We start from the raw sequence: 72,089 nt of genomic DNA, 5'->3' as shown, positions 1-72,089 counted from the left end.
AATCATGTATAGCATGTTAGGATACAGTTATATATAATAATGTAAGATACATGACATCACCCTCCCCCAAGGTCTTATTGTCTTTATAGGTTCAGTCTCTCAGGTGGTCTACGCTCTCGCGTGGAGCGTCTGAGTTGTGATTCAGTTGTTTGCCTTGGTGTCTGTTTTTCTTTGGGTGTGGTTGCTGGTATCTCGCCTGGGCTGTCTGTTTCGATTGGTGTGATTGTTGTTGACTCGCCTGGGCTGTCTGTTGGGATTGCCCTTTCCTCAGGTTGTTCCCTCTGTCTGTCCACCAGGTGTGGTGCGAGTTCCACATTGTAATCTGCCTCTGGTTCCGCAGTGTTGTTGGTAAATCTGCTTTTGACTTGGTCTACATGCCTCCGGCAGGTTTTGCCATTGTCCATTTGTACTACCAGTAGCCTGTTTCCTTCCTTGCCCGTTACTGTCCCTGCAAGCCATTTGGGACCCCTGCCATAGTTTAGTACAAACAATTTGTCCCCTATCTCATTTCATCTCCTCCTCGAATTTCTGTCATGGTACTCAGTCAGCTTACAGCGCTTTGCCTCAACGATTTCGTGCATGTCTGGGAGGATTAATGAGAGCCTTGTTTTTAAAGTCCTTTTCATCAACAGTTGCGCGGTGGGGATCCCAGTCAATGAGTGCGGACGAGATCTGTATGCCAGCAGCAGTCGCGACAGGCGACCCTGCAGCGTGGGACCTTGGATTTTAAGCATGCCTTGTTTAATGATTTGCACTGCTCTCTCCGCCTGGCTGTTGGAGGCCGGCTTGAACGCTGCGGCCTTAACGTGATTTATGCCGTGGTCAATTATAAAGTCTTGGAATTCTGCGCTGGTGAAGCACGGACCATTGTCACTGACCAACATGTCAGGGATTCCGTGCGTTGCAAACATGGTTGTGAGGCTCTCCACAGTGGTGGAGGTTGTGCTCGAGTTTAAAATGGTGCATTCGATCCACTTTGAAAATGCATCTACAACTACGAGGAACATTTTGCCCATGAATGGGCCCGCATAGTCTACGAGCACCCGCGACCACCGTTTGGTAGGCCAGGGCCAGAGGCTCAGTGGAGCCTCCCTGGGAGCATTGCTGAGTTGGGCACAAATGGTGCACCTTCGGACGCAGAGCTCCAAGTCCGCGTCAATACCAGGCCACCAGACGTGGGATCTGGCTATGGCCTTCATGAGAACGATCCCCGGGTGCTCGCGGTGGAGCTCCCAGACAAATGCCTCTCTGCCTCGCAGAGGCATGACTACTCGGCTGCCCCACATCAGGCAGTCTGCTTGTAGTGGTAGCTCATGCATGCGCCTGTGAAAGGATTTTAATTCCTCGGGGTAGGCATCGTGAGCCTCTGCCCAGTCACCGGTTAGGACACATCTTTTTACTCAGGATAACGTGGGGTCGCTGGCCGTCCAGGCTCTGATTTGACGAGCCGTCATGGGCGAACCTGTGGACTCAAAGGCATTGATTGCCATGATTATCTCACAGTCCTGTTCGTCAGACCCTTCCGTGGTCGCCAGGGGTAGCCTGCTGAAATCAACATCCCCTTGACGAGTGCCCACCCCCACACCTTCAGCACAGACCTGTTCCATTGTTCAAAGTGTTCCCAAAGAATGAGCTGCGTCTGGCTGATCTCTCTTGAGCTTCTCTCAGTTTGTAGTTGATTGCTCGCATTGTGGGTTGATGAGGTGCGAACGGCCGTTCCTGTGGCCCTTGGTGGCTTCTGCCTGCTGTCGAGAGCCTGTTCTCCCGGTTTTGTCTGTGTGTGGGGGTAGCAGCTTGTTTACTGCTGTGAACTTCTTGTTCCGATATTTCGTTAGTTATCGTACCTGCATTGTTAATCAACCTCGTTTCTTCTTCCCCTACCAAGAATGTCTGTGCAACCAGTGCTGCTGCCTCTAAGGTCAGGTTCTTGGTCTCTATGAGCTTTCGGAATATGCCTACGTGGCCTATTCCTTCAATGAAAAAGTCTCTCAGCATTTCTCTCCTCAGTTCATCAGAGAACTCACATAAACTAGCCATCCTCCGAAGTTCCGCCACGAAGTCGGGTATGCTCTGGCCCACACAGCGTCTGTAGTTGTAGATCCTGTGTCTGGCCATGTGTAGGCTGCTCGCTGGCTTCAGGTGGTCTCTTACCAGTGTGCTCAATTCTTCAAACGACTTGCTTGCTGGTTTCTCGGGTGCCAACAGATCCTTCATTTAAGCGTATGTTTTCGAGCCACAGCTGGTCAAAAGATGGGCTCTTCTCTTGTCTGCCTTATCGTCACCTAACCAGTCTTTGGTTACAAAGCTTTGCTGGAGTCTTTCTATAAAGTCCTCCCAATTGTCTCCCGCATTGTACTTTTCATCTGATCCGTTGTTCGCCATTCTGTGGATTATGTAATCCCGTAACTCGTCGCCACTGTAAAGTCCTGTCCCCTCAGTACAGATTCACACGAGGCATGTAGTGAAGCATCGACCATGACCGGTTCTGAGGTGGTTGTTGGTTGTCCACTGTTTGCGAGGACGGTTTGATCCTTCAGGTTGTACTGTGGGGTCGTTGTGTCAGATGTGTCGGTGTAGTGGTAATGTTACCAGAGTTCTGATCAACCTGGATTAATGGTCTAAAGTTTGAATCCCAGCTTGGACTCTTGTAAAGCTGACTTTTCAACAAAATAGTTGTGCTGTGGGGTCCTCTATAAGGAATCCGTTCCGTATGTCGCAGTTCTTCCAAGCATTTCACCATCGGTCATCGTGGGGTGGATGATGGGGACACCAACGTCAGTGTCCTCGATCAGGCCAACATCCCCAGCATCGAAGCACTGACCACACTCGACCAGCTCCGTTGGGTGGGCCACATTGTCTGCATGCCTGACACAAGACTCCCAAAGCAAGCGCTCTACTCAGAACTTCTACACGGCAGGCAAGCCCCAGGTGGGGGGCAGAGGAAACTTTTCAAGGACACCCTCAAAGCCTCCTTGATAAAATGCAACATCCCCACCGACACCTATTGGATTTCTTGATGACTATCTTATATTGATGGCCTCTAGTTATGCTCTTCCCCACAAGTGGAAACATTCTCTCTGTATCCACTCTATCAAAAATGAGGTCAGCTTCTTGTGCCCGCCTGCTCACTAACTCCTGAATTCCTTCTTTCTTCTGGCTAGACATTCACCGTGCATTACATTGCGGGCCGAAAGGACTCCACACTGGTCCCAGGCCATCCCGGGCCGAAAGGACTCTGCACCCGCCCGCACCCATCCCGGGCCGAAAGGACTCCACACCTGCCCACGCCTGTCCCTGTAGTCGCACACCAGCTGTTCATTGTGCTGACAGATTCGGGGGGGATGTCGCACCGGCTGAAGGGACTCCGAGGCGGCGGGCGTTCAACCCAATGTCTTAAACTCCTAATCAACTTTTAATTCATTTTTAAACTTTTAATCAACTTTTAAACTTTTTAAACAATTTGGGAGAGCTTTTAAAACATTTATCATTGAACAGTTGTGTGGCCACTATGCCTTGGTCCATGGGATAAATGCAACAAATGGGGGCATTTCTGGCAAGAAACTGACTCCCTGTTGCACCCATTTACTCCATCTCCTTCCCTGCCCAGTGAGGCTGGCATCCTCAATTGTCATTGTCACAATTAGAGCCCCCCCTTCACAATACTTTACATTCTATGGTTATATACGGGTATGATTTCAGTGACGTGGGATGAGTTTTCTATTGTCATACACCCATTCTTCACTTGGAAATATTACTTTAGAGATAATCAACAGCTTACCATAAACTATGACTTTTATTTCCATGGAGGCTCAGACGTGACAAAGTTGTAATTGAATCAGAAGGTTGTGGGTTCCAGTCCCACTCCACAGGCTTGAATACAAAATCTAGGCTGACTCTTCAGTACAGTACTAAGGGGGTGCTGCACTGTCGGAGGTGCCGTCTTTTAGATGAGACATTAAACTGTGGCCCCATCGTACTCTCAGATGAACGTAAAAGATCCCATGGCACTAATTCAAAGAAGAACAGGGGAGTTATCCCCAGTGTCCTGGTCAATAATTATCGATCAACCAACATCACTAAAAACAAATTAACTGCTCATTATCTCATTGCTATTTGTGGAAGCTTGCTGTGCAAAATTTGACTGCTGCATTTTCCTACATTATAACAGTGACTACGCTTCAAAAGTACTTCATAGGCTGTAAAATGCTTAGGGATATCCTGAGATTGTGAAAGGTGCTAGATGAAGGAATTGAGTGTAATATCTCCAAGTTTGCAGATGACACTAAGCTGGGTGGCGGTGTGAGCTGTGAGGAGGACGCTAAGAGGCTGCAGGGTGACTTGGACAGGTTAGGTGAGTGGGCACACTCATGGCAGATGCAGTATAATGTGGATAAATGTGAGGTTATCCACTTTGGTGGCAAAGACACGGGCAGAATATTATCTGAATGGTGGCAGATTAGGAAAAGCGGAGGTGCAACGAGACCTGGGTGTCATAGTTCATCAGTCATTGAAAGTTGGCATGCAGGTACAGCAGGCGGTGAAGAAGGCAAATGGTCTGTTGGCCTTCATAGCTAGGGGATTTGAGTATAGGAGCAGGGAGGTCTTACTGCAGTTGTACAGGGCCTTGGTGAGGCCTCACCTGGAATATTGTATTCAGTTTTGGTCTCCTAATCTGAAGAAAGGCGTTCTTGCTATTGAGGGAATGCAGTGAAGGTTCACCAGACTGATTCCCGGGATGGCAGGACTGACATATGAGGAGAGACTGGATCGACTGGACCTGTATTCACTGGAGTTTAGAAGAATGAGAGGGGATTTCATAGAAACATATAAAATTCTGATGGGATTGGACAGGTTAGATGCAGGAAGAATGTTCCCGATGTTGGGGAAGTCAGAACCAGGGGACATAGTCCAAGGATAAGGGGTAAGCCATTTAGGACTGAGATGAGGAGAAACTTCTTCACTCAGAGAGTTGTTAACCTGTGGAATTCCCTGGCGCAGAGAGTTGTTGATGCCAGTTCATTGGATATATTCAAGAGGGGGTTAGATATGGCCCTTACGGCTAAAGGGATCAAGGGGTATGGAGAGAAAGCAGGGAAGGGGTACTGTGGTGAATGATCAGCCATGATCTTATTGAATGGTGGTGCGGGCTCGAGGGGCTGAATGGCCTACTCCTGCACCTATTTTCTATGTTTCTATGTTTCTATAAATTCAAATTCCTTCTATCACACAAATGCTATAGCAAGTTTGTGTCAAATTGCTCTATCCATTATTTTAAGAGTCATTGACTCATTTAATTTAAGATTTAAGGGTTTTAATATCACAAATATAATTTTCAGACTAGAGTATTTTATGGGAATCAAAAATTCATATTGTTTTAGATTTTCTTTGTTTCCGTAAGACAGGGGTTTAAGGAAAATGTTTGGCAATGAAGAAAGCTCAAGGAATAACACTGTTATCATTTCACCAACAATTTAATTATGATTTTATTATAGTCAAAAATCTCTCAGATAATGTACTCACTAAGCTCACTAGATATTGCAGTTGGTGAAAGTATGAAGTGGGATCACCTGCTGGACAATCAGGTCAGTTACAATTGTAAAAAATATATCATTCAAAGGGGAATCGTCCATTCAAAAAAATATTCATCAAACTACTTTCTTGATTGAGGAGCGAGCGGAGCTAAACTGTCCATCGATCATTGTTACTAAAATGAGATTGTAAGTATGCGTTTCAGCATGATTTGCATCAGCAACTAATGAGATAAATATTAATGGTAGTGTCACTTTATTACGTGCTTGAGGATTGTGCTGTATGATTAAGATACTTTGTTCGCTCTGGTAATCAAAATGCAATGAAGAAATATTTCCCCCGACTGAAGGATAAACTAGTTGTTTTAATAATAATTTTAATTGGATACAACACAGTGATGCAATCACAGTGCACTAGGCATGGAGTTTGCTCCTTTGAAGAAGTGATTAGCTAACTTGCAACTTCACATTAGTTTATGTAGTGTACAGAATAAAGACTCAGGACCTATGTCGTTCCTCACAGTTCGAACGTATGACTCAAAATAACTCACAACTAAGCCTGTGCTAACTGGTTATTACAGGTCTTCTCAACTCTGACCCCTGACATCTTACTTTGACAGATGTTCTCGTTTGTTGTATATCTAGCCTATCATTGGAGTCTGTGATTGGACTGTGCTAGCGTAAGATACAAAATTGGAATGAATCAGTACATTACATTAAGTTACAGATACAAAACATGGAAATGATCAATATACTACATTCAATATACCATGATTTTAACCTAAACCACTCGGCTGGAACTTTTTCATTCTGCCTCACTGATTAGAAATGCTATAGCTGTCACTAAACCCTTGTTTGTGCCCCTCTGTTATGGCATGTTTTACCTTACCGCATTATATTTGCGCCACAAATTGCTGGAACGTCGAAACAATAATGATGCAGTGTTGTCAATGTTGCATCTGGGAGATCCTGAATGTTGTGCCCAATGGTCGATCTCCTTAACCAATGAAACAAAAGAGTGAACGAAGGTGAAGGAAATAGAGTAAATTAGAGTCAAATTAGAGAGCGGAGTAATAAGAAGCAAGGAGTGTGAGTTGGTTAAAAGAGAGAAAAAGAGAGACAGAAAGGAAAAATGAAAAAAAAATTAAAACAACAAGCAGAAAAGGACATTTTAACCCAGCTGCGTTTGGGAATTGTTGTATTGGTCCTGGAGAAGTTAATGAGCAGGGTAGGTGTGCAAAAAGGATTATTCACCCATGGAGTACAGAACCAGCGGCCTTTTCCATCACGATCAGGCCGTGACGATAAGCCACTGCACTGCTTTCATACGAATGTGAGATTGCTCGATGATAAAAGTACAAGATTTATCTAGTTTACTTCTACCATCCTGGTGGTCCCATGATACAATGGTAATGAAGTTGTTGACTAATCATAGCAATCAATCTCCAACAGACCCACACATGAGGCAAGGAAAATCCCAGTGGTGGAGAGCTTTGGGAACCATAGGTCCAAAGTCACTTTTTTACTTACAAAATTATTCATGTATTGTATCCCAAAATCACCACTGGGATTTTCCTTGCCTCATGTGTGGGTCTGTTGGAGATTGATTGCTATGATTAGTCAACAACTTCATTACCATTGTATCATGGGACCACCAGGATGGTTGAAGGTAAACTAGATAAATCTTGTTCTGAAAGAAATCTATCTAATTTGCATTCTTGAGTGTCGAAACAGCTTTGCATCCTGAAAATGATTGCCTTCAGACACTAACAGGAGTGTAGATGGCAAGACTGGCACAAAAATACTGAAAACACAGATAAAAATTATTTTTTCAAAACCTCGAGGAACAATTCACTACCTGCTGGAGTGAGACTCTGCAATTTGTGGGCCTCCAAGGTTGAGTGGCACATCAGAACCATAAATCACATCACCAACAGGATGCTTACAACATTAATTACCAGCCCTAAATGACCGTAACGAGAATTAGTCACATTGACATCGTAAATTCAAGATTTTGGTAAGGCCAACAATAATGGGATGAGACAGAGACTGACGGCAGCAAACTGGTCAAAACTGTCACTGGGTAAAATTACAGGAGAACAGTGGGAGGTGTTCAAAGAAGAATCTTGCTTAATACAGGATTGGTCTATATCCCTATATTTATAAGAAAGAGCACTATAACAACAACAACTTATATTTATGTGGCGCCTTTAACATAGTGAAACATCCCAAGGTGCTTCACAGGAGAATTGTGTGATAAAAAATTTGACACTGAGCCGCATAAGTAAAAATTAGTGCAGGTGACCAAAACCTTGGTCAAAGAGGTAGGTCTTAAGGAGCGTCTTGAAGGAGGAAAGAGAGATAGCAAGGTGAGAGGTTTATGCAGGGATTACCAGGCTAGGCAACAGAAGGCACGGCCACAAATGGTGAAGCGATTATAATCAGGGATGTTCAAGAGGGCAGAATTAGAGGAACGCAGACATCTTAGGGGGTTGTGGGGCTTGTCATGTATCCTACATGGTTACTGCTTGTACTATTACAAGGTGTGCCACCAGGGGGCACCTCAGTGGGAGACTTGTAGGTTACCTGTACAGGTGTTCCAGGCCTAGTATAAAAGGCAGGCCACCAGGTGTGATCCTCACTCTGGAGTTATCAATAAAGGACTAAGGTCACTACAGTTCAAGTACAACACACTGCCTCATGGAGTCATTATCAGAGCATTGAAAGACATAACAGGGCTGAAGGAGATTACAGAGATAGGGAGAGGTGAGGCCATGGAGGGATTTGAAAACATGATGAGAATTTTGAAATCTAGGTGTTGTTGAACCGGGAGCGAATGTAGGTCAGCGATCACAGGGGTGATGGGTGAGCGGGGCTTGGTGCCGAGTTAGGACAAGGGCAGCCAAGTTTTGGATCACCTCAAGTTTATGTAGAGTAGAATGTGGGAGGCCAGCCAGGAGTGCATTGGAATAATCAAGTCTAGAGGTAACAAAGGCATGGATGAGGGCTTCAGCAGCTGAGGCAAGGATGGTGATGGGCGATGTTACGGAGGTGAAACTAGGCGGCCTTAGTTATATGCGGTCGAAAACTAACTTCAGGGTCAAATATGACACCAAGGTTGTGAACAGTATGGTTCGGCCTCAGAGTGAAGTTGGGAAGAGGGATGGAGTCAGTGGCTAGGGAACGGAGTTTGTGGCGGGGTCCGAAAACAATGGCTTCGGTCTTCCCAATATTCAAATGGAGAAAATTTCTGCTCATCCAGAACTGGATGTTGGACAATCAGTCTGCCAATTTAGAGATCGTGGAGGGTCGAAAGAAGTGGTAGAGGGGTAGAGCTGGGTGTCATGAGTGTACATGTGGAAACTGACGCTTTGTTTTCGGATGATTTTGCCAGGGGGCAACATGTAGATGAGAAATAGGAGGGGGCCAAGAATAGATCCTTGGTTTTGCCTTGGTCAACAATAGGGGCAAGAGATAAAATAAAACAAAAGAAAAGAGCATACAAATGTGCAAAGAATAGTATAGATCCAGGGGGTGGGATCGAGGTCAAGAACAGCAACATTTTATTTCTTCCTCCGAGCCTCTCAACTTCATCTGGCAGCGTAATGTAGGCAAGTGGTAATTGATTGCCCTGGGAACCAACAGGAAGAGAGCTCAGAGGCCGGAGGGCCAAGGGAGCAATGTATTCTGCAACCAATCGCGGTGCTTGAGGGGTGGATCGTGAGTCGGCCTGTCAGGGATCTGTGGACCTGCAGTGGGAGCGAGAAATCGAGAGGCCCATAAAAAGGGTGCGGAGTTCAGGAGCAGCCACAGCAGCGGGAGCGGGAGATCGAGGCCGAAAGTAAAACAAAGAAGTAAAAGGAAATCGAAGTGTGACGTCACAACCAAGCGGGTAAGTGATTGGCTGGTGGATTGGTGAGTATTTTATCTTTTTCGTTTTCTTTTCTTATCAGCAGGAAACCTTTGGCATTGTTGCCAAATTAAGTTAATTTAAGGGTTAAGTCATGGCAGGAGAGCCCAGACCCATGTCATGCTCCTCCTGTGCTATGTGGGAACTGGAGATGCGCATAGATTCATTCTGGAGCATCCGTGATGCTGAGGATGTCGTGAATAGCACGTTTAGCGAGTTGGTCACACCATAGGTAAAGGTTACAAAGGCAGATAGGGAATGCGTGACCATCAGGCAGAGCAGGAGTAGAAAGGTAGTGCAGGCGCCTCCTGCGGTTATCTCCCTCCAAAACAGATATACCGCTTTGGATACTGTTAGGGGAGATGGCTCATCAGGGGAAGGCAGCAGCAGCCAAGTTCATGGCACCATGGGTGCCTCTGCTGCACAGGAGGGCAGGAAAAAGAGTGGGAGGGCTATAGTGGTAGGGGATTCTATTTTAACAGGGATAGATAGGCGTTTCTGTGACCGCAATCGAGACTCCAGGATAGTATGTTGCCTCCCTGGTGCAAGGGTCAAGGATGTCTCAGAGCAGCTGCAGGGCATTCTGGAGGGGGAGGGTGAACAGCCAGTTGTTGTGGTATACCAACGATATAGGTAAAAAACGGGATGAGGTCCTACAAGCTGAATTTAGGGAGCTAGGAATTAAATTAAAAAGTAGGACCTCAAAAGATAGTAATATCAGGATTGCTACCAGTGCCACATGCTAGTCAGAGTAGAAATAGCAGGATAGTTAAGATGAATACGTGGCTTGAGGAATAGTGCAAGAGTGAGGGATTCAAATTCCTTGGACATTGCATCCGGTTCTGGGGGAGATGGGATCATTACAAACCGGACGGTCTGCACCTGGGCAGGACCGGAACCGATGTCCTAGGGGGAGTGTTTGCTAGTGCTGTTGGGGAGGGTTTAAACTAATATGGCAGGGGGATGGGAATCTATGCAGGGAGACAGAAGGAAGTAAAATGAGGGCAGAAGCAAAAGGTAGAAAGGAGATAAGGAAAAGTGGAGGGCAGAGAAATCAAAGGCAAAAATCAAAAAGGGCCACATTACAACATAATTCTAAAAGGACAAAGAATGTTAAAAAAAACAAGCCTGAAGGCTCTGTGTCTCAATGCGAGGAGCATTCGTAATAAGGTGGATGAATTGACTGCGCAGATAGCTGTTAACGGATATGATGTAATTGGGATTACAGAGACATGGCTCCAGGGTGACCAAGGCTGGGAACTCAACATCCAGGGGTATTCAATATTCAGGAAGGATAGACATAAAGGAAAAGGAGGTGGGGTAGCGTTGCTGGTTAAAGAGGAGATTAATGCAATAATAAGCTTGGATGATGTGGAATCTGTATGGGTAGAGCTGCGGAATACCAAAGGGCAGAAAACGCTAGTGGGAGTTGTGTACAGACCACCAAACAGTAGTAGTGAGGTTGGGGATGGCATCAAACAGGAAATTAGGGATGTGTACAATAAAGGTACAGCAGTTATCATGGGTGACTTTAATCTACGTATAGATTGGGTTAACCAAACTGGTAGCAATACGGTGGAGGAGGATTTCCTGGAGTGTTTAAGGGATGGTTTTCTAGACCAATATGTCGAGGAACCAACTAGAGAGCTGGCCACCGTAGACTGGGTGTTGTGTAATGAGAGAGGATTAATTAGCAGTCTTGTTGTGCGAGGCCCCTTGGGGAAGAGTGACCATAATATGGTAGAATTCTTCATTAAGATGGAGAGTGACACAATTAATTCAGAGACTAGGGTCTTGAACTTAAAGAAAGGTAACTCCGATGGTATGAGACGTGAATTGGCTAGGATAGACTGGAGAATGATACTTAAAAGAGTTGACGGTGGATAGGCAATGTCAGACATTTAAATATCACATGGATGAACTTCAACAATTGTACATCCCTGTCTGGCATAAAAATAAAACGGGGAAGGTGGCTCAACCGTGGCTAACAAGGGAAATTAGGAATAGTGTTAAATCCAAGGAAGAGGCATATAAATTGGCCAGAAAAAGCAGCAAACCTGAGGACTGGGAGAAATTTAGAATTCAGCAGAGGAGGACAAAGGGTTTGATTAAAAGGGGGGAAATAGAGTATGAGAGTAAGCTTGCAGGGAACATAAAAACTGACTGCAAAAGCTTCTATAGATGTGTGAAGAGAAAAAGATTCGTGAAGACTAATGTAGGTCCCTTGCAATCAGAATCAGGTGAATTTATAATGGGGAACAAAGAAATGGCAGACCAATTGAACAAATACTTTGGATCTGTCTTCACTAAGGAAGACACAAATAACCTTCCAGAAATACTAGGGGACCGGGGATCTAGCGAGAAGGAGGAACTGAGGAATATCCTTATTAGTCAGGAAATTGTGTTAGGGAAATTGATGGGATTGAAGGCGGATAAATCCCCAGGGCCTGATAGTCTGCATCCCAGAGTACTTAAGGAAGTGGCCCTAGAAATAGTGGATGCATTGGTGGTCATTTTCCAACATTCTATAGATTCTAGATCAGTTATGGATTGGAGGGTAGCTAATGTAACTCCACTTTTTAAAAAAGGAGGGAGAGAGAAAACAGGGAATTATAGACCGGTTAGCCTGACATTGGTAGTGGGGAAAATGTTGGAATCAATTATTAAAGATGTAATAGCAGCGCATTTGGAAAGCAGTGACAGGATCGGTCCAAGTCAGCATGGATTTATGAAAGGGAAATCATGCTTGGCAAATCTTCTAGAATTTTTGGGCAATGTAACTAATAGAGTGGACAAGGGAGAACCAGTGGATGTGGTGCATTTGGACTTTCAAAAGGCTTTTGACAAGGTTCCACACAAGAGATTAGTGTGCAAAATTAAAGCACATGGTATTGGGGGTAATGTATTGACGTGGATAGAGAACTGGTTGGCAGACAGGAAGCAAAGAGTAGGAATAAACGGGTCCTTTTTGTAATGGCAGGCAGTGACTAAAGTTCAATGCTGGGACCCCAGCTATTTACTATATACGTTAATGATTTAGACGAAGGAATTGAAAGTAATATCTCCAAGTTTGGAGATGACACTAAGCTGGGTGGCAGTGTGAGCTGTGAGGAGGATGCTAAGAGGCTGCAGGGTGTCTTGGACAGGTTAGGTGAGTGGACAACTGCATGGCAGATGCAGTATAATGTGGATAAATGTGAGGCTATCCACTTTGGTGGCAAAAACAGGAAGACAGAATATTATCTGAATGGTGACAGATTAGGAAAAGGGGAGGTGCAACAAAACCTGGGTGCCATGGTACATCAGTCATTGAAAGTTGGCATGCAGGTACAGCAGGCGGTGATGAAAGCAATGGCATGTTGGAGAGGATTTGTGAATAGGAGCAGGGAGGTCTTACTGCAGTTGTACAGGGCCTTGGTGAGACAACACCTTGAATTTACAGTTTTGGTCTCCTAATCTGAGGAAGGACATTCTTGCTATTGAGGAAGTGTAACGAAGGTTCACCAGACTGATTCCCGGGATGGCAGGACTGACATATGAAGAAAGACTGGATCGACTAGGCTTGTAGTCACTGGAATTTAGAAGAATGAAAGGGGATCTCATAGAAACATATAAAATTCTGACGGGATTGGACAGGTTAGATGCAGGAAGAATGTTCCCAATGTTGGGGAAGTCCAGAACCAGGGGTCACAGTCTAAGGATAAGGGGTAAGCCATTTAGGACCGAGATGAGGAGAAACTTCTTCACTCAGATAGTGGTGAACCTGTGGAATTCTCTACCACAGAAAGTTGTTGAGGCCAGTTCGTTAGATATATTCAAAAGGGAGTTAGATGTGGCCCTTACGGCTAAAGGGATCAAGGGGTATGGAGAGAAACATGAATGGGGTACTGAAGTTGCATGTTCAGCCATGGACTCATTGAATGGCGGTGCAGGCTAGAAGGGCCGAATGGCCTACTCCTGCACCTATTTTCTATGTTTCTCAGACAAAAAAAGATAGTAAGAGCTGCAAAAAAACAAATACGAAAAGAAACTTGCAAGGGATATCAAGAGTAACACAAAGAGAAAAGTTTTTACAATTAATTAGAAGAAAAAGAATGGTGATGTGGGCTATTTAAAAACAGATGCGGGTAATTTTGCAAATGGAAATAAGGGAATGGCTGACTTGTTGAATACTGTGTCACACTTCACAGTAGAGGAAGAGGATAATATACCTGACATTCCAGGGAAACTAATAATGAATCAAGGGCTGGATCTCCCTAAAAAGTCAACATTAGCAAAAAACAATATTAGAAAAACTAATGGCACGAAAGACTGACAAATCCCCAGGGTCTGATGGTTTCCACCCTGGGGTTTTAAAGGAAGTAGGTGAGAAAACTGCAGATGCTTTAGACATCATCTTCTAAAGCTCTCTCCATTCAGGAATTGTCCCTTTAGATTGGAAGATATCAAATGTAATGCCATTATTTAAGAAAGGTGAGAGAGAAACCGGGAAATTATAGATCGGTTCGTCTAACATCTGTTGTGGGGGAGTTATTGGAATCAATAATTAAGGACAGAGAGATGAGCGCTGAAAGAAATTTGAGCTGATTAGAGAGAGCCAACATGGGTTCATAAAGGGTATGTCATGTCTAACGAACCTAATTGAATATTTTGAGGCTGTATCTGAAGTAATAGATATGGGAATGTCTATGGATGTAGTTTATATGGACTTCTGGAAGGCATTTGATAAGGTTGCACATAAGAGACTGCTAGCTAAAATTAAAGCTCATGGAATTGAAGGCTAATTATTGACCTGGTTAGGAGACTGGTTTGACGGTAGAAGACAGAGAGCAGGGATAATGGAATTTGAATTGGAAGAATGTGACTAGTGGTGCCAATAAGGGTCTGTACTGGGGCCTCAAATATTCGCTATATTTATTAATGACTTGGATAACACAATAGAGAGCCATATATCCAAGTTTGATGATGACACAAGGATTGGTGGTGTAGTGTTGATGGGAGCATAAAATTAGCAAGAGACATTGGTAGATTAAGTGAGTGGGCAAAACTGTGGCAGGTGGGTTTCAATGCAGGTAAGTGTGAGGTCATCCATTTGGACCCAAATAGGATAGATCCGAGTATTTTTGAAATAGAAAGACTTGTACTTATATAGCAATTTTCATGACCACCGGATGTCCCAAGGCGCTTTACAGCCAATGAAGTACTTTTGAAGTGTAGTCACTGTGGTAATGTGGGAAACACAGCAGTCAATTTGCGTACAGCAAGCTCCCACAAACAGCAATGTGATAATGGCCAGATAATCCTGTTTTTTAGTGAAATGGTGAAAAGCTAGGAACAGTGGAGGACCAAAGTGATTTAGGGGTGCATGTAGACAGATCACTAACATGCAGTAGTCAGGTACAAAAAAATTATCAAAAAGGATAATGGAAAGTTAGCCCTTATAAATAGAGGGCAAGAATACAAAGGGGAGGATGTTTTGCTACAGCTGGACAAAGCCCTGGTTAGACCACATCTGGAGGACTGTGTGCAGTTCTAGGCACCACACCTTCGAAAGGATACATCGGTTTTGGACCATGTGCAGCGCAGATTCACAGAATGTTACCAGGGCTCCAAGGGTTAGATTATGAGGAGAGATTACATAAACTAAGTTTGTATTCCCTGGAATATAGGGAAGGTTAAAGAATGATTTGACTAAGGTTTTAGAATTTTGAAAACTGCTATGGTAGATGGAGAGAAACATTTTTCACTGGTGGGGGAAGTCTAGAACACGGAGATATAACCTTAAATTCAGAGCCAGGCCATTGAGGGGAGAAATTAGGAAACACTTCTTCACACAGAGGGTGGTGGAAGTGTGGAACTCTCTCCCATAAAAAGCAGTAGGCGTTAGCTCAATTAATCATTTTCAACCTGAGATCGATAGATTTTTGCTGGACAAGGTACTGAGGGATATGGAGCCAAGGCTGGGGGATGGAGTTAGGTCATTGATCAGCCATGATCTCATTGAATGGCGGAACAGGCTCGAGGGGCTGAATGGCCTACTCTTGTTCCTAAGTAAATCCAATAATTTCATGACACGCAATGGGAAGCCGCACGTCGAGATGGTAATTTTTTGGGTTTCAGTGAGGCTAACAGCAGAGCAGTGCAAATTGTCCAGTAATGGCATATCCCTTGATTGGCACTAATTAACAATCACATCGTTAATGTGTCATTATTTTTCCAGCAATTTCTGGCACAACGGCCTCAATTTCGCCAACTGAGGCGACCGAGGCAGTCTGGAACTGCCAGTTCCATCCCGCTCTCTCCAAGTGATTTACCTTGCTTAACGCCCGCCCAGCGAGGTTCCCGGCCAATTAAAAGGAAGCGGGTCTGATGACGTCATTTGATGACGCGTCATCAGCCGGTTTCCTTAAAGGGGCCATGCCCACAATGATTTTGACATTTGTGTTGTCAGTGTTCTGCAGCATTGAGATGCTACAAACACTGACAAGCACTGCACAGAGGTGCACAGCTGCACCCAGACTCTCCCATGACTCCCTCCAGATGCTTATGGAGGGAGTCACAGCATGCAGGAAGGTTCTCTTCCCTTCCAATGGGCAGAAGAGACCACCCCAGGACACCAACGTAGCCTGGTTGCACATTGCACAGGGGGGCACAAGCAGGGATGGCGTCAGGAGGGCCTGGCTGCAGTGGCACCAACCTTTCAATTATCTCAGTGGATCACGAAACGTTACTGCAAAGCCACACTCAACCTCATCATGCTGTGCCACTCATCACATCACCATTCACTCTGCCTTCCCTAATCTACTCCTGCATATCCTTACTCACACCAACTTACCTTGCACCTCCACCCATCCCTCTCTCTCTATCTACATTATCACTTCCCCATCTCACTAGCCACCCCTCACACTCACACTCATCCTAGTCCAACTATACCAACTAACAACACACAAGGCTAGGCACTTGGGTGTTTTATCCAATGTTCATGTGAAGTTTCTGTTAATGGTTTGTCACAAAGTGTTATTTTCAACACTTTGCGTTCTTGGACAGATTTGTGTGCAGCTTTGGAAGTGGCTTTGTGAGTTGCAGTGAATGGTGAGACATAACAGTACCCCCCCCCCAACCCGGCCTCACCGCAATGTTAATGAGAGTTAAAGAAATGGGTTGGACATTGCAGGGATGCTTTATGATGCTGGTGTGGGGTGGTGCCAACCTGGCACATCATGTGGCAGCCAGGGTGCACAGCATCAAGTGAAATAAATCTGGCCATGGTGAGGCCATCCCTGGTCTCCCAGGTAGCAATGTAGTCGGGAGCTGATGCTCTGTGTCCTGTGCAGCATCAGTTGATTGCGGAGCAGGTTATTGGTTCTGCTGGTGTGCCTGGTGATGTTGGTATTGGGGCTGATCGTGGTGGGATTCTGAGGACCAAGATTTTTTCAAAAGCACCGATGCTGATGGAATAGATGGCAGGTGAGGTTGAGATGATAGAAGCGATCTGTCAATGGTGAGAGAGATTGTTCCAAGGAAGTGACAGTGGATAGAGAGTTTACTCCAAACACTTCCAACCTGCATAAAGCTCAAATGTGTCTTCCAAATCCTGAAGGCTCCAGCTTCTGAGATTGGAAAGTGAACAGCTGTGAAATTGTAGCTTTTATACAACATTTGCAGTTGTCAACTATTCAGAAGAATGATCTTATTGAATGGCGGAGCAGGCTTGAGGGGCCAAACGGCCTACTCCTGCTCGTTCTTATGATACTGATGGAACACCCAACCTACTTACCTGACGTGATTCCCAAGCACCGTGAACCTCGTCAAAAAGCTGAAAAAATGGGAAGTACAGCTCAAAATGGTGTTTAATTGCCTTTCAACAATCTCTTAATAATCTAAATCGCCTCTCCCGTCGCTTGATGTCGGCTCTGTTCAGCGCTGACAGACCCAACCCCTGGTAGACTAGCGTGGAGCAGGATGACTGCGGGCTCCCGACCTGCTGTCAATCATTTCAATTTTGACAGCTGACCTGCCACCGTTCCCACCCACTCAGCGCCAGTAAAATTCCGACCAATGTTTCTGAAAACATGAATGTCTTAGTATTTTAATTGTGATGTTCACTATCTATCTACATTACAACAGTGACCATACTTTAAAAAGTAATTAATTCGTTGTAATGCGCTTTGGGACGTCCTGAGGTCGGGAAAGGTTTTATCTAAATGCAAGTATTTCTTTCTTCTTTAACTGGTTAGTACCTGCATTAATGCAGCAAACCAAGATATTTTGTATAAAGGCTCTGTGTTCATACGCTAATATTCAAAAAGTCCAATTTCAAAGTACAGACGTTTCTTATATATTGTTTCAATACTGATATTGGACTTGAAATTCCGTTTTGGCCTTCCCTCGTGCAATTTACAGAAAAAATACGCACTTACCTTAAGCCCACGTTCGACTTTCTGATGCTGTGGCCTCCTTCGACTGCGATTCGCAGCGCATGCACGTCGACGTGTGCGGAAGCCTACAGCTGGAGTCACATGGCTCTGGGCAGCCAATGAGGTAAAGTATCATAGTAATAGGATCCTAAACTCCTATTACTATGATTGTGATAGAGCCCGAAACACCCAAAACACAGCCCCAAACACCCAAAACACTAATAAAAAATAGAAAATAATTATACTACATTCATTTAAATTAAAGTTATAAACGTCTTCAAAAAAATAATTTCCCAATTTTTAAAAAAGTTTTTTCAAATTAACTTACCATTGTGGGGAGGGTTTTTAATGGTAAAATATGTTTTAATAACTTTATTTTTATATGTTTTTGTGTTTTTTTAAAACACTTGCGCCTGCAAAAGTAGGCTATGCGCCTACTTTTTCAGGCGCAAGATTTTTGAAGACATTTGTAAGTGTAAATATCGTTAATTTCCACTTACAAATGTCCTCACTCCCGATCTGGCTACGATCTGTCAAGCCAGAAACTTGACAGATCGGAAATGCCGATTTCCTGCGCATGCGCATTGCGCGCTGGACACCGGCACTTCCGATGCCTTCCCGGGTCCGTAGGAACTCTGTATGGACCCGGGAGGCCGGAATTTCAGGGCCAATGTTTTTTTGTTTAAGGAAAGGGGTTCTAAGGCTTGTTGTTTTGTCAAAAATGTATTAAATTATTTTTGTATCACTTCTATATGTCCTGATGCACATTTTACAGAATAACACGATTGCAAAAAAGTCAAAACATTGTCCCACATAATAACAACAACTTGCATTTATACAGTGCCTGTAACAGAGAAAAATCGGCAAGGCACTACACGGAGGCATAATCAGAAATAAACATAGGTAACCAAAAGCTTGGTCTGAGAGGTGGGTTTTAAGGAGGGTCTTAAAGGAGAAGAGGGAGATGGAGAGGCGGAGAGGACATAGGGAGGGCAACCAAGACGTGGAGCTTGGCCGCTGACACAAAATTCTCAGCACAAAATGGGAATACATATAGACATTTATGTAGCGCCTTTCACGACCACCGAACGATTCAAAGCGTCTACAGCCAATGAAGTGTTGTCACTGTTGTAATGAACATGAATTGAACACGCCACCCTTTGATCTGCTTGGCTTAGTGCTACATCGCTTGTGATTTTACCCACCAGGGAAGCTTATTCTGTGGTGATTTACTTGTGCCAGTTTGTACCTTTTTGTGATTTTTAAAAAAATTTGGTGTTTAGAATCAGAACCCACAGACAGCTCTTTAAAAGTGGAATTTTTTCATTTCCAGAAACAGCCAGGGGGTGGCGAGAGATGCTAACTGAACTCATGCAGGCTTTGAACAGATTTCAGTGTGTCTTCAAGCAGTCCACCTATCTTCCTGTAGAAGGCGTTTAACGTTGTTGTTATATATTAGAGTAAGTCCCTGCTGTTGGCTCAGTTGGAAATGCATATACGTCAATGTCAGGAGAAGGCAGGCAGCCCCTCACACTCACTGTCGAGGCTTTCAAAAAGAGTGGTCATGGGCTGAGGCACTGGAGGGCGAAGTGGTGTTTGTACCTCAGATTTTCAGCATTGAAGTTTTTTTCTTTAGCTTCACTGGTGTATCACAAGGAGGGGATGTGATTGCACAGCACACATTTCTTCACTAACATTCCTCAGTGACCATTGCCCAACACAACAGGAGGATAGTGTTACGTGGCACTGCAATTAAAATGGTCAAGAGAGAACTGTGAACCTTCCACAATAAATGAACATTGACAATGAGTAAGTGTGAGGGTAACATCCTTAATATTAGTACTGAGGTACCAAACGCTACCATGGGTGTACTTAGTCTGCAGAAGGGTTCCAATGACATCAGCTGAAAAACAGAACTGGTATTGTAATCTTTAAGAAAGAAAGACTTGGATTTATATAGCGCCTTTCACAACCACCGGACGTCTCAAAGCCCTTTACCGCCAATAAGGTACTTTTGGAGTGTAGTCACTTTTGTAATGTGGGAAATGCGGCATCCAATTTGTGCACAAGCAAGCTCCCACAGACAGCAATGTGATAATGACCAGATAATCTGTGTTTTTGTTATGTTCATTGAGGGATAAATATTGGCCAAGACACCAGGGGGTGGGGGGGGAGGGGGGGGGATAACTCCCCCTGCTCTTCTTTAAAATAGTGCCATGGGATCTTTTACATCCACCTAAGAGAGCAGACGGGGCCTCGGTTTAACATTTCATCCGAAAGACGGCACCTCCAACTGTGCAGTACTCCCTCAGCACCGCACTGGAGTGTCAACTTAGATTTTTTGCGCTCAAGTCCCTGGAGTGGGATTTGAACCCACAACCTTCTGACTCAGAGGCGAGCGTGCTACTCATTGAGTTATGTCTTTCTTACGTAAGAGTTCAGAGACATGATAGGCAAGCTTAGCATAGCTGAATTCACGCTGCTGGGATCTGTGTCTTGCCCAAGGAGGACAGTAAAATGTTGACGATAGCAGCACCATCTCTGTGTTTAGACAATCCTCTCTTCAGAGGAACTTTCAACAGAAGTTCCCCAAAGCTGCCAATGATTGTGGAGAAAAAACACTGCTGGGTGAAAAGTCCCATATTATCTAGTATTATAGTAGGAAGAATGTAGACAAGTAAATAAATCTCAGATCATCTCAACTGGATCAAGGAGACAAGCAAGATAAGCAAACTGTGCTGGGAAGGCAGAGACTGCAAGAGCAAGATGGAAAAAGCAAATGGCCAAAACATAGACACAGGAGGCCAAGAAGTTGTAAAAATAGTTCTTCCCTTCCCAGCTTGAGTCAAGTGCTCAAATAGCCCCACTTTTCTATTTCTCTTTGTGAATTTTGTGCTAATCAAAGTAGCGGATGTTAATCCTATGGAATGGAGATCTGCATATCAAGACCATAGTGGAAGGTCAGCAGGTTCAGTCCAGGTGCTTTTAGCTGCCACAGATCCGGGCAGCAACAACAACTTGTATTTATATAGTGCCTTTAAAGTAGTAAAACATCCCAAAGGTGTTTCACAGGAGTATTATAGGAAAATAATTTGACACCGAGCCCTATGAGGAGAAATTAGGGCAGATGGCCAAAAGCTTGGTCAAAGGGGTAGGTTTTTTAAGGAGCGTCTTAAAGGAGGAAAGAGAGGCAGAGAGGTTTAGGGAGGGAGTTCCAGAGCTTAGGGCCCAGGCAACAGAAGGCACGCCCGCCAATATTTGAGCGATTATAATCAGGGATGCTCAAGAGGGCAGAATTAGAGGAGTGCAGACATCCCGGGGGATTTGGGGGGGAGGGGGGGTTGGTTGCTGAAGGAGATTACAGAGATAGGGAGGGGCGAGGCCATGGAGAGATTTGAAAACAAGGATGAGAATTTTGAAACCAAGACGTTGCTGGACCGGGAGCCAATGTCGGTCAGTGAGCACAGCCCAGGCTCTGGTCTTCCAGGCATGGCACCAACTGCACAGAAGAAGCTGCACAGAACAAGCTGCACAGAGCAGCTTAGGATCTCTCCCCTGCGATGCAGGCAGTGCCAGCCCTGGTCCAGGTCATCAAGACTCACCAGACTGGCATCATTCCACCACGCCCCACCTTTCCGATCCCGGGTTTACTGGGACACAGGGCAGGGGAGAAGCTGTCCGAGGGGTTTGTCTTGGTGTCAAGGCCATGTGGGGTGCCTTGAGAGAGCAGTAGGAAGTTAATTCCTGTCTCACCCCCTTTGTCGTGTATGGGAGAAACTGCTGCTCGCTACAGCCCTGACCCTCTTGTTACTGTTGATGTGCTATTGCTGGAAGAAATGTCTTATTTCAACCAGTTAAACGTTTATTTAAGTTTTTCAAAGGTTGTAAAAGTTGTACAACATTTCTAAAGTTTATATTGTTTGAGCTCAGATTCGTAATGTTTATTAATGTTGATCAAAGGTGTATTCTTGTAAATAGTTGTTCAGATTTTAACATTGCAATAAAACACTTGTAATTTAAATATGTTTCGTGGAGTCTTGTTTTTGCAAATTTGGATTTGTTACGTATAGTTTAACTTTTTCAGTCAACAATGGTATATTTTTGTAACAATTTACTCTTAAAGTTATGAAATGTTTCTGCAATAAAACAGTCTGTGAAGTTAAGGAGAGCTGGGTCTGACCCTTTGAGCTGTGACCTCTGTGAGGTTGGCCACTCATTGGCTAAAGGCCAGCACCACAAGCACATGCTCTGATTGTCTGGCCCCCCTCAAAGTATTGTCTCCTGCGACATGCCACACCCCTGCTCTCTGACTCCCACCATCTGGTATGTCAAAGAAAGAAAGACTTGCATTTATGTAGCGCCTTTCACGACCACCGGACGTCTCAAAGTGCTTTACAGCCAATAAACTACATTTGAAGTGTAGTCACTGTTGTAATGTGGGAAACGCGGCAGCCAATTTGCGCACAGCAAGCTCCCACACACAGCAATGTGATGATGACCAGATAATCTGTTTTTGTTATGTTGACTGAGGGATAAATATTGGCCAGGATGCCGGGAAGAACTCTCCTGCGCTTCTTCGAAATAGTGCCATGGGATATTTTATGTCCACCTGAGAGAGCAGACAGGTCCTCGGTTTAACGTCTCATCCGAAAGACCTTCTGTTACGGCATAGTTGTTCAGGACACGGGCCATGACCACTATCCTCGCTACCCTCTCTGGGGCGTATTGGAGGACACCCCCAGGCCTGTGCAAATGCTTGAAGTGGCTCTTCAGCACTCTGATAGTTCTCTCAACTGCCTGTCTAGTGAACACATGTACCCGATTGTACCTCTCCTCTGCTTCGGTCTTGGAACCAGAAAAGACGTATTCAGCCAAGTAGCAAGGGGTAATCCTCATCACTGATGATTCATCCTTCCACTGGGCCCTCACCCCTGAGCATGCGTGTGATAACCAAGTTGTACACATTGAACGCATCGTGACAGGTCCCCGCATGCTGCACATTCACATGCAGGATGTGCAACAGGGCGTTGCCGATCATCTGAATGATGAGGAAGTGGAAGCCCTTCTTGTTTAGCTTTGTAATGAGTGGGGGGGGGGGGGGGGTGCAGCATCAGAGTCACATCAATCTGCTTCACTTCCTCCTGTTCCTCCACTTCCATTATAATACGTAACAAAGGAGCTTTCTTATAATGTTATTTCTAAAATCGAGTGTAAAATGGCTGTCCGCCATAACTAAGAATGAGAAAGACTTCAATGTTGCCTGGATCAACTGATTTGCGCCTGACTACAGGTGTCTGTGCGCCTGCAAATCTGGCCACAACTTGTAGAGAGCTTCCGAACAAGTGCAATCGCGTTAGAAAGTTGGAGGCGTGGCCAGTTTTTTGGGTGGAGAGATTGGTAGATGACTGTAAAAGATCGAGGCATATTGTACTTACGCGTGTAACTCACTTACGCCTACAGCCCTGTAGACCATAAGCTTGGTGCCAGATTTGAGGGCCTGGTCTCCGAACACTCTCTTCCTCAGGCGACCGAAGGCTGCGCTGGCGCACTGGAGGCGGTGTTGGATCTCGTCGTCGATGTCATGAAGGCACAATCCTATTTATCAAGGAGGCACCCTCAAAACCTCCTTGATAAAGTGCAACATCCCCACCAACACTGGGAGTCCCTGGCCCAAGACTGCCCTAACTGGAAGAAGTGCATCCGAGAGGGCGCTGAGCACCTCGGGTCTTGTTGCCGAGAGCACGCAGAAAACAAGCGCAGGCAGCGGAAAGAGCGTGCGGCAAACCAGTCCCACCCACCCATTCCCTCAACAACTATCTGTCCCACCTGTGACAGAGTCTGTGGCTCTCGTATTGGACTGTTCAGCCACCAAAGAACTCACTTCAGGAGTGGAAGCAAGTCTTCCTCGACCCCGAGGGACTGCCTATGATGATGATGGTGCTGTTTGTGGGAGTTTGCTGTGTGCAAGTTGGCTGCTGCATTTCCCACATTACAACAGTGACTACACTTCCAAAAGTACTTCATTGGCTGTAAAGCGCTTTGAGATGACCGGTAGTCGTGAAAGACGCTATACAAATGTACATTTTTCTTTTTGCACTCGAGTACAGTCTCCAGAGTGAAAGACTTGAAGCACCCAGTTCTGTTAATGCCATGTTTAAACTGAGATCTGGAGCCACAACCCAGCCCGGTGGGGTGGAGTTGCCTTCTTTATCTTTCTGATTCTCAGTAGCACGCTCTGGGGAATATTATCTCTCTATATATGCCAGATGATATTTGTGTATTAAGATGTTACTTACCTTTGTTCACCGGGTGTTGTTTACATGCCTGTGTCAGACATATGCATGTGTGCCAGATACATGTCAGAGGCTGGATGTATGTTAGCTGGTGTGTGTGTGTGTGTGTGTGTGTGTGTGTGTGTTTGTGCACTAGGTCTGTGCAGCAGAGCTAGTCTCCAGTCGTCCTGGTTAACCCTTGCCACTGGACCAAGACCTAGCTCTGTCGAGCCCGTATGGTGGCTGATGTGCAATGGCCACCCCACGTTAAAAAATCCACGCACAGGCATCTTCTACCCCCTCAATTGGAGTTCAGGACTGGAACATCAGGTCCTTCATTGAAACATCTGTGAACTCATCCCTTTTGGTGTGGAAGCAAGTCATCCTCATTCGAGGGACTGCCTATGATGATGGCATATTTGAACTGGTTCCTGCTTGAAGCCCATCCTGAAGTGAGGTTGAAGTGGAGATTGTTTTAGTGCACAATATCTAAATATACAGAAAATAACAGATAACTAGGTAGTGATCTGACAGCGATTCAGATGATTCCATAAATTTCTCAAACTCCAGTATGAGATCACAGTTTTACTAATGCACCCACTACTTTTAATAATTTATACATTGGAATTAGTGAGTTAGCTCCATTCCATTTTCAGACCCTTTTTTGGCAGCACTACATGTGAGCAGAGAATTCATCTGTTTTCTGAGCAAACTAAAAATGTCAGTGTTTACTTTTGGTGTAGAAATGCTGCCCAGTTCCCCAGGGTGTGTGGATAATGCATCTGTCAGACAGTTTTGTTTGTTGCTATAATATAGGAATTAAAAAAATGAAAGCAGTCTTGTATTTATATAGCACCTTTCACAACCTCACAACATCCCAACGTGTTTTACAGCCAATGAAGTACTTTTGAAGTGTAGTCACTGTTATACCACCAACGATGTCTCCGCAAGATCCTGAAAATCCCCTGGGAGGACAGATGCACCAACACTAGCATCCTAGGCCAGGCCAATATCCCCAGCATTGAAGCACTGACCACACTCGACCAGCTCTGCTGGGCGGGCCACATTGTTCGCATGCCTGACACAAGACTCCCAAAGCAAGCGCTCTACTCGGAACTCCTACATGGCAAGCGAGCCCCAGGTGGGCAGAGGAAATATTCTCAAAGCCTCCTTGATAAAATGCAACATCCCCACCGACACCTGGGAATCCCTGGCCAAAGACCGCTCTAAGTGGAGGAAGAACATCTGGGAGGGCGCTGAGCACCACGAGTCTCATCGCCAAGAGCATGCAGAAGCCAAGCGCAGGTAGTGGAAGGAGCGTGCGGCAAACCAGACTCCCCACCCACCCTTTCCTCCAACGACTGCCTGTCCCACCTGTGACAGAGACTGTAATTCCTGTATTGGACTGTTCAGTCACCTAAGAACTCATTTTTAGATGGAAGCGAGTCTTCCTCGATTTCGAGGGACTGCCTATGATGATGATGGTGAAGGGTACTGTAATGTGGGAAACACGGCAGCAAATTTGCACACAGCAAGGTCCTACAAACAGCAATACGATAATGACCAGGTAATCTGTTTCAGTGATGTTGGTTAGGGGATAAATATTGGCCAGCACACCGGGGGAGAACTCCCCTGCTCTTCTTCGAAATAGTGCCAAGGGATCTTTTACATCTTCCTGAGAGGGCAGACGGGGCCTCGGTTTAATGTTTCATCCAAATGATATTAATATTTTGAGCAGCATCAATCTATTCTCTCACATGGGCAAGCAGCCTCACATCTGCGATTTTCCTCAAAAAGAACCCACATGGTTACAGAGAATGGTCTCACTTCTGAATGTATGGTTTAGAGACTCGCTCGCTTATACTTTGAACTCGGAAACATTGGCCGAAAAGTTCTATGGCGCAACAGTGATTTGAGAGGTTGAACGCATGATAATCAATGGCACAACCACAAGTGGGGGGAGGGTGAGGGAAGAGATAAGCATAATCTGTGCTGAAAAAAATGGCTTTGACTATGCCTCTCTTACTCCCCCGTTACGTCTGAATTCCCCCTGATATGGCTTCATACTAGATTGCACCTCGAATCACTCCGACCGACTCACGAAAATATAACATTACATCAACTAAGCCAAGATTGCAAACCAAATCTTTCCATACATTTTACTTGTCTGTCAAATTTCTGGACTTTGCAGCAATGTGTCATGTTAACTTGTTGAAGTGAAACACCTAACTCTACAATACAAGCGCGAGGACACAATTTAATTTGGTTAAAAGAAAATGCTGACTGGGGCATAAACCCCGGCCACAGTATGTAATTTATTTGTTCTTCAAATAGCATAACATCAAATATGTATAGGCTATAATAATAACTATTCTGGAGATGTGATTACATGTAAAACCTTTGTTTTTTTTCCCAAGGACGTTCTCATTTTAAGACTTTTTTAATATTCTATATGAATCGTTTAAACTGCATATTCAAAATTCCCTTTGTTTTTACAATAGGTAAAGGTCACAATCTTGCGGTCTTCGCTGCTCTGCATGTATGGAGCTAATTGGCTTTAAGGGAACCAGCTTTGAAAACAAATAACTTGCTGCTGCTGCAAATTCTGGAATTTGGACCTTTGGGGAAAGTATTTAATGAGGCAGCCTCACCCGTTACCATGCTACTAGGCCTATATTCTCTCGAGTTTAGAAAAGCGAGAGGTGATCACATTGAAATATGCACAATTCTTACAGGGCTTGACAGAGTAGATGCTGGGAGAGTCTAGAACCAGGGGTCACAGTCTCAGAATAAGGGGTCGGCCATTTAGGACTGAGATGAGGAGAAACTTCTTCACTCAGAGGGTGGTGAATCTTTGGAATTCTCTACCCCAGAGGGCTGTGGAGGTTCAGTCATTGAGTATATTCAAGACAGAGATTGATAGATTTTTGGATATTAAGGGAATCAAGGGATATGCGGATAGTGCAGGAAAGTGAAATTGAGGTAGAAGATCAGCCATGATCTTATTGAATGGCGGAGCAGACTCGAGGGGCTGAATGGCCTACTCCCGCTCCTTGTTCTTATGTTATTATTATGTTCTTAATTAAAAATCAGTTGGAAAGAATTATCATTCATTTCATCATCCTTTTCCTGTCTATTTTTTGAAATTTTTTATTATTTGTTTTTTTTAAATTCTAGTGTATAAGAATTTTTTTCTAATCTTTAATAATCACCCTGTCTCTCAGTCCCAGTTGCCTTATACGTCTATAGGCCTCATAGAGCTTGTTCTTACAGTTTTAATGAACCATTGGCATCTGAAAAAAACATTTACCTATACTAGTATGCGTGACAAGCCAAACGAGTTCACCGTTATTCATAATCTCATGGGTGGCGTTCCCATTTCTTACAAATATCTGCATTTATTATTGCCTGTATCATGAGCTTAAACAGGAATATCTGATCTGTCACTGAAAGAGGTGAAAACAAATGCTGAAAACGTTGAAATAATGAGCTAACGAGAACAGATTCAACTGATAAGCGTCAGCTATTAACGAAACAAAGAGCAAAATATTGCAGGTGCTGGGAATCTGGAGTAAGGTTAATGTTCCAGTCGTGTTCCTGTTTCAATGTTAACCCTACCTTCCTCCTTCTGCAAAGGCTGCAAGCCCTGCTGGGTGTTTCCAGCATTTATTTCGGCTGTTAATGATTTTGGCATTATATTTTATACTTGTTGACCTTTCCACTACCAGTGTGGACACCGAATCTAAATGTGATTCACTATGTATTTAAGGATTTATGTAGATCTCATCGAGGAGTCTGTGCATAGATTCAGGAATAAGCTGCTCCAAAATTCTGCTTTTGTTCCACCCTGTTGGTTCCTGCTATTTCATTTGTCACAAGTGCAGATTTCTTTGCAATGTGGATTTCCAACTTTTTTTTTTGCCGTGTTTATACTCAACAATGCCGGGGAAATTAGACAGCATTTCTACTCAAAATCAACACTGAACACTCCCAGGGCAGGTATAGGGCAGTTATATGTGGAGTAATTTTCATTCATTCATAGGCAGTCCCTCGGAATCGAGGAAGACTTGCTTCCACTCCCAAAGTGAGTTCTTTGATGGCTGAACAGTCCAATACGAGAGCCACAGACTCTGTCACAGATGGGACAGACATTCGTCGAGGGAAGGGGTCGGTGGGGCTGGTTTGCCATGCCCTCCTTCCGCTGCCTGCGCTTGGCCTCTTCACATTCTTTGCGTTGAGACTCGAAGAGCTCAACGCCCTCCCGGATGCACTTTCTCCACCTCGGGCAGTCTTCGGCCAGGGTCTCCCAGTTGACAGTGGTGATGTCGCACTTCACCAGGGAGGCTTTGAGGGTGTCCTTATAACGTTTCCGCTGTCCTCCTTTGGCTCGTTTACCATGAAGGAGCTCCACATAAAGCATTTGCTTTGGGAGTCTCATATCTGGCATGCGAACTATGTGGCCTGCCCATCAAAGCTGATCGAGTGTGGTCAGTGCTTCAATACTGGGGATGTTAGCCTGGACGAGGACACTGATGTTGGTGTGCCTGTCCTCCCAGGGAATTTGCAGAATTTTGCGGAGACATCGTTGGTGATATATCTCCAGCGACTTGAGGTGCCTTCTATACATCGTCCAAGCCTCGGAGTAAAGCCCCCTCTACTCTGCCAGATTAACATGCCTCAACAACAAGCTCAGAATAGCACCTTCCTTCCAATCACCACTGCACATTTTTGGATCCTTGTGACTTTTCTTAGTGAGGCTACAAACTTAGTGCTGAATTAGAGGTAGTTTTATGCCGTGAGCCCAGTATCCCCCAGGATCTCAGCTAAAGCTCTCCAAATGCATTCTGCATTCCTTACACCTGGCAGAGAAAGGAGACTTCATTCCATTGGTCTTTGCTGGATTTGAACTGAAATGCACTGCACCACTTAAAAATATTAATTAAAAATATATCATACGAAATAATGAATCTGTACCACCACAAATGATCTTCGAAGTGATGACATCACTTCAGCAATGATGTCATTCCATCCTCTGCACAAGAACATGGTGGTGGGTACTTAATATTACCATCACTCCCCCCTTGACTAGAGCCAAACTGTAGTTTGGTTTTATGTGTAATATTGCTAGAGAATTTGTCACATCATACTAATATTATGTACCTTATAAACTACAACATATTAGCTGAGATTTACATCGAGATAACAATGTAAATGGTGAAAATATGTTGATAGGGTTAGATGAACAGGGGTGGGAGGAGGCTCGTGTGGAGCATAAACGACGGTATAGACCAGTTGGGCCGAACTGCCTGTTTCTGTGCTGTAAACTCGATGTTATGCTTGAAAAATAAAGTATTAGAAATCATTTCCTTTCAATCTGTTCGAAATTAGCTAATCTCAACTCAGCAACTCGCCAAGGCTTCTTCGATAACACCTCCCAATCCCGTGATCTTTACCACCTAGAAGGACAAGGGCAGCAGATGCATGGGAACACCACCACCTCCAAGTTCCCCTCCAAGTCACACACCATCCTGACTTGGAAGTATATTGCCATTCCTTCATCATCGCTGGGTCAAAATTGTGGAACTCCCTCCCTAACAGCACTGTGGGTGTACCTTCACCACACGGACTGCAGCGGTTCAAGAAGGTGGCCTTCTCAAGGGCAACGAGGGATGGGCAATAAATGCTGGACTTGCCAGTGACGCCCATATCCTGTGAATGAATAATCTCAATTGGGGTACTGCTATTGGCCTTCGCTCCCCTGGTGTAGGGAGCAGAGAATGACTGAGATTCCCATTCCTAATTGGTATCCAGAGAGCCCCTGGTGGGGGTACATGTGTGTGGAAGTCAGGCAATGACAGGACTGGGCTGGACTGTAATGTTTCCTACAATCCAATAACCTGCTGACACTCACTGAACAATAGTCAGTTGGGCAAGGTACGGTATATACAGCATACACCTCAAAGCGCTGGAGAAGTACCACCAACGATGTCTCCGCAAGATCCTGCAAATCCACTGGGAGGACAGATGCACCAACGTCAGTGCTCTTGCTCAGGCCAACATCCCCAGCATCAAAGCACTGACCACACTCGACCAGCTCCGTTGGGCGGACCACATCGTCTGCATGCCCGACACGAGACTCCCTAAGCAAGCGCTCTACTTGGAACTCCTACACGGCAAGTGAGCCCCAGGTGGGCAGAGGAAACATTTCAATAACGCCCTCAAAGCCTCCTTGATAAAGCCCCACTGACACCTGGGAATCCTTGGCCCAAGTCCACCCTAAGTGGAGGAAGAACATCCGGGAGGGCGCTGAGTACCTCGAGTCTCGTCGCCGAGAGCATGCAGAAAGCAAGTGCAGGTAGCGGAAGGAGCGTGCAGCAAACCAGTCCCACCCACCCTTTCCTTCAACCACTGTCTGTCAGCAAATTGTGAGGAGGACACAAAAAATCTGCAAAGGGATATAGACAGGCTAAGTGAGTGGGCAAAAATTTGGCAGCTGGAGTATAACGTGGAAAAAAGTGAGGCTATCCACTTTGGCAGAAAAAATAGAAAAGCAAATTATAATTTAAATGGAGAAAAATTGCAAAGAGCTGCAGTACAGAAAGACCTGGGGGTCCTTGTGCCTGAAACACAAAATGTTAGTATGCAGGTACAGCAAGTAATCAGGAAGGCAAATGGAATGTTGGCCTTTATTGCAAGGGGGATAGAGTATAAAAGCAAAGAAGTCCTGCTACAACTATACAGGGTTTTGGTGAGGCCACACCTGGAGTACTGCGTACAGTTTTGGTCTCTGTATTTCAGGAAGGAGATACTTGCATTGGAGGCAGTTCAGAGATGAGGGGGTTGACTTATGAAAATAGGTTGAGTAGGTTGGGCCTATACTCATTGGAGTTCAGAAGAATAAAAGGTGATCTGATTGAAACATATAAGATAATGAGGGGGCTCGACAAGGTGGATGCAGAGAGGATATTTCCACTCATAGGGGAAACTAAAACTAGGGCACATAATCTCAGAATAAGGGGCCGCCCGTTTAAAACTGAGATGAGGAGGAATTTCTCCTCTCAGAGGGTTGTAAATCTATGGAATTCTCTGCCCCAGAGAACTGTGGAGGCTGGGTCATTGAATATATTTAAGGCGGAGATAAACAGATTTTTGAGCGATGGGAATAAAGGGTTGTGGAGAATGGGCAGGGAAGTGGAGCTGAATCCATGATCAGATCAGTCATGATCTTATTGAATGGCGGAGCAGGCTCGAGGGGCCAGGTGACCTATTCCTGCACCTATTTTTTATGTTCTTTTAACAGAGACTGTAATTCCCGTATTGGACTGTACAGTCACCTGAGAATTCACTTTTAGTGGAAGCAAGTCTTCCTCGATTTCGAGGGACTGCCTATGATGATGATGATGTTAGGTCAACCACAATCAATGAACCCAAAGCCCAGCAAGGAGTTAACTTCTTGACTATTCCAAAACTCCTGGCTGGCCTCCCACATTCTACCCTACGTAAACTCGAGGTGATCCAGAACTTGGTTGCCCGTGTACTAACTCGCACCGTCCTGCTCACCCATCACCCCTGTGGTCGCTGACCTACATTGGCTCCCGGTTAAGCAACACCTCGATTTTAAAATACTCACCCTCATTTTAAAATCCCTTCATGGCCTCGCCCCTCCAGATCTCTGTAATCTCCTTCAGCCCCACAAACCTCCCCCACCACCCAAAATATCTGCGCTCCTCTAATTCTGCCCTCTTGAGCATCCTTGATTATGATCGCTCGACCATTGGTGGCCGTGCCTTCATCTGCCTGGGCCCCAAGCTCTGGAATTCCCTCCCTAAACCTCTGCCTTTCCATCTCTCGCCTCCTTTAAGACGCTTCTTAAAACCTACCTCAAGATCTTGGTCACCTGCCCTAATATCTCCTTATGTGGCTCAGTGTCAAATTTTGTTTGATAATGCTCCTATGAAGCACCTTGGGATGTTTTACTATATTAAAGGCGCTATATAAATACAAGTTGTTGTTGTCTTCAGGGAAAGTTGGGAGGGTGAAACATTGTGGAGAAAATTTGGGAATAAAATGTTCATCACCTGTCTATGTATAACATTTATATATTTTGTTAAAGTTCGAAAGAGGTGTCACTCAAGCATCCAAGATGTTCCTATGCATATTTTGTATTGCAGACTGGTATAAAACAATTCTTGAACTGGCAGCATGCTCACAATGTGCTTTAAAAAAAAAAGGCTGTCTTGCAGCAGGAGCAGCAGAAGGCTGCGAAAATAGCTCCAGCGGGGATGCACGAGTGAGTGTCCCAGTGAAAAGTGCCTGGAAGAAGCTGTCCGCAATAAAGGGCTGTTTTAAAGCAGGGATTGCGCTAGGTACCAAGGCGTACGTCATGCTGATGTCAATGCACGGGCTCAACTGGAGAGGCAGAGAGTTGGTGCCCCGAGTGTGTCACTCTGTGTGTGTGTGAGAGAGAGAGAGCCTTACCTCAGTCTCCAAAAGCTGCAGTGTTGACATTTCTACAACCATCGGCGAGTGCCTTGAAACAAGTGATTGCATTGAAATCCAGTGATTGCATTGGAGCAGGACTTTTTGTTTTGTGTGTGGGGTGCACCCCGACACAGTTCTCACTGAGACTTTCACCCTTGCTGTTTTGGAGGAAGGCACAGTGAGGCGTTGCAGGTCGCTGCTGCTGGCGGCGGTGGGACAAGCCGGGCTCACACTGAAGTTTGGCTACTCGAGCTCCCGGGACTGAGCGCACAGGCGGCAGAGGTAAGAGTTCTCGCCCCGGGCACCGAGCACCGGCTCCAGCCCGAGCACTGGCTTTGTGTTGTGTCGTATCGTGTGTGTGTGCGCAAACAATCTCAACAGAGGAAAGCTGCACATTTAGATTTGCACAAATAACATTGCAGAATTAACATTTTTTTTTAAATAGTATAATTTAAAGCTTTTTTTTAAAGTAAAGCATAAGTTTGTGTTCATTTTGGGAGTTTTTGCAAGTAAAGATTTTGATTTGTGGTGAGATTGGATCCACCAGTGACTGAATGCAGTTCGTACTGCCCGAGTGTTATGCACTCCCAGTGGCTCAACACTTGAGCACCTCCAGGCCAACCTTAATTCTAAACTAGGACTTTAAATCATGTGCGGTATTTTTGCACTTTCCCCCACCCTGTTCTCCACTCATTTTTTGTTCTCCATCTCTCCTCCTGACTCCTGCTAGTTCCATTACTGGTGGATCTCTCGCATCTCCGATGTGGAATGGTGGGCAGGGGTCCCTGTGAGTTGCAACATCATTTTCAAAGCCGAAAGGCTCTATTGCGGCTAGTTCCAGAGAATTGTAAACCCCCTCTTTTCATTTTGCAATTTGCTAACTTGGGTAGGAAATCTTTCGGCCGTGTTTACAATGTTATTAACTCTTGGTAACTAGAAATAATTTGCATTTCTGTAGTGTCTTTCACATCCTCAGGGCCTCTCAAAGTGCTTCGCGGCCAATGTGAATTGTACTGGCCATTGTTCTGTAGGGAAACGCGGTGGCCAATTTGCGCACAGACATCAGTGAGATAAAGGCTGAGGTAACCTGTTCTGTGGTGTTGGCTGAGCGTTATACAGCGGCCGGGTCACTGGGAGAAGTCCCTGTTCCTCTTCAAATAAAAGATTTGGATTTGTATAGCGCCTTTCACGACCACCGGACGTCCCAAAGCGCTTTACAGCCAATGAAGTACATTTGGAGTGTAGTCACTGTTGTAATGTAGGAAATGCTACAGCCAATTTGTGCACAGCAAGCTCCCACAAACAGCAATGTGATAATGACCAGATAATCTGTTTTTTAAAATGTTGATTTGAGGGACACTGGGAATAACTCCTGTGCTCTTCAGAATAGCGCCATGGGATTTTTTTATGTCCATTTGAGAGGGCAGATGGGGCCTTGGTTTAACATCTCATTCGAAAGACAGCATCTCAGACAGTGCAGCACTCCCTCAGCACTGCACTGGAGTGTCAGCCTAGATTTTTGTACTCAAGCACCTAGAGTGGGACCTGAACCCACAACCTTCTGACTCAGAGGCAAGAGAGCTACCCACTGAGCCATAGCTGACACTTTTAATAATACAATGGGAGCTTTTATGCGTATTCAGAATGGGTGTTCAATCACCTAAGGACTCACTTTTAGAATGGAAGCAAGTCTTCCTCGATTCCGTCCATCTGATTACATCCATCTGACCAGGCAGTCAGAGCCTTGGTTTAATCTCTCATCTGAAAAATGTAGCATTCCCTCAGTACCACACTGAAGTGTAAGTCAGAATTATGTGCTGAAGTCCCGCAGCGGAGCTTGAACCCAAAATCTTTCAACTCCGAATTAAGGCTACGACTGCTGTGCCAGGCTAACACATTTAAGAACGTATCTCCCCCTGAATAGTGATTCCTCACCTCTGAAACTGGACATTGAGCAAGTTACCCCAACTATTGGGAAAGCATGGCCTAGCCTGACCCTGCTCTGCACTGTTTACATATGCACACCTTTCAATCAATAATCATTGCAAGAAATCTCAGCAGGTCAGGCAGCATCTGTGGAGAGAAACAGAGTTAATGTTTCCAGTCTGTGCCCCTCCACAGATGCTGCCTGACCTGCTGAGATTTCCAGCATTTTCTGTTTTTTTATTTCCGATTCCAGCATCTGCAATATTTTGCTTTTGAATCAATAATCAATAGTCATGGATATTTTATTTTCCTTTTCCTAGTCCTTGGATATTGAGTCTGTTTGTTATGCTCCTTCTGCTGGCTTTGGTTTAGACCGGTTTAATTTATACTTGGTCTAATATGTTACATTCTAGGCAAATGATCATTTCATTAAATCTGACTCTTTAAATTTTTTTCATTCTATAGCACATTTTGTTGATATTTGACATTTTTATTTCATGTTTTTGTTCATTGATCAGCAGCAAACAAACTATTATTCATCTATAAGACCAACATGCTCTATTACCGGAAAGGAACATTAAGAATTGGGCTTCTGTAATTAATAGGAAGATGAAGAACAAGATGTTCACCAACATTATTCAACTCTGAGTTATGCATTAGGACACCCTTCAGATTATCTGTACAACAAGTACAATCATAGAATGGTTACAGCACAAAAGGAGGCCACTCGGCCCATCAAGCCCATGCCAGCTCTCTTCAGCTAGTCCCACTTCCCCGCCCTTTCCCCATAGCCCTGAAACTGTTTATCCTTCGGGTACTTATCCAATTCTCCATTGAAATTGAATCTGCCTCCACCACCCTCTCGGGCAGTGCATTCCCGACTCTAACCACTCGCTGCGTAAAAAAAGTTTTTCCTCGTGTCGCCTTTAAACCTGTGCCCTCTGGTTCTAAACACTTCTGCCAATGGAAACAGTTTCTCTATCTCCTCTGTCTACACCCCTAATTTTTCTGACCGTACCCTGTTTTTTATGTGTAGTCTGTTGAAATACTATAGTAGGTGGGGGCAGACTATTTGGGCTGCTGTGCTCTAATCATGCAATTTGATAAATAGTGATATCCGGATTTATTTTAATGACTTGTAAAGTAATGATAATGATGAAACAGTTCTAGCTTCTAACTTGCAAAAAAAAAAATTAAGAGCTTTAGATTTAGCACTTTTCACACATACACTATCGGCAATGAACTTGCAGTTTGCGAATCTAAATTATTTTCAGTGAAGGGAGTTGAATGTATATTTTTTTTATTTGTTCTGGGATATGGGCGTCGCTGACAAGGCCGGCATTTATTGCCCATCCCTAATTGCCCTTGAGAAGGTGATGGTGAGCCGTCGCCTTGAACCGCTGCAGTCCGTGTGGTGAAGGTGCCCCCACAGTGCTGTTAGGGAATGAGTTCCAGGAATTTGAGCCAGCAACGATGAAGGAACGACGATATATTTCCAAGCCAGGATGGTGTGTGACTTGGAGGGGAACTTGGAGGTGGTGGTGTTCCCATGCTGCCCTTGTCCTTCTAGCAGGTAGAGGTCGCGGGTTTGGGAGGTGCTGCCGAAGAAGCCTTGGTGAGTTGCTGCAGTGCATCTTATAGATGGTACACACTGTAGCCACGGTGCGCCGGTGGTGGAGGGAGTGAATGTTTAAGGTGGTGGATGGGGTGGCGATCAAACGGGCTGCTTTACCCTGGATGGTATCGAGGTTTTTGAGTGTTGTTAGAGCTCAGCAATTGGATATATGCTTAGAGGGGAACAATTTGTAGGGCTATGGGGAGAAAGCAGGCTAGTGGAACTAATTGGATAGCTCTTTCAAAGAGCTGTCACAGGCACGATGGGCTGAATGGCCTCATTCTGTGTTGTAAGATTCTACAGGTTGGATCTTGACTTAGTGCGATAGTGTATTCAGGCGGTATTCACAATGTACAAGCCGATGAACGGCCTGTGCGGGACTTTGCAGATGACTGTGCGACTGAGTGGTAACACTGCTTCACAGTACCACACTGTGTGGGCACTTGTGACACCGATCACTGAAACAGCAGTTCGATCTGGAGATGGTCACTTGGGAGGGGAAATATTTTACTCATTATGAGGCTGTAACTATGGTTACATACAACACTCGGTGATCCTAAGTGACTGCAAAAATGTGACAAATCTCATTAGTAAATAACAGACTGGGTCCAGCTCTATAAATATACATACACTTGATTTGTTTTCATTATTCAACGTTCCAATGGTCAAGTTTTAGTTTGAAGTCCCTGCAATGAGGTGGGGAAGATTTTCCCCAGTTGGGTTCTTTGGTCAGCACTGAAGACACGCTGTCCTTTTGCAAAATGTTTTTCATTTAAAAAAAAAGTTTGTAAATTACTCACTGAAAGAGCGGCATTTCCTTTGTGCAATCATAATTTGAGCACACGGACAGTAAACTCAAATTTATCAGCCTTGGCTCAGTGGGTGACACCTTCGCCTCTGAGTCAGAAGATTGTGGGTTCAAGTCCCACTCCAGAGACATGAGCACATAAATCTAGGCTGACACTCCCAATGAACTGCTGAGGGAGCGCTGCACTGTCAGAGGTGCCATCAGATGGATGCAAAAGATCCCATGCACTATTTTGAAGAGCAGGGGAGTTATCCCCAGTGTCCTGGCCAATATTTAACCCTCAACCAACATCATTAAAACAGATGATATGGTCATTATCACATTGCTGTTTATGGGAGCTTGCTGTGCACATATTGGCTGCCCCGTTTCCTGCATTACAACAGCGACTACTCTTCAAAAGTACTTACTTGGCTGTAAAGCGCTTTGGGACGACTGGTGGTCGTGAAAGGTGCTATAGAAATGCAAGTCTTTCTTTTCTAATAGAATTTCAGATTAACATTTGATCCAATTGGATCTGGACTGGTCATTTGGGTCAGGGGGACATTGGTGCCCGTGGAAAGATAGTCCTGTATATCTCAGCACCTTCAGGAGAGGAGTGGGGGAATGTGGCAAAGGAATAAACGGTGTGGGGGGAAAAAAGGCAGGCAGCCCTACTCCTTTGATAACTTTAATTGCGTTCCTGTGTGCATGAAGCTTCTTGCACGGGGTAGTTCTTGTACAAGAGTACATTTTTTTTTAAAACAGACATGGTAAATTTCTGTTTTTAAAAATAACAGCGAAAAAAAACATTCCTGAGCATGTAATAAATTGTTTATCCCAATGGCTGGTTAGAATTTAAATTGTCATGATGATGTATTTTATTTTAAAAGTAACAACAGGTTCATTGCCGCTCCTCCCAGTGATACCCATTTGCACTTCTCCCTGCTTTCGAACCAGTGCAATAATCTTTCAACGACAGACTGCAGTGTAATTTGATAACCTATAACCCACCCCCCCCCCGTGCTCTTTCCTTTTCTAGATACCGTGACAAAATCCATTTTCGGATCGAGGAAGTTGAGTGGAAGATGATGCCGAGCAGACTGCGATGCCCGTTGTGGATCGGTCTCCTTCCTGTGACTGCAGCCACTGCTCCGGTGGGATGTGCTGCCAGCCTCGACTCGCTTTACTTCAACCTCTGTGATTTATCAGCTGTCTGGGGGATCGTGTTACAAGCTCTGGCCAGTGCTGGCATTCTGAGTTGCTTTGTGCTGGCGTTGGTTTTATTAGCGAGCATACCCTTTGTCCAAGACGGCAAGAAGAAGAGCACTATCGGGGTCCAGCTTTTCTTCCTGTTTGGCACTTTTGGGCTCTTTTGCCTGGTGTTTGACTTCATCATCAATAAGGATTTTGCGACCTGTGCCTCCAGAAGGTTCCTGTTTGGGGTGCTTTTTGGCATCTGCTTTTCGTGCTTGTTGGCCCACTCTTTCAGACTTAACTTGCTGGTAAGGAAAAACACTGGTCCCAAAGCGTGGCACGTTTTTATCCTGGCACTCTCCCTCAGCCTTGTGGAAGTGATAATAAACACCGAATGGTTGATAATCACCATCGTAAGGTACAACGGCACCAATTCTGAACCACTTGGAGATCCTTGCAATATTGCCAACATGGACTTTGCCATGGCTTTAATTTACGTGATGCTGCTGATCACAGTTACATTTGGTCTCGCTGTGTCCGCTCAGTGGGGCAGTTTTAAACACTGGAAGAAACATGGTGTGTTTATTCTTGTCACAGTTTGCTTCTCCAGTGCGATTTGGATTGTCTGGATTGTGATGTACGTTTATGGCAATGATAAAGTAGGAAACCCAACCTGGAGTGACCCGACACTGTCCATTGCGTTGGTTGCCAATGCCTGGGTGTTTGTCTTTATCTACACCATCCCCGAGATCTGCCACCTGACAAAAACTAGTACGGAGCAGAATTACGTTGAAGAGGTGTATCCAACAAGAGGCGTGGGCTATGAGACCATCTTAAAGGAGCAGCAAGCTCAGCACATGTACATAGAGAACAAGGCCTTCTCAATGGACGAACCCAATGCAGGTTAGATCAATTTTGTTGTGGGTCCTTCCAAAGTTTCTGAGACGTAGATACCATTAGTTGAGCATCTGGGCTGGGGCTGTCTCTGGTAGAAATCTGTACCAAGTAGCCCAGTATGAATTAACCAAGCTGCTTTCATCTGTATCGGGCGATTGGTTTGATTGCCAGGGAGTCATATGTGTGGCTTTACCACATCTTCAGCAGCATAATTATCAGTCATTGTTGTTGCATATGGCTTTCTGTAATTACAGTTGCATCAGGCAGATATTTTATTTAAAACCATTGCTGCATTAATTGTTGAAAGGCAACTCACTAAGTTGATAAGTGAAGAGAGTGCAACTATACCATGAGCACTAGCAATGGAAATGGAAAGCTGTATTGTAGAAGTTTGCACTCTATAAATGTAGCTTTACAAATGTAAAATGATAGGTTTTCATAGAGTGGATACAGAGAGAGTGTTTCCACTTGTGGGGAAGAACATAACTAGAGGCTATTAATATAAGATAGTCACCAAGAAATCCAATCGGGAATTCAGAAGAAAATTCTTTACCCAGAATGGTGAGAATGTGGAACTCGCTACCACAGGGAGTGGTTGAAGCGAATAGTATTGATGCATTTTAGGGGAGGCTAGACAAGCATATGAGGGAGAAGGTCATCGAGGGTTGTGCTGATAGATTTAGATGAGGAAAGATGGGAGGAGGCTTGAGTGGAGCATAAACGGCGACATGGACTGGTTGGGCCGAATGGCCTGTTTCTGTGCCGTATATCCATGAACGTTGAACTTTCTACAAAGACAAGCAGGAACAGGTTACACATATTTCTTGGAATGGACAGTTTAGAAAAATGAGACTCCTGAAATCTTCCGAAATGGCAGTAACATTTGAAAGAAAGTATTAAAGAAATGAATTATTTTATCATAACTTAATTTTAAAAAATTAGTAGCTAGCTGTCTCAAATGATTGAATAGCTCTTTCCCAACCACAAGTTCACAACCCACGGTTGCCCGTCACTCAAACTTGCTCGTTCTCAGTTAGATGGGTCCTTCACAGGGCTGCAAGACAAAGCAAAGTGTTGCACCTTTAAAAGAGTGAAACTGAAGGCTGATTCAGCCTTTGGAAACAATTCCCCAAGCTGGTCGGTTTCAGGGGTATTGTCATAAAGGAGAACAGAACTCCTACCATCTCACCCTCCTGTCTGCAAGGTTATGGAGGAAGCAAGAGAACATGGGTAAACAACTAATTCGTAAGAAGAAATTAGGATTTCCATGTGGTGGGGGGCTGGTTTTGTACAGCTGGCAGGCATTCAATGCTGAAATTATCACCCATTACAGCAGTGGGGGCGGGGCAAATTAAACCAGTGCAAACGAGAGCAGAGGACACTTCTAACCTTGAAGTGTGGCCGGGTGCAAAGAATTTCACATCTGTGTTTTTGTCACTGCTGCCTCTTGTCTTTCTGTGAGGGGCTGGAGTCCTGTATGGATGAGCAGAAAACTCCGGCCATGCCTTAAATTAAATTATTGATACCAAAAATAACCCTAGTTAATGCAGAGTGCAGAAGTAAATACACACTCCACCTCCTAACTCTCCTGTTTTACACTCGTTGGTGGTCGAGTCATCCTTAACCAACCCTGGGCTAATCCAGAGATTGTGAATCCAAATCCCAACATGGCACATTGACAATTTTAATTTTTTTTTTCAAATCTGGAAAACAAAAGCTGGCACCAGTAAAAGTGATCATGAAGCTATGCTGTCATGCATTGTAAAAGCCCAACTGGCTCATTAATTTACGTTAGGGAAGGAAACCTGCTGTCCTTGCCCGGTCTGGCCGATATGTGACTCCAGTCCCACACTGGTTTACTCTTAACTGCTCTCCGAAGTGGTCTAGCAAGCCACTCCGTTATTCAAGAAGCCAGCTCACCACCATCACCTTCTCTGGGCAACTAGGGATTGTAATGCAAAAAGCAAAATACTGCGGATGCTGGAATCCCTAATAAAATCAGAAAATGCTGAAAATCTCAGCAGGTCAGGCAGCATCTGTGGAGAGAAAGCAGAGTTAACGATGACCCGAAACATTAACTCTGCTTTCTCTCCACAGATGCTGCCTCACCTACTGAGATTTCCAGGATTTTCTGTTTTTTTTTTATTAGGGATTGTAATGTATTTGTTTCTTTGGTTCTTTGCTTAAGAATTCATAGCAACACATTGCTATTGAGGACTAGTTGGGTTTATTAGCAAAAGGTTTAACAATCACGCTACACATTACCAGTTCACCCACTAGTCTCACAACCAGCTCCCTTTATCGTGGATCCCCCGAGCCCAACTGGCTGGGGTTTTATTGAGTCTTGTGAACATCACGTGACTGGCTAAGCCACTCCCAACTCAACAGCTCTACAAACCTGTGAGTATCCTCACCGGCGCATACGTTGCAAGGATGGTCCTGCCAGCGTCACTCACACATCGTAGGAGCAAATAAAAATAAAGCGTTGGGCGCGCTGATAGCTGACCCAAGTGGCTATTAGTTATTTCTGAGCTTTGCAACATAGAAACATAGAAAATAGGTGCCAGAGTAGGCCATTCGACCCTTCGAGCCTACACCACTATTCAATAAGATCATGGCTGATCATGCAACTTCAGTACCCCATTCCTGCTTTCTCTCCACACCCCTTGATCCCTTTAGCCGTAAGGGTCACATCCAACTCCCTTTTGAATTTATCTAACGAACTGGCCTCAACAACTTTCTGTGATAGAGAATTCCACAGGTTCACAATTCTGAGTGAAGAAGTTTCTCCTCATCTCAGTCCTAAATGGCTTACCCCTTATCCTTAAACTGTGACCCTTGGTTCTGGACTTCCCCAACATCGGGAGCATTCTTCCTGCATCTAACCTGTCCAATCCCGTCAGTATTTTAAATGTTTCTGAGATCCCCTCTCATTCTTCTAAATTCTAGTGAATATAAGCCTAGTCGATCCAGTCTTTCTTCATATGTCAGTCCTGCCATCCCGGGAATCAGTCTGGTGAATCTTCGCTGCACTCCCTCAATATCAAGAAAGTCCTTCCACAGATTAGGAGACCAAAACTGTACACAATGTTCAAGGTGTGGCCTCACCAAGGCCCTGTACAACTGCAGTAAGACCTCCCCGCTCCTATACTCAAATCCTCTCGCTATGAAGGCTAACATGCCAGTTGCCTTCTTCACCACCTGCTGTACCTGCATGCCAACTTTCAATGACTGATGTACCATGACACCCAGGTCTCGTTGTGCCTCCTAATCTGTCACCATTCAGATAATATTCTGCCTTCCTGTTTTTGCCACCAAAGTGGATAACCTCACACTTATCTACATTATACTGCATCTGCCATGCATTTGTCCCCTCACGTAACCTGTCCAAGTCACCCTGCAGCCTCTTAACATCCTCCTCACAGCTCACACTGCCGTCCAGCATAGTGTCATCTGAAAACTTGGAGATATTACATTCAATTCCTTCGTCTAAATTATTAATGTATATTGTAAATAACTGGGGTCCCAGCACTGAACCTTGCGGTACCCCCACCAGTCACTGCCTGCCATTCTGAAAAGGACCCGTTTATTCCTACTCTTTGATTCCTGTCTGCCAATCAGTTCTCTATCCACATCAATACATTACCCGCAATACCAAGTGCTTTAATTTTGCACACTAATCTCTTGTGTGGGACCTTGTCATAAGAACATAAGAAATAGGAGCAGGAGTAGGCCATACAGCCCCTTGAGCCTGCCCCGCCATGTAATACGATCATGGCTGATCCGATCATGGACTCAGCTCCATTTCCCCGCCCGCTCCCCATAACCCCTTATTCCCTTATCGGTGAAGAAACTGTCTGTCTATCTCTCAAATTTATTCAATGTCCCAGCTTCCACAGATCTCTGAGGCAGCGCATTCCACAGATTACAACCCTCTGAGAGAAGAAATTCCTCCTCCATCTCAGTTTTAAATGGGCGGCCCCTTATTCTAAGATTATTCCCTCTAGTTCTAGTCTCCCCCATCAGTGGAAACATGTTCTCTGCATCCACCTTGTCAAGCCCTCTCATAATCTTATACGTTTCGATAAGATCACCTCTCATTCTTCTGATTCCAATGAGTAGAGGCCCAACCTACTCAACCTTTCCTCATAAGTCAACCCCCTCCTCTCCGGAATCAACCGAGTGAACCTTCTCTGAACTGCCTCAAAAGCAAGTAAAACCTTTCATAAATATGGAAGTAATTGCCAGCAGGCCATGCAACTGCAGAGGGCATCATGGCTGTCCCTGATCACAGCCTCCAGCAGGGGTTAATGGCTTGCCATCAGGAGCAGAAACCCTGGCTAGTTTTCCCCTCACAGACCCAAGAACGCGACAGTCACTTGCAGTGTCCCTATTGCCCCTCCCCCCGGGCTGAATTCAGTTCGCACATCTGGAATGCAGTTAGCACACATCTGAAATTGAGTTTGAGAATGCGTAGCCTGTATGGATAAATTACTAGAGGGATTAAACTCCCCGAGAGCCCAATGACTTGTAAAATAAAGTCGACTATTGTTTTTCTCTGGATAATATGACTTTGTCTATTTTCTCCAGCCAACAAGCCCAAGTCGCCTTACAGTGGTTACACTGGTTACAATGGACAGCTCCGTAACAGCGTGTATCAGCCAACTGAGATGGCATTGATGAACAAAACCAACGTAAGTTGACTTAATTTATTGACATTTTGATAATCATAATGATAAGGTTTCATTTCATATGTCTGGATGTGAAGCACAAATAATTTATTGCAATATAGCAATGGTCAGAGGGGTGGGAGTGGTAGATATGAGTCACACACAGGCTATTTCTGCACAATAAAGTCGTCTTTGTATTTATTATTGATATTGACCTACCATGGATTACCAGCATTTAAACACAATTGTTTCCATGTTAATCATAAGCCCAGTTATCCGTGTGTAAAGGACTGTTGACTATAGCTGGAGAGACAGAGCCTATGGCACTCACTTTAAAAAGCAGTTCTAGGAAATTCCAAATTGTGACCAGTAAAAAGACACACTTCTCTTACTTCATCTCGCCGTAGCTCCTGCTCATAATGGTAGACTGTTGATGTACAGGCTCACGTGCTAACACCTTTTTCCACTGCTGGACACAGTTTATTCTGAAGGAGACATTTATACCCAGCGTATCCAATGTCTTTGGTGGGCTACATGTGCATGTGAAAATAATACCAGTTTCTCCAGTGAGGTCCCAAGGTTTGATCCCCAGCCTATGCAAATGTAGGTATCTTACGATTGGCTAGAGAAAGGTGGGAAAAAAACCATCCAGGGTCCTGCTCCTTAATATTGTCCAAAGACACCTTGTGTGTTTACGAACGTTGAGTGAGAACAGAGTGAAGTTTCGCTGAATTTAGCCGACACGGTCAAATCATCTGCTTGCTGTCCAGACTCTCTCTCGATTAATGGGCACTTGACCGATACCAGAGGACTGCGGACACCCAGGGAATAGCACGCCAACCAGAAGCAGGAGAGTAGAAATTCAAATTGGCAAAGTTCATGTATGAATGTTTAATGTGCTCAGACTGCATTCCTGCATTTTTGTAAAAAAACACAGGAAATTAATGAGTCCATTAAATGTTTGTCGATGTACTGCACTATCAGAAGTTCTCTCCTAACGTCTTCAAAAGATGGAGGGAAACAATTGAGAGAGACTATGTGCCTCCACAGTATATCAGAATTAGTTCCTGAGTTTAAATATAAGTGAGGTTTTAAGTTTGCAGTGTGTAAATGGCTGCTAAAAACAGCAACTCCTAATCGGCGTGCTCGAGTTAAAATTGTCACATGATCTGCATATAGTTGAAACTAGAAGGGGCAGCACTTTACCAATTTATAAAAGTGCTGCACTGTCAGAGATGCCATCTTTCGGAAGAGACGTTAAGCTGAGGCCCTCCTCATCTGCTCTCTCGGATGAACGCAAAAGATCCCATGACACTATTTTGAAGAAGAGCAGGGGAGTTATCCCTAGTGTTCTGGCCAATATTTATCCCTTAAGCATCACATTAACAGTTTATCAGGTCATCATCACATTGCTGTTTGTGGGAGCTTGCTGTGCACAAATTGGCTACATTACAACAGTGACTACACTCCAAAAAGTACTTAATTGGCTGTAAAGCGTTTTGGGATGTCCTGGGGTGGTGAGGCATACTATATAAATGCACGTCCTTTCTTGTGCTCATTGTATGCTTTTTGAAGTAAAGATGGATTTTTAGCACTATGCTTAATTAATTTTTGATTGACGATGAAGTGTGATTTTTACAAATCTATGAGGGAACACTAAAATACTCTTGATCTGAAAAGTAGGAAACCAGTCTAGCAGATCATCTCATTGTTTATATAAATTTATAAAGAATATTTAGGAGCTGCCAGTCAAAAAGAAGAGGGGGGTGGGGGGTGGGGTCTGCCCATAAAATGATTAGCACATCACATCATAAGAACATAAGAAATAGGAGCAGGAGTAGGCCATTTGGCCCCTCGAGCCTGCTCCGCCATTCAATAAGATCATGGCTGACCTGATCTTGGACTCAGCTCCACTTCCCTGCCCGCCCCCCATAACCCTTTACTCCCTTATCACTCAAAAATCTGTCTATCTCCTCCTTAAATATATTCAATGACCCAGCATCCACAGCTCTCTGGGGCAGAGAATTTCACAGATTTACAACCCTCAGTGAAGAAATTTCTCCTCATCTCAGTTTTAAATGGGCGGCCCCTTATTCTAAGACTATGTCCCCTAGTTCTAGTTTCCCTATCAGTGGAAATATCCTCTCTGCATCCACCTTGCCGAGCCCTCTCATTATCTTATAGGTCATGCACAACTGTGGTCCATAAATTGCATTGACAACATGTGGGTTCAAACAACTAGTTTTGATGTTGAAATCAGATTAAACAGTTGTAACAGTGTATATAATAAACCTTTCCAAATTCAGAGCAAATCTGTCTCAAAGCCTGCGTTGAAATACTTATAGCTATTAAAATGAGTTTGTGCAAGGAACACCAAGTTGGAGAGAGATTAGGTGATGTCAGGAATCTTGTTTGAGAAATTGAACACCATCAGAGACTTGTTGCTCACTTTAATTATCTGTTTCAGTAAGCGCGAGCTGCGTGTGCTGGGCTTTGACTGTGAGAGTTCATGTGAAAGTCTGTACTTTCTCGGTGAGCTGAACCACCCCAATGGTTCACAGGAATTATTCTCTTTTCTTTCCCCAGATATTTCTCTCCCTTTCTTCTTTAGCACTACTGGCATCTAACCACTGTACATGTCTGCCATACTCCTGAGTGTCTTTATCATCTGTCGGCACTTGCCAGCCACCATGGCTGCGGCGTGTGTGTTATTAAGTTTGGCCTGTTGTGTGTAGGAGGGTACGCTGCTGTCTTATAACCTTGTAGCTGATGTGTGCTGGTATATTGCTACAATTCCTTTTCTCCTTCGACGTGCACTATTCTCTGCCTCTACAAATAGCATCCTCTGCCATAATCTGTCGATCTCACCACAATTTCAAATGTTTCTAGCGCTGTTTCACTGTTGGTATTTTTTACATTATAATTCAGTTTTAAGAGAAGAGAACCAACAAAAGGAAGTCTTCATCCTGCCCCCTCTCCCAATACTACAGTTTAAGATCTTGTTCCAATTTAATTTGAGTTTCGAGTTTCCCTTTCGGCCCCCCTGTATCAAGACGCCACCTCCTGAACTGGGAAAAGACCCAAAGGATCTGCTCTCACACTTCTCACAATGCTTCTCTTCAGCCAAGAGCTCGGAGCTGTGAATGCTGGTGGAATGATAAGCTACCCCCGAGAGCCCCTCCCCAGCTGCAATGTATTTGCTTCATGGGCTCTTTGCTGAAGAATTCAGAGCAACACATTGCTATTAAGAACGAGTTGGTTTATTAGCAAAAGGTTTACCAATCATACTCATCATCATAGGCAGTCCCTTGGAATCGAGGAAGACTTGCTTCCACTCTTGACATGAGTCCTTAGGTAGCTGAACAGTCCAATACGAGAACCACAGTCCCTGTCACCGGTGGGACAGATAGTCATTTGAGGGCAAGGGTGGGTGGGACTGGTTTGCCGCACGCTCCTTCCGCTGCCTGCACTTGATTTCTGCATGCTCTTGGCGATGAGACTCGAGGAACTCAGCGCCCTCCCGGATGCACTTCCTCCACTTAGGGCGGTCTTTGTCCAGGGACTCCCAGGTGTCAGTGGGGATGTTGTATTTTATCAGGGTGGCTTTGAGGGTGTCCTTGTAACGTTTCCGCTGCCCACCTTTGGCTCGTTTGCCGTGAAGGAGTTCCGAGTAGAGCACTTGCACATTACACACTACACATTACCAGTTCATTCACCAGGCTCACAACCACCTGCCTCATCGTGGATCCCCCGAACCCTACTGGCTGGGGTTTTATTGAGTCTTGTGAACATCATGTGACTGGCTAAGCCACTACCAACTTAACAACTCTGCAACTATTTTAAAATAACTTTGGGCTAGAATTTCCTAACTGACCTCCAGCACCTGATTGCTGCCCCAAAAGATCATCGCCAGCGAAAACATCCCAAAAAAAGGGGAAAAAATCTGCCCAGCGAAAAAAAAAATGGGCGTTGCACCCCGATTCTCGGCGAGACGGTGAATTTTGGGTCAATTGGGCGGTTCTTAAAGAAAATGGGTGATAATTAATACATTTACCCCGAGGCTGTGGGTTGGACCTAGGAGGAGAACAACACTAGAAATATATTTTCAAAAAACATAACACAAAAAAATCATTAAAACATTCTTGGGACACTTTTAACTTAAATCACCACAACAGAATTTTAAAATAATTAGTAAAAAAAAAACAATTACTTACCTTTTTCTTGCAGAGCTACTCACCTACTGCTCAGCCCCGCTGATTCTCGTGGGCGTTTTTTTAAAAACTTACCCATGGGTCACCGCTGAGCCAAATATCACGCTGGGGCGATCTGCGGATGGTGCATGCCGACAGTCCGCTCCCCAATGGTACCTCGAAACCGCCAGCGTAACTCAGCTGGCCAATTTCTCGCCGACCCGGTGATCGCCCAAAGCAGCAAATACCGTCCAGAAACCAGGCGGTGAGCCACTGCAATTTCTAGCCCCTAAAATCAAGTGTCCCTTTTTGGTAAACATAGAACATAGAAAATAGGTGCAGGAGTAGGCCATTCGACCCTTCGAGCCTGCACCACTATTCAATATGATCATGCAACTTCAGTACCCCATTCCTGCTTTCCATAGCCCCTGATCCCTATAGAGGGAACAATAACCCTCAAATTTACAAATTAACAGGGAATTTTGCCAAGTTAAATTAAAATTCTGTTCCCGGGGGTGATGATGCACTCCAGTCCCTCCAGTGCCCACCCCTCTCGGAAGGCCACGAGCCTACCGGTGGGCACCGCATGCTCCCTCTCCAGGGATGCCCTGGCGCGAACGTAACCGCGGAAGAGAGGCAGGCAGTCGGGCTGAACGACCCCCTCGACCGCCCGCTGCCTGGACCGGTTAATGGCTACGTTGGCCATGCCCAGGAGCAGTCCTACGAGGAGGCCTTCCGACCTGCCCGCTCCCCTCTGCATCGGGTTCAAACCGGTGAGCATCCTCACCGATGCATATGTTACATCAGCCTTTGTTCCGCCTCAGCATTTCCCAGCTGAGATTAGGAGGTTACCGCAGGCCTGAAAACGCAGGCCTGTTAACGTTGCTCGGTGCATCAGTAACAAATGGCACGGGATCACCGGACACTTGTTGCAGTTCAAATATTTAACAAGACACAAAACTGTGCAACGTGACACTACTTTGACCTGTGCAGTTAGGTGTGCTACAGGAAGTTAATACTGAACATTTGCATCGACATATAATGGTTTTTGTTATAACTTAGCATTTCATATAAGAAACATCGGGGGGTGGGGGGGAACTGCCTCTAATTTTGCTGGCTTTATTCATTTATTGAAAATCACTTTCGTGGTATTCAATGACAAATGTGCTGTATACAACAACAACAACAACAACTGCTTGCATTTATACAGAAATGCGTCCCAAGGCGCTTTACAGAAGAATAAAGAGAGAGCAATGGATGCCAAGACAAAGGTGATGATATTGGGAGGGATGACCAAAAGAGGTGGGTTTTAAGGTGGACCTTTAAAGGGGGAGAGGGAGGCCGAGAGGCAGGGGGTTTAGGTCAGGAATTTGAGCAGTGTGGGGCCTAGGCGGTTGAAGGCACAGCCGCCAATGCTGGGGTTGATGGTGGGAGGGAAGCAGAAAAGGCCACGTTAGAGGAATGGAGAGTTTGGGGTGATTGTAGGGCTGGAGAAGGTTAGAGAGATAGGGAGGAGTGTGGCTGGCAAGGGATCTAAATGAGAATTTTAAATTGGAGCCTTTTGGGAGCCAGGGTGACTGGTGACTGAGACTTGATGCAGGATAAAGGGCAGCAGAGTTTTGGATGAGCTGAAGTTTATGGAGGTTGGGAGGGCGGGCAGGAGAGTTTTGGAATGGTCACGTCTAGAGGTGGCAAAGGAATGGATGACTGTTTCAGCAGCAGATGAGCTATGTTAGAGGTGGAGCTAGGAGAGGGCATGGTGCCAGAATCTCACTTTGGGATCGAATAGGACGCTGAGGTGGCAAAAAGGTTTGGTTTAGCCTGAGACAATGGCCCGCGAGGAGGGTGGTGGTGAGGATGTGGAGTTTGTGGCGGACGGCAAGGACAATGGCCACAGTCTTCTCGATGTTTAACTGGAGGCAATTGCAGCTTGACCAAGACTGGGTGGTCGGGCAAGTGGTCTGATAGCACAGGGGCAGTGCAGGGGCTGAGAGGTGGTAGAAAGGTAGAATTGGATATCGCAGCGTGCATGTAGGAGCTGACCCCTTGTCTGCGGACGTTGGCATCAAGGGGTCATTATCATAGGCGGCCACAAAACATTCGCTGCACCTCCGCCACGATCTCTCACCAAGCGGGGTATCGTGAAGGTGGGAGAGCGTGAAGAGAAACCGTTGCTGGAGATGATCTGGCTACGATTGAATAGATCAAAGTGGAACCAAGCAAGGGCAGTCCCACAGAGCTGGACAATGGAGGGAGGTTGTTGGAGGTGGGTCAGAGTTACAAAGGAAACAGTCCATTTTCTAAATGGTCGCATTGGCACAGGTACCTCTGTCTAGCCTCATGGTGTTAAAAGCAGTGGAACGTAAAAGGGAAGAATGTGGAGAGCTACAGAGCCACGAGACTCCGAAATGGTTAGTGACCCTGTCACAATGCTCCATCCTCGAGTCGTAACTGTGACCAGAGTCTTGTTCACCCACAGCAATGTTTAAAACATTCTATCGCGGGAAAGAGCTGCTTTCAACATTACAACAGTGACTGCACTCCAAATGTACATCATTGGCTGTAAAGCACTTTGAGACGTCCGGTGGTCGTGAAAGGCGCTATATAAATGCAAGTCTCTTTTTTTCTCTTTTCGCAAATAACTTGCGACCAATGTTCCCGCTAAGGTGCGCGGCCGCCCTGTAACCGGCGAGGCCCCGCGCGCGGCGATTGGCGCGGCCCGGCGCGCTGTAACGGGCGAGGTCCCACGCCAGCCACACACCGGCTTTTACGTTGTACATACCGTGCCTGCGCAGACATTTAAAGGGACTGCAAAATAACATTGCGCACAGAACAAGGCGCAGTTCACAGGGAACATTCCTGGTGACTGATTTTCCTCTCTCTTCAGTCGGATGGTGTGGGATTGATGTGGGATGCAGCTGTTTTACCAAGTGCTATGCTGAAAGAATATCTGAGCGGGAAGGGTTGACATGACCTTGGGAAAAGTGCTTATTTACTGTGCTTGCTTGACCAGCACACTCTCATGCAGCCTTGGGTTTGACGTATCTTTACCATGAGGGACGGCCATATAAACTATTTACTTTGACATTTTGAGTCTGAACTATTGCCGCAGCCTTTCAAGGATGGCCGTATACCTGTATAATATCGAAGCCCGCACGCTGAAATAGCGCAGCCTTTTGTCATACACAGCAGAGCAGAATCATGAGCCGTGTGTCGCAATAAACTTTACGGAGCAGCAAATGGGATGAGAAGCCTGTATCAACATATGGGCTTGGCTGGAAGTGGTGTTTGTTTTCCCTGACAGTGTAAAAATCAGCTGAATATTGAGCACAGCCCCAGGTATTTGCAAGGATCTTTGATACGGCGTAATGATAACAGTGCATATTTATGTATTGCTGCTTTTGATGAAGACTGCCTTATTTCTCCCGGTTTGAGCCGCCTGTTTCTTTGCTTCGCCTTTCATCGCTCCTGCCAAAGTCTGCTGGCAAGGAACAAAGAGATACTGTAAAAAGCAAAGTATAAGCTCGCCCCGAGATTTAATGTCGGATGTCCAATTTCAACAAACAAGTGTTTTCATTTTGAAAATCTTAACGGCGCTGGCCAACTCAGCTACTCCTCTCTCTGCTGCTTTAGCTCTCTGCTGCTGGGTCTGACCTTGCCAGTTATACCTGGCGTGAAACACTGCAGCAACTGTCGGCCCACGAGATGTGGAACAATTACTTTATGCCCCATGCCAGGCACTGCGGCTCTTGCAGAGGTGGAGGTGTTCTCCCTTTTGCTGGGTCATGGAAGTCCTGCAGAATTGCCACTTTTATTTTGTTTCAAAGACGGGCAACATAACGGAGAAATGTTTAAAGTATCAATGGATATTGCTCAATAAATAGGCACACTAGGGTCAGGTGCAAGAATTTCGATAAGTAAAATCAAATGAATTTATAAATGGTTGTTAAAAAAAAATTAGGTAGTCTGTCTTGAAATTGAAAATAAATTAGCTCTTAATTTTTTTTAAACAAGGCTAGTTCATCTCTGAGGTAAGGAATAGAAGGTGTGATCAATTAGTGGGGTCTGGCCTGACACGGGGTACTTGCTAGGGACAGGTCGGATGCCATGTTTGAGTGTGACCAGCACAGCTCCATTCCTGTTGCAGTCCGACTTTCTTGCTGAGAAATTCGGGTGCGTCCATTGTTGGGTGTGTAGGGGTGGGGGGGTGGGGGGGAGAGGAGGCAGGAATCATTCCCTGCGCCTGAATGGCGAAGCCTGTGGCGCTCCCAGTATTGGGCCTCGGGCCTCATTCCCATCGAGCCGGCCAGGTGCCAAGGGCAACAATCGCTGATGAAGCGCGATGGAAACTCGGGCCCCTGTCGCAACGGCCCTCCGGTAAGTGAGGTAGGGGGGCATTCAGGGTGGGGGGGGGGGGAACAGGAGGTGATCAGTGTCCGTCGTGGGAAGGGGCTGTTTGGGGGGGGTGGGGGATGGATGATCTGTGTCCACTGTGGGAGAAGGGGGCTGTTCGGGAGGTATCGGGGGTGATCGGAGTGGGGATGGGTGGGTGATTGGTGTCCAGTGTGGGGGAGGGGACGTTCGGGTCAGGAGGGATCGGGGGTGATTGGAGTGGGGGGGTGGGGAGCGGGGGGATGATCGATGGGCAGTGTGGGGGAGGGGCGTTCGGGTAAGGAGGGAGTGGCAGTGATTGGGTGGGTGGGTGGGGGGGCGGTAATTGGTGCCCAGTGTGGAGGAGGTGAGGGTTCCAATGTCCAGTAGCAGGCCCTGTTCTTTGAATATGGACTCAGATGGAGCACGCAGTTAGGGACATCTTAAAATCTTGCCTTGTTGGTTGCAGCCTGCAGCAGTCACTTTAAGGACGTCCTGTTAGACCGCATGTAGTCCTGGTTTTCCTGAGTGCAGTCAGCGTTTGGCTGCTTCAGGGCAAACCAATCTTGCAGTGGAGCTGGGGCCCTCAAATAGGTGTTGGGGTTCCTTATTTGCATATACATACAGTTGGCCTCCGCATCCTTGGCTCGGGGAGAGGAAAAACCCATCGGAATCCCAACCCTGCTGGAGATGACCACGTTTGGACATTGGTCGAGGGCAGGATGGCGCTTAGCTGGGGTGACCCCCTACAGTTGAGCTCACTGTCCAGTCTCAGACCCGAGTAATGACCACTTGGGCAAGGTGGGTTGAGGCCTCTCAGTGCCCAGGGTGCCAATGCCAGCAGGAATGCTGTGCCTTTGGAGGAGGAGCGTCAATTGGCAAATAAATAAAGAGAAAGTGATACAGTATCTTTTTAAAACTGAGCAGTTATACAGAGAAACCACCACTAACAATCCGACAGATAAGCTTTAATAGTTCTATTTATAATAGTTCTACATCATTTGTACTGAGATGCAAATTAGTTAGCTTACTTAATTTACACGCGCGCAACTGTTTTGCGTAGACATTTTGCACACTGATGGTTTTGTGACGTGTTTCCGTTTGTCACAGCCCCCACATTACGGGTCCCCGCGCTGTATCCTCGGCATGTTCATTGTTTTTCTTTATTTTGTAGATTTTTCCTCACTCCTTTTGTGTTTTGTTCCTCAAGCCGTTAGAAAATCCCTATGACCATTATATCCCGAGGGTCACCATTAACCAGTCTGCGTTTTCCAGTAACGCCTCCACTCTCCGCGCGGAGGATGCATTCGCGGCTGGGAGCCGGCAGCCTGCCCAGCAAGAGGGCAGCAATGGACGGACATTTTAACACCCACTTGCATGGCCACAGAGAGACGACCAACAAAATGTATGACTTTCAATCTGTGTGTGTGTGTGTGTGTCTCTCTCTCTCTCTCTCTCTCTCTCTCTCCTTGGGGTGCTGAGGTAACGTGCAAAGGAGGTTGTTAGCCAAGTAGAACTAATCGGCTTCTAAGTATCAGAGATGCATGTTGAGGTGACCAGATGAGAAACAAAGATATCATGCTGGAGTGGGGAAGGCTATTGGGTATGTCTTTGGGCAGATACCCCAACACTCTAGACTAGATGCCCTTGCATTTAGAGGTCTAAAAATATCTAGTGTCCTCAGCTCCTTTTTTTCTATTTGAGGTCGAGCTGTTTTTTTTTTTGAGCTCCGAAACTAACTGGTTCTGTCCAAGAATTATAAACCCTACCTCCCTGGGTCTTTCCATCGTCCTATAACTCGATTCGCGATTACCTGATCTATTCTTTCCAGCCTGGGTGAAGCCTACACCACGGGGCCTGGACTCTCTCGTTTTAAGGCTACAGGCAACGGGCGGGGGGGGGGAGTGGGACTAGCTGAGGTGCTCTTGCAGGGAGCCGGCACGGGCTCGACGGGCCGAATGGCCTCCATCCGTGCTGTAACCGTTCTGTGACTTCTCCACCAAAAAAAAAAAAATAAAAGACAGATGCCTCCCATCCAGGCCCCAACAGGCACAGGGTCCCATGCTGCCTTCCAGTAACAAAACCATGTGTTGTGGCTGTGGGGCATTTGCTCATCAGACCAAATGATGCACAGGCTTCGCACAAAACTTTAGGAATAAGATGAGGGGCCCCCTCTTTTCCCCCCCCCACCACCCCACCCTCCCTACCCTTCCTGTAGGCCCTGTGTTTGTTTATTACTTAACTGCATCTAACTGGTATATTTGGAAAATCTGCAGTTGATTAAGGGTTTTGACTGTATTCCAATGCTCTTTTCTATCTACACTCGTGGCCCATTTGTGGTTGATTCAAAATCTGCAGGCAAAAGTCCAAATAAATGGCGATTATGTCCGTGAGCTCCTAAAGCCTCAGTGCAGACGTACCCACATAATTGCTGGCACTCCTAATTTACATTGGTTCAGCTGACTGGAGTCAGGAGCCAGGTGTCACTACAATGGCGAGCAGTTCGCATTCTGTTGCCAGTTTTGCTGGCTAACTCATGCGGTTTAATTTATATTCTGATCCTGTTCTCTAGGAGGTTCTTTTAAATTCCTAGGCTGGCTCCTAAATTGTGTGTAACTGCCCCACGCATTGCGGTGAACATTAAACTTGGACAATCGCAAATAACTATGTACTTGCATCGGCTGCACAATTTTTTTTTTTGAAACAGGATTTTTGGCTCTGCTCATTTCGGGGCGGTGATGGCGGCGGGGCAGTTAAGTTTGCGCCCAGGGACAGTTTGCGCCTCAGCAAAATTGGGCGGCCGGGCCCCGAGTGTGGGGCGGAGCGCTAAAGGAGGCGTTACACACCTCTCTTAGGGCACTAGGCCGGCGGAGCATGTTAAAATCCCGAGCTAAACACTCGGCCTCAGAGCTCTGTAAGAGAGGCCTGAGGGAGAAAAAAAACCAAAAACATTCCCCATAAATAACTCACGCCACCACAACATAAGTCACATAAAGGACGATCACACTTACCCGAGGTCGACATTACTTACCTGACTGCAGCCCGGACAGCCCGCTTTTACAGGCGATCCCAGCACTGCACTCGAGGGAGCGCTTCGGATCGGGTGGGAGTCGGGGTGTTGCACTCCGGCTCGCCTTATCCCGGCGATAATACTCTGCGCCCCACTGAAACCGGCCCTGAAAACCACGACGGGGTGCTGGAACTTGGTCGCCCTGAGAAGCTCACCACCGCCATTGCCGCCCCCTCCGGGGTGAAAACGGAGATGGCAACGAGCCGAAAATCAACATTTCAGCACACATACTCTGGGTATTTTTTTGGACTGAACAATCGAGTGTGTTAATCTAAAATGCAACTGTAACAGCTCTAATTGGTCCTGGATTTATGTTGGTTTGGTTTTCTACTGAGCCATTTGACTTTTTTCCAAAATATATATTCAAATTTATCCCCCAACCCTCCCGTCAAAAATTCAACCACAAACTTCAGATAAAAAGTTCTTTGACAGTACGGGATATATTTCACTAGTTCACATTCCCGGTGAGGGGGCTTTTTCTTCCCACTCTCCGGAACTTGCAATTTGTGCTGCTGATGCATGAGTTTCTTTGCCAGCTGTGAATTCGTAAAATCGACCCTTTCATCTCTGAATGAATATATTTATATATATATTTTTTTAAACGTGCTTATTAAACCTATTGTCATCTAAATAGTAGGGGTAAGCGTTTGTGTGCTATGTGTAGAAATATCATAAATGGGTTTGTGACGATTAAGGGACATGCTTTCATCTTTCGTTGAAAATTTAAAAAAAAATACAAATTTAGATGAATTGTGTGATTTTTTTTTTCTCTGCCAAAAATGAGTGAAATCATACACCTGTCCTTTTTTAGAATGTCACGAGACAATGTGAACAGAGCGAACCTTCACAAACACATTGATAACCATCACTACACATTGAGGCCCAGAAGAATTCTTAGTCCACAGATCCTGTGCTTCTTCCCGATATATGGGCCTCATCCTCATTTTAATCCTAGTTGCAATCTAGACTAATGCTCATTCTGAACTAGTGTGTGGGAAATGTTACTGACTTTTTAACACTTTATTTTACCAGAAGTGTGTTCTCCAGAAATGAAGTCGGATTTTTTTTCTCCCCCTTTTTTATGCCAACAGCCTTAACCACCCATCTTTTTTCTTGATGTGAACAGGTCAACTCCCAATATGGAAATTCGCTGTGGTGAAAGGAGTCTCTCTGTCGACCCTTCATGACGTAAACCAAAAAACTGAAACTTCAGGCCTTTGCTGATATCTTTTGTTATTCTGATGAGCGACAGCGGATCAGAGGGAGGTGAATCTGGCAGACTGGGCACTTGCCTGAAAATGAAGTGGATCGTTTACTGTTGCGTCCTGAAGAATAGCCCCAAGCAACTGGGTTTAAGCACTGCTTAGAAACTGAGTCAAGCCACAGTGAGCACGTAACCACACAAGGCAGCGTGCAGACTGAACTGTCGCCATGTGTCCTCCACGCACATTGAGCAATATATTCATAGTCTTTACGAACTCGGCTGAACAGATTTCCCAAACCCGCGACCTCTACCGCCTAGGAGGATAAGGGCAGCAGGCGCCTGGGAACACCGCCAGCTCCAAGTTCACCTCCAAGATACACGCCATCCTGACTTGGAAATATATCGGCTGTTCCTTCATCGTCGCTGGGTCAAAATCCTGGAACTCCCTCCCTAACAACACTGGGGGAGTTCCTTCACCACAAGGACTGCAGTAGTTCAAGAAGGTGGCTCACCACCACGTTCTCGAGGGCAATTAGGGATGGGCAATAAATGCTGGCCTTGCCAGCGACACCCACATCCCATGAACGAATAAAAGAAAATGCAAAAGATATGATGTAATAAGACAATAATCACGTGCAGGCAATTACCTTTTCAGTGCAACTCCTTGTAAAAATGTTTGTGGCTCCCGCCTCCCCAGTCACAAGTAGAGAGTTGCAGGATCAAAAGAGCAATGAAGACATACTAGCTAAGGCTAAAGAAGGCAACCAGAAATGTGCAGCAGGTTACTCAGCATTTGAAAGGGAGATGGGTTTAATGGTTCATGTGGACCCCTTTTATCAGACTATCGAAGGTTCCTCTGACGTGATAATTCAGTCACAATGCTTAAAAACAGAAATGGTCCACTTTAAGTTTAAATCAACTGAAGAATATCCACTGGTGGCCTCTGTGTTCGAATGTGACACACACCTAGGAATGGCCTGTGCGTCTTCAGGTTAAAGTTGTGCTGTGTTGAGACTCCAGTCAGAATGCTATTCCCGCAGGGTTGCAGACTAGGACAGAATTTGACATCTTATTTTGCGGTGCAGGCTCAAAGCATACAAGCTGCAACTGAAAAGAAGCAGATCACACAAACTGTTGTGAATCGATCAAAATTAATCAAACCAAAAACAATTGGGTTTTCTCTCTGCAAAGTGTTGCTTTCTGAAACAACAATCTTCAGTTTTGTTGGCGACAAAAATTGCATCTTTCATTAACATAAAGATCTTTGCAGTATGTGTACAAGTGGCGACATGACACTGTCTATACTGCTCAATGGGGAGAGCCTGTACTGGTCTATACTGCTCCATGGGGAGAGTCTCTACTGGTCTATACTGCTCCATGGGGAGAGCCTCTACTGCTCCATGGGGAGAGTCTCTACTGGTCTATACTGATCCATGGGGAGAGTCTCTACTGGTCTATACTGCTCCATGGGGAGAGTCTCTACTGGTCTATACTGCTCCATGGGGAGAGTCTCTACTGGTCTATACTGATCCATGGGGAGAGTCTCTACTGGTCTATACTGCTCCATGGGGAGAGTCTGTACTGGTCTATACTGCTCCATGGGGAGAGTCTCTACTGGTCTATACTGATCCATGGGGAGAGTCTCTACTGGTCTATACTGCTCCATGGGGAGAGCCTGTACTGGTCTATACTGATCCATGGAGAGAGTCTCTACTGGTCTATACTGCTCCATGGGGAGAGTCTCTACTGGTCTATACTGCTCCATGGGGAGAGATTGTACTGGTCTATACTGATCCATGGAGAGAGTCTCTACTGGTCTATACTGCTCCATGGGGAGAGCCTGTACTGGTCTATACTGCTCCATGGGGAGAGTCTCTACTGGTCTATACTGATCCATGGAGAGAGTCTCTACTGGTCTATACTGCTCCATGGGGAGAGTCTCTACTGGTCTATACTGCTCCATGGAGAGAGTCTCTACTGGTATATACTGATCCATGGAGAGAGTCTCTACTGGTCTATACTGCTCCATGGGGAGAGTCTCTACTGGATCATAGAAACATAGAAACATAGAAAATAGGTGCAGGAGTAGGCCATTCGGCCCTTCTAGCCTGCACCACCATTCAATGAGTTCATGGCTGAACATGCAACTTCAGTACCCCATTCCTGCTTTCTCACCATACCCCTTGATTCCCCTAGTAGTAAGGACTTCATCTAACTCCTTTTTGAATATATTTAGTGAATTGGCCTCAACAACTTTCTGTGGTAGAGAATTCCACAGGTTCACCACTCTCTGGGTGAAGAAATTCCTCCTCATCTCAGTCCTAAATGGCTTACCCCTTATCCTTAGACTGTGTCCCCTGGTTCTGGACTTCCCCAACATTGGGAACATTCTTCCTGCATCTAACCTGTCTAACCCCGTCAGAATTTTAAACGTTTCTATGAGGTCCCCTCTCATTCTTCTGAACTCCAGTGAATACAAGCCCAGTTGATCCAGTCTTTCTTGATAGGTCAGTCCCGCCATCCCGGGAATCAGTCTGGTGAACCTTCGCTGCACTCCCTCAATAGCAAGAATGTCCTTCCTCAGGTTAGGAGACCAAAACTGTACACAATACTCCAGGTGTGGCCTCACCAAGGCCCTGTACAATTGTAGCAACACCTCCCTGCCCTTGTACTCAAATCCCCTCGCTATGAAGGCCAACATGCCATTTGCTTTCTTAACCGCCTGCTGTACCTGCATGCCAACCTTCAATGACTGATGTACCATGACACCCAGGTCTCGTTGCACCTCTCCTTTTCCTAATCTGTCACCATTCAGATAATAGTCTGTCTCTCTGTTTTTACCACCAAAGTGGATAACCTCACATTTATCCACATTATACTTCATCTGCCATGGAGAGAGTCTCTACTGGTCTATACTGCTCCATGAGGAGAGCCTGTACTGGTCTATACTACTCCATGGGGAGAGTCTCTACTAGTCTATACTGCTCCATGGGGAGAGTCTGTACTGGTCTATACTGCTCCATGGAGAGAGTCTCTACTGGTCTATACTGCTCCATGGGGAGAGTCTCTACTGGTCTATACTGCTCCATGGGGAGAGTCTCTACTGGTCTATACTGATCCATGGAGAGAGTCTCTACTGGTCTATACTGCTCCATGGAGAGAGTCTCTACTGGTCTATACTGCTCCATGGGGAGAGTCTCTACTGGTCTATACTGCTCCATGGGGAGAGTCTCTACTGGTCTATACTGATCCATGGAGAGAGTCTCTACTGGTCTATACTGCTCCATGGGGAGAGTCTCTACTGGTCTATACTGCTCCATGGGGAGAGTCTCTACTGGTCTATACTGCTCCATGGGGAGAGTCTCTACTGGTCTATACTGCTCCATGGGGAGAGTCTCTACTGGTCTATACTGATCCATGGAGAGAGTCTCTACTGGTCTATACTGCTCCATGGGGAGAGTCTCTACTGGTCTATACTGATCCATGGAGAGAGTCTCTACTGGTCTATACTGCTCCATGGGGAGAGCCTGTACTGGCCTATACTGCTCCATGGGGAGTGTCTACTGGTCTATACTGATCCATGGGGATAGTCTGTAATGGTCTATATTGCTCCATGGGGATAGTCTGTAATGGTCTATTCCGCTCCATGGGGAGAGCCTGTAATGGTCTATATTGCTCCATGGGGATAGTCTGTAATGGTCTATTCCGCTCCATGGGGAGAGCCTGTACTGGTAAACACTGCTCCATGGGGAGAGCCTGTAATGGTCTATTCCGCTCCATGGGGAGAGCCTGTACTGGTCAACACTGCTCCATGGGGAGAGCCTGTACTGGTCAACACTGCTCCATGGGGAGAGCCTGTACTGGTCTATACTGCTCCATGGGGAGAGCCTGTAATGGTCTATTCCGCTCCATGGGGAGAGCCTGTAATGGTCTATACTGCTCTATGGGGATAGCCTACAAAATCTAAATCTATCACTGAAGAATATGATCGAGAGTTTCTAGGCATTCCTCGGGGCTGTATTTTCCTCCGCCTGTAAAGTCTAACAAAAAACGAGATGTGATTAAACAGAGGAGCTATAGCAGGACAGAGCAGATAACAAACTTTTTTTACTGCTACTCAACATCTTACTCCCTCGCTAAAATGCATTTACAAAAGCTAGCCTAAAAGAAAACCTTGCGCTCCAGTGACCTGGGTCCAACCTGCGCTGACTTCTCCGAACTCGATAGCGGACACGCAATGGCCGATTTTCTGCATGCAAACTTCGGAGCACATATCGGGAAATCATGGGCTGACACAGAGTGTGCTGATTTACTGATCTGTGCCCCTTGCTAGTGAGACTTCGCACCGGGGGTGTGCATTCAGAATATGGGCTGTGTCTGGGCTTCAGCTTCAGGTGGTTGGTGCTGTGCATTTGCCCTGGAAATCACTGGGTTCTCCATCTTCTGTGAAGGGAACAGATATGACACTATTAGCACCTAAGCACAGTTCTCCATTTGGGTGTCTTTTTATCACATGACCTATTAATCACTTGTACATGTGGACACTTAAAAGCATTATCATGTCTGGCCTTCGTCATTTATAAGAAAAGCTAATGTGCCATCTGGAATTACATTCATTTATTTGACTTCATTACTTTTATTTCATTGCACATTTTTAACTCGCTGTTAAAAGCATCTGTTCTTCATATGCATACTGATTGTGATATCCTTGCCTTGTTTTGGTGCTCGTCTTCAAACCATGGAACTTCCTCCCAAATACTGTTTTATTGTAAACCCCAAGTTGACCCAGGCGTTAATGTTCAACATCGGCTTGCTACCAGTGTAAGTTTATGGAGTTAACCCCTGCCCCCACCAGCACCATCACCACTAGCCTCTCCAGTATGCAATTCACTATCCGTGAAGGCCTCCATTTTCTGAGCATTAGTGGTTGGCCATTTTCCTTTGCATTGATGGGTGGCTGGTCCATAACCGGCAGTTTACCACCTGCACCAAGCGAAAATCCGCCCCTCCGTGGTCGCTGTGCCATTTTGACCAAGTCTCGAGCACCCCCCCGAGCTGGGCGATGAAATCATTTTGATTTAAACTGTTAACGGTCACTATTTGGTTACTTGAGAAGTATGTAAGGAGCAGTACTACAGTGTTGTGATTGGCAGCTTGCCTTCCATTCCTGACATTCGAAGTCGGATTACATATTAACTTGAGCAACAAAATTGTGCACTTGCCGACTTCATTTGGAATTACCATATTCTACAAAAGAGGAAAATATGGCCCTGGTAAGGTTTTTTTTTAAACTTGGAGCTCAGCAATAATTTTCCCGTTTTCCTGAACTCAAAAGTAGGTTTAATAGGTGCAGGTTGTAGGAACTTCAGTACCTTATATACCTATGCTGTCCAAAGAATAGACTTTCTAAGCAGTAGCTATATTGTATATTCTGTGGCATTTTAGTAGTTATGCTTTTTTTTTACATGTTTTACATTTAGAACCTTTTTTATTACAGGTAGTACATTTTAACGCTGTGTCGACTGCACATTTTGCTGTAAAATATGACTTAGAAGTTGCATCAGTATAAAAATCGCACCCTTGTTTTTCGTGTATATTGTTTAAATCAGAATGATGCAAAATTTGTACTGATGCGTGAGTCACTTCCTATAATTAGAAGACGTAAAATAGGCATCCCATTGCCACGTGTATAACCGATTTTGTTGTCATTTTGTTTGTATTTATTTTGTCACCGTTAATATATGCAAATATTTATATACCGCAGGATTGATCAGGCTGGCACTCTGCAGTTCTAAGTTTCTATGCAGCAGTGCCTCTTTGAACAAATTATCCATAATCCTGTGCGAGCATATGTGGGAATGATTGTTCCACATGCGTGTTTATTACTGTAGCCGTCTGCTGCCCTTCCCTTTTTAGAATGGACTGGAGAGTATTTACACTGAGCTTGGGGAGGAAAGGGTAGAGCACAGTGAGCCATCACTGCTCCACTGAGAAACAGACTCCCAGGGGCCCTTCTCTTCCTCTTTTTTAAGGAAAACAGGAAGGAGGAAATCCCCACCCCGTGTGCAAATGCCATTCCAATTCAGGTCTCCCGGTCGAGAATCTAATCGACCCCGGTACTGGGGCTAGCCGGGCCTCTCTCTTATTCCATACTTGTCTTGCTGGGCTGTACAGCTACTGCATTTTGAATCGAGATCATTTAGAGTAGCTATTGTGGACATTTACCTGGAATTTGAATTGTAGAACTCGTGGCACGCTACATCTGCCTGGAATGGAAACCCCTGTTGTTGCTTCTCCAATGATGAGTGAAAATCAGAGTTCCTGGGTTAATTAACCTTTTCTTGTGATCTGTATAAACATCCTTTGTTGCCATTATTGTACTGAATATCCACAATATATTTTTTTCAGCTGTTATGGTTGTGTGTTTCTCAAAGGAAGTTACTTCACAAATGACTGTGAAAATAAATGTTCTGAAACAAATCACTGGGATATAACTGGACAGCAAAATCCAAACATCAATGTGAAAGATCCCATGGAAGTACTTCAAAGAAGAGCAGGCTATTTCTGATATCCTGGACAATGTGTATCCCTCAACCAAGCCCTGAAGCATGATCTGGTCAATGATCTGATTGCTGTCGGACCTTGCTGTGTGGGAATTGGCTGTTGCATTTCCAACATTACAGCAATGCCTACACATCCAAAGTACTTCCTTGGCTGCAAAGCGCTTTGGGACGTACTGCGGGTGTGAAAGGCGTGCTGACTCTGCTGAACTGTGTTATGATTTTCTAAATGTCCTGCTACTAATTAATAATGGACTCCAGCATTTACCCAATGACAGATGTTAGGCTAACTGGTCTATAGTTTCCTGTTTTCTGTCTCCCCCTTAAATACATTTGCAGTTTTCCAATCTGCTGAGATTGCTCCAGAATCCAGGGTCCTCACTCCATTAGCAGCTCATTTTGCTGTGCAGTCATTGTCTGTGCAGATACAGCAAGTAATCAAGAAGGCAAATGGAATGTTGGCCTTTATTGCAAGGGGGATGGAGTATAAAAACAGAGAAGTTCTGCTACAACTGTATAAGGTATTTGTGAGGCCACACCTGGAGTACTGCGTACAGTTTTGGTCTCCGTATTTAAGGAAGGATATACTTGCATTGGAGGCAGTTCAGAGAAGGTTCACCAGGTTGATTCCGGAGATGAGGGGGTTGACTTATGAAGATAGATTAAGTTCGTTGGGCCTATACACATTGGAGTTCAGAAGAATGAGAGGTGATATTGAAACATATAAGATAATGAGGGGGCTCGACAAGGTGGATGCAGAGAGGATATTTCTACTCATAGGGGAAACTAAAACTAGCGGACATAGTCTCAGAATAAGGGGCCGCCCATTTAAAACTGAGATGAGGAATTTCTTCTCTGAGGGTTGTAAATCTATGGAATTCTCTGGCCTGGAGAGCTGTGCAGGCTGGGTCATTGAATGTATTTAAGGTGGAGATAAACAGATTTTTGAGCGATAAGGGAATAAAAGGTTATGGGGAGCGGGTAGGGAAGTGGAGCTGAGTCCAGGGTCAGATCAGCCATGGTCTTATTGAATGGCAGGAGCAGGCTCGAGGGGCCAAATGGCCTACTCCTGCTCCTATATCTTATGTTCTTATGAATGCAATTTCTTTTAGGGTTGAAATGCATTTGAGAGCTAATGAGGATGTGGAATAGAGTAGAGTGGAGACTTGAGGCATTGGAGAGCATGGGTGAGGGAGAAGGGGATGAATGAGCCAGAGGCAGCTCTGTACTTAACATGACCACCATGAATGCCAGTCAGTGATTTGCCGCCTTTCCCTTCTGCGACTGAAACATTCCATGATTGTTGGGCATTCGGACTAATCATCTGGTTGAGAGTAAATTATGAAAGTAGTAGAGGTGGGAGTTGGATAGCATGGCATACTTGAACTGCGAAATGGGTACTTTTGGTCCACGTTACCAGGCTTTGCATTGTTAGTTTTACTTATCTGAGTCAGAAGGTTGTGGGTTCAAGCCCCACTCCAGGGACTTGAGCACAAAAATCTCGGGTGACACTCTAGTGCTGAGGGAGCGCTGCATTGTTGGAGGTGCCGTCTTTCGGATGAGACGTTAAACCTCTCGGGTGAATGTAAAAGATCCCATGGTGCTATTTCGAAAAAGAGCAGGGGAGTTATCCCCGGTGTCCTGGCCAATATTTATCCCTCAATCAACATCACTAAAACAGATTATCTGTTCATTATCACATTGCTGTTTGTGGGAGCTTGCTGTGCGCAAATTGGCTGCCGCATTTCCCACAGTGACTACACTTCAAAAGTACTTCATTGGCTGTAAAGTGCTTTGAGACGTCCGGTGGTCATGAAAGACACTATATAAATCCAAGTCTTTTATTTTAGGAGGAAAAATTTGAAGTACAAAATGAGGCAGCTTGAGAAATGTATCACAGGGAACAGGACTAGGAGAAGCAGCAAGCGGTATGTGGGATTGTTCTGGTCGGAGCATGTCGCATTGTTACAGCAACAGACTGGGATATAGGATGGTCACTTTGGGTGTGGCTGATTATCAACACTGCAAATTACAGGGATGAGAGGATTTACGAATGACATCATTGGGTGTGTGAGCTGAATGGGCATTTTATGTGCTCAGTCTAGTGACTCTGCAGGTTTATATTGTGAGCAGCTACTCCATATATAGCAGAAAGATCTCTGGTTCTATTCAGAGGTTTGTCAACTTTTGGAATTCTTGACTCCAGAGGGCTGTGGATGCTCAGTCGTTGAGTATATTCAAGAGCGAGACCGATAAGATTTTGGGATACTCGGGGATATGGGGATAGTGCAGGAAGGTGGAAGTTCAGCCAAGATCTTATTGAATGGCGGAGCAGGCTCAAGGGCCGAATGGCCTGCTCCTGCTCCTATTCTGTTTATAATCCCCATTCTCTGCTGGTTTTACTGATCTCCGCCTTAATATTAGAAACACCAAAATGGACTTCAGCGCAAATGGGCAAGAGACAAAAAAAACAGGCAGAGATGATGTTCTTCAATCACTATCTTACTGGAAGGACACATGTGGACTTGACATAGCAATGCTAGCACTACTGTTCGATAGATCAGTACCTCACAGTCACGGACTGTGTCATTTCATCGCCAGCAGGCACCTGCTCTATCCACCCGCCCCTCCAACCACCGTCTGCCCCACCTGTGACAGAGACTGTAGTTCCTGCATTGGACTCATTTTTACTGTGGAAGCAACATAAGAACATAAGAAATAGGAGCAGGAGTAGGCCATAAGGCCTCTCGAGCCTGCTCCGCCATTCAATAAGATCATGGCTGATCTGATCATGGACTCAGTTCCACTTCCCTGCCCGTTCCCCATAACCCCTTATCGTTTAAGAAACTGTCTATTTCTGTCTTAAATTTATTCAATGTCCCAGCTTCCACAGCTCTTTGAGGCAGCGAATTCCACATATTTACAACCCACTGAGAGAAGAAATTTCTCCTCATCTCAGTTTTAAATGGGCTGCCCCTTATTCTAAGATCGTGCCCTCTAGTTCTAGTCTCCCCCATCAGTGGAAACATCCTCTCTGCATCCACCTTGTCAAGCCCCCTCATAATCTTATACGTTTCTATAAGATCACCTCTCATTCTTCTGAATTCCAATGAGTAGAGGTCCAACCTACTCAACCTTTCCTCATAAGTCAACCCCCTCATCACCGGGATCAACCTAGTGAACCTTCTCTGAACTGCCTCCACAGCAAGTATATCCTTTCATAAATATGGAAACCAAAACTGCACGCAGTATGCCAGGTGTGGTCTCACCAATACCCTGTATAGCTGTAGCAAGACTTCCCTGCTTTTATACTCCATCCCCTTTGCAATAAAGACCAAGATTCCATTAGCCTTCCTGATCACTTGCTGTACCTGCATACTATCCTTTTGTGTTTCATGCACAAGTACCCCCAGGTCCCGCTGTACTGCGGCACTTTGCAATCTTTCTCCTTTTAAATAATAACTTGCTCTTTGATTTTTTTTCTGCCAAAGTGCATGACCTCACATTATACTCCATCTGCCAAATTCTTGCCCACTCACGTAGCCTGTCTATGTCATCCTGCAGCCTCTTTATGTCCTCACACATTGCTCTTCCTCCCATCTTTGTATCATCAGCAAACTTGGCTACGTTACACTCAGTCCCCTCTTCCAAGTCGTTAATATAGATTGTAAATAGTTGGGGTCCCAGCACTGATCCCTGCGGCACCCCACTCGTTACTGATTGCCAACCCGAGAATGAACCATTTATCCCGACTCTGTTTTCTGTTTGTCAGCCAATCTTTTGTCCATACTAATATATTACAGCCAACCCCGTGAACTTTTATCTTGTGCAGTAACCTTTTGTGTGGCACCTTGTGGCATCCTCGACTCAGAGAGAGAGAGAGTGAGAGAGTGCTGTTACATACACACACACCAGTACCTTACTGATGCAGGTCGTTCATTCAACCACTGTAGCTACAATTGAGAGCTTGTATGTCTCTCAATGTTTCTCCGTTCTGTCTTAACCTTCATGGACTGCAAAAGTCACAGACAGCCTGCTTGCATAATTCATTTCTGCGCCAATCAGTTGTGTAATGCAGGTTGGTAGGACGCAAGTTTCTGGACTGACCTGTGTTCATACTTCCCCGCAGACAGGTGGGGGAAATGAAGGATAAGTCTGGGCAGTTCTCATTGCATGCCCTCCAACTGCCCAGTTTGAAAGCAACGTTGACAGAGGTCTAGGAGCAGGATGTCCACCAACATCGTCAGTCAGGAAATAGTATGTCGTGGAAACAACGCAATTGTAAAATGGTGACGGGAAGGACACGGTCCCTGTTTTGATGAAAATCATATAGGGGATACGGGGGCAGGGAGAAAGAGAGGGAAGATTTCCTTTGTTCTTTGTAAACAGATTTTCAGTTTTGTTACACAGCTCAGAGGAAATAACCACAATCTTTATGAAGCTATTATGTGTGCAAAGACAGGAAATGTAATTTTTCTTGTTGTAAAACTGATTAAAGTTCCAAATGAGAGTATTACCAAAGATATTTTGATCCCATTTCTGCTAACTTTTTTTTATCCCCGCAACACAGCCATAAAGCTTTTCTCTACCGCTGTTATTTAAACATTTATAATCATTTTACACCAATTTGTTGTAAAAGAATAATAATAATGCTCCTGCTTTACATTCTTGATTGAGGAGCAGGCCCGACACGAGACTCCCAAAGCAAGCTCTCTACGCTGAACTCCTTCACGGCAAACGAGCCTAGGGTGGGCAGAGGAAACGTTACAAGGACACCCTCAAAGCCTCCCCCCACCGACCGCCCTAAGTGGAGAGAGTGCATCCCGGAGGGCGCTGAGCACCTCGAGTCTCATCGCCGAGAGCATGCAGAAATCAAGCGCAGGCAGCGGAAAGAGCGTGCGGCAAACCAGACTCCCCACCCACCCCTTCCCTCAACGACTATCTGTCCTACCTGTGACGGGGACTGTGGTTTTCGTATTGGACTGTTCAGTCACCTAAGGACTCATTGTAAGAGTGGAAGCAAGTCTTCCTCAATTCTGAGGGACTGCCGATGATGATGTGTGCCCTGAGGGTGAATCGTAGACGCGTTGGCTACTGGAACAAAAGCATCAACCTGTAAACTAACTGGAAGAGTGAACTCAGAAATCTGCAACAGTGAGAGAAGCACTGTGATGGCAGGTAAACATAGAAACATAGAAAATAGGAGCAACAGTAGGCCATTCGGCCCGTCGAGTCTGCACCGCCATTCAATATGATCATGGCTGATCCTCTATCTCAAAACCATATTCCTGCTTTTTCCCCATACCCCTTGATGTCTTTTGTTTCTAAAAATCTATATATCCCTCTTAAATATATTCAGTGACTTGGCCTCCACAGCCTTCTGTACTTTCACGCACATCAGAATTCCTAGCTTCTGACGTGGGTCCAAGACTTCTATCTATGTAGAAAGGAAGATTTGCATTTCTATAGCTCCTTTCAAGACCTCAGGGCATCCCAAAGCACTTTGCACCCAAATAAGCACTTTTGAAGTGTAGTCACTGTTGCAATGTAGGAATCTCAAGACTCCCTTCTTTGACCTCACAAAGGCCTTTGACACTGTCAACCGTGAGGGACTATAGAGCAGCGTCCTCCGTTTCGGCTGCCTCCAAAAGTTTGTCACCATCCTCTAGCCTGCTCCACGATGACATGCAAGCTGTGATCCTGACCAACGGATCCACCACAGACCCAATCCATGTCTGGACCAGGGTCAAGCAGGGCTTAGTCATCGCACCAACGCTTTTCTCAATCTTCCTTGCTGCAATGCTCCATCTCACTAGCTCCCCGCTGGAGTTGATCTAAACTATAGAACCAATGGGAACCTGTTCAACCGTCCCATTCTCTGTCATTGAACTACAGTATGCGGACGACGCTTGTGTCTTCGCACACTCCAAGGCTGAACTCCAAGCCATCGTCAACACCTTCACCGAGGCATACAAAAGCATAGGCCTTACACTAAATATCCGTAAGACAAAGGTCCTCCACCAACCTGACCCCGCCACACAACACTATCCCCCAGTCATCAAAATCTACGGCGCGGCTTTGGACAACAAGGGCAGACATCGATGACGAGGTCCAACACCGCCTCCAGTGCGACAGTGCAGCCTTTGGTTGCCTGAAGAAAAGAGTATTTGAAGCTCAGGCCCTCAAATCTGGCACCAAGCTCATGGTCTACAGGGCTGTAGTGATACCCGCCCTCCTGTATGGCTCAGAGACGTGGACTGTGTACAGCAGACGTCTCAAAGCGCTGGAGAAGTACCACCAGCCTCTGCAAGATCCTGCAAATCCACTGGGAGGATAGACGCACCAACGTCATGTTCTCGCTCAGGTCAACATCCCCAGCATCGAAGCACTGACTACGCTCGACCAGCTCCATTGGGTGGGTCACATCGTCTGCATGCCCGACATGAGACTCCCTAAGCAAGTGCTCTACTTGGAACTCCTACGCGGCAAGCGAGCCCTAGGTGGGCAGAGGAAATATTTCAATGACCCCCCCCCCCTCAAAGCCTCCTTGATAAAGTTTAACATCCCCACCGACACCTGGGAGTCCCTGGCCCAAGACCACCCTAAGTGGAGGAAGAGCATCCAGGAAGATGTTGAACACCTCGAGTCTCATCGCCGCGACCTTGCAGAAAACAAGCGCAGGCAGTGGAAGGAGCGTGCGGCAAACCAGACTCCCCACCCACCCTTTCCTTCAACCACTGTCTGTCCCACCTGTGATAGAGACTGTAATTCCCATATTGGACTGTACAGCCACCTAAGAACTCAGTTTTAGAGTGGGAGCAAGTCTTCCTCGATTTCGAGGGACTGCCTATGATGATAGGAAGCACTGCAGCCAGTTTGTGCACAAACAGCAATGAGAAAATGACCAGATAATCTGCTTTTTAGTGATGTTGTTTGAGGGATAAATATTGGCCAGACCCCTGGGAGAATGGCCCTGCTCTCATTCGAATAGTGCCGCGGGATCTTTTACCCCACCTGAGAGGGCAGACGGGGCCTCGGTTTAATGTCTCATCCGAAAGACGGCACCTCTGACAGCGCGGCACTCCCTCAGCACTGTACCGTGTGGGACTGTGTCATACCAACTGGAAAGACGGCACCAGGTTCAATCTCTGGTCCTTGTTGAGTTTGTTGATTTCAGTCCGGGAGGTGATGGAGAAAGTGTCCCCGAGATTCCGTGTCTCTGAGCTCGGGGGTGGGAATAGGGCGAGGGAAACGAATCATGTCCAAGGATCCTACCCTGGATCGCTTTCCAGTGACTGCTGCTGGAGTGGATGGTGATTGGATCATTGCTCGGTTGTGGTTCCTCCTGTCCAATTGCCTGCTGACATTCCAATAGGGAAGAAAGGCTCCATTCATTTTTTTCTGCACCCTCCTATCCTCTACATTTTCAAACATCATCATAGGCAGTCCCTCGGAATCGAGGAAGACTTGCTTCCACTCTTAGAATGAGTCCTTGGGTGGCTGAACAGAACCACAGTCCCTGTCACAGGTGGGACAGATAGTCGTTGAGGGAAGGGGTGGGTGGGACAGGTTTGCCGCACGCTCTTTCCGCTGCCTGTGCCTGGTTTCTGCATGCTTTCGGCGATGAGACTCGAGGTGTTCAGCGCCCTCCCGGATGCACTTCCTCCACTTAGGGTGGTCTTTGGCCAGGGACTCCCAGCTATCGGTGGGGATGTTGCACTTTATCAGGGAGGCTTTGAGGGTATCCTTGTAATGTTTCCTCTGCCCACCTTTGGCTTGTTTGCCATGAGGGAGTTCCGAGTAGAGCGCTTGCTTTGGGAGAATTGTGTCTGGCATGCGGACAATGTGGCCTGCCATGTAATGTAATTTTCAAACATTACAACAGTGACTACACTTCAAATGTACCTCATTGACTGTAAAGCACTTTGGGAGGTCTTGAGATTGTGAAAGACGCTATTGAAATGCAAGTCTTTCCCCTCCAACTCTAGGGAAATATTGTGATCCACAGCCTCTCTCAGCCTCTGGTATTTTCTCCAAGCAGACATCCCCCATTTTGAGCCAAGACAGTGAGTGTTGGATCTGAAACAAGAGGTCAGAGTTTAGAAAGTTATTGAGAAAGAAATCGAGAGCAAGGCCAGCCCAACATCTGCACATTAAAGTTGTGAAGTTCGCACTGATTTAGAAATAGTGAGAAAAACTGGGCTTCACTCCAACATGTCATTTTCCTCAAAGATTTTCAATAGGAACTGTCTTACAATAAAACAAGCCGGTCCCTCTCTGTAGTGACAAGGACTGCAGTCACGTGGAGACATCCATTGCTCTGTCCGTTCAGCAGAAACCGACAACTCCAGGAACTTGCATTTCAAAAATACAGGAACATCAACACACATATTACATTTCAGTCACAGTAAATCTTTTGACTTATAGTAGGTGGGTTGAAAGGAAGGTTCAATATAAACTGAGATAAGCCACTACCTCAATGGGTCAGCTGTGGCTCGGTGGGTAGCACTGTTGCCTCTGAGTCAGAAGGTTGTGGGTTCAAGTCCCACTCCAGAAACTTGAGCACATAGATCTAGTGCTGCACTGTCGGAGGTGCCATCTTTTGGATGAGATTTTAAATGATCACATTGCTGTTTGTGGGAGCTTGCTGTGCGCAAACTGGTTGCCCTGTTTCCCAGATTACAACAGTGACTACACTTCAAAAGTACTTCATTGGCTGTAAAGCTCTTTGAGACATCCGGTGTTCATGAAAGCCGCTATATAAATGTAAGTCTTTCTTTCGATTGTATAAGAGCAGGGGAGTTATTCCTGATGTCCTGGGCCAATAGTTATCCCTCAATCAACATCATTAAAACAGATTATCTGCTCATTATCACATTGCTGTTTGTGGGAGCGTGCAGTGAGAAAATTGGCTGCTGCGTTTCCGACATTACAACAGTGACTGTAAAGCGCCTTGGGACGTCTGGTGGTCATGAAAGGCGCTATATAAATGCAAGG

At 45.5% G+C, this 72,089-nt stretch overlaps 1 protein-coding gene across 2 annotated transcripts; it reads left to right on the top strand.

The window, feature by feature from the left end:
- Positions 1-32,552: 32,552 nt before the first annotated feature.
- On the top strand, positions 32,553-58,777 carry gprc5c (G protein-coupled receptor, class C, group 5, member C). 2 transcript variants are annotated; one of them, XM_070858224.1, is made up of 5 exons: positions 32,553-32,890; positions 37,976-39,033; positions 43,618-43,721; positions 53,469-53,663; positions 56,455-58,777. In XM_070858224.1, the coding sequence occupies exons 2-4, from the start codon at positions 38,022-38,024 to the stop codon at positions 53,622-53,624; spliced, it is 1,272 nt and encodes a 423-aa protein (XP_070714325.1). In that variant the 5' UTR covers positions 32,553-32,890; positions 37,976-38,021; the 3' UTR covers positions 53,625-53,663; positions 56,455-58,777. The 2 variants fall into 2 exon arrangements, with proteins under 2 accessions (XP_070714325.1, XP_070714326.1); XM_070858225.1 differs by lacking the exon at positions 53,469-53,663.
- Positions 58,778-72,089: the final 13,312 nt, after the last annotated feature.

The sequence above is a fragment of the Pristiophorus japonicus genome, chromosome 16 (genome assembly GCF_044704955.1).
Source record: "Pristiophorus japonicus isolate sPriJap1 chromosome 16, sPriJap1.hap1, whole genome shotgun sequence".
Taxonomy (NCBI): Eukaryota; Metazoa; Chordata; class Chondrichthyes; family Pristiophoridae; genus Pristiophorus; species Pristiophorus japonicus.
Note: the sequence above shows the minus strand (reverse complement) of the source record. Positions and strands in the feature narration are given on the sequence as shown.

Coding starts and splice junctions, on each gene's coding strand:
- gprc5c (XM_070858224.1), top strand. CDS start 38,022: ATGATGCCGAGCAGACTGCGATGCCCGTTGTGGATCGGTCTCCTTCCT. Junction 39,034..43,617: donor AATGGACGAACCCAATGCAG/GTTAGATCAATT, acceptor TATTTTCTCCAG/CCAACAAGCCCAAGTCGCCT. Junction 43,722..53,468: donor CATTGATGAACAAAACCAAC/GTAAGTTGACTT, acceptor TTGTTCCTCAAG/CCGTTAGAAAATCCCTATGA.